Source organism: Rhyacophila brunnea, unplaced genomic scaffold, assembly GCF_057557595.1.
Source record: "Rhyacophila brunnea isolate RB1 unplaced genomic scaffold, BYU_Rbru_1.0 scaffold_13, whole genome shotgun sequence".
In the NCBI taxonomy this organism is placed as follows: Eukaryota; Metazoa; Arthropoda; class Insecta; order Trichoptera; family Rhyacophilidae; genus Rhyacophila; species Rhyacophila brunnea.
Window position 1 is genome coordinate 11178592 of NW_028232785.1, and position 72089 is coordinate 11250680.

The 72089-nt window shown below is 35.3% G+C and overlaps 3 protein-coding genes across 3 annotated transcripts; all 3 read right to left on the minus strand.

The window, feature by feature from the left end:
- Positions 1-5427: 5427 nt before the first annotated feature.
- On the minus strand, positions 5428-31752 carry LOC147076466 (cytoplasmic aconitate hydratase-like). The gene is made up of 21 exons (XM_085940293.1): positions 31533-31752; positions 29921-30013; positions 28356-28522; positions 26214-26359; positions 25429-25498; positions 24146-24338; positions 23571-23701; positions 22838-23009; positions 22520-22620; positions 21043-21159; positions 20801-20963; positions 17756-17856; positions 17536-17655; positions 17252-17408; positions 16844-16950; positions 16385-16513; positions 15820-15956; positions 15211-15390; positions 12045-12141; positions 8908-9093; positions 5428-7537 (listed from the first exon to the last, which is right to left on the minus strand). Exons 1-21 carry the CDS (start codon positions 31537-31539, stop codon positions 7421-7423), a joined length of 2691 nt encoding a protein of 896 aa, XP_085796419.1. The 5' UTR covers positions 31540-31752; the 3' UTR covers positions 5428-7420.
- Positions 31753-42060: 10308 nt separating this feature from the next.
- nes (lysophosphatidylcholine acyltransferase 3 protein nessy) lies at positions 42061-46345 on the minus strand. Its single transcript, XM_085940294.1, has 2 exons — positions 45387-46345; positions 42061-44788 (listed from the first exon to the last, which is right to left on the minus strand). Exons 1-2 carry the CDS (start codon positions 46189-46191, stop codon positions 44190-44192), a joined length of 1404 nt encoding a protein of 467 aa, XP_085796420.1. The 5' UTR covers positions 46192-46345; the 3' UTR covers positions 42061-44189.
- A 2111-nt stretch (positions 46346-48456) lies between these two features.
- On the minus strand, positions 48457-56430 carry LOC147076468 (uncharacterized). Its single transcript, XM_085941276.1, has 6 exons — positions 56256-56430; positions 53712-53845; positions 51790-52003; positions 51504-51654; positions 50385-50536; positions 48457-49782 (listed from the first exon to the last, which is right to left on the minus strand). The coding sequence occupies exons 2-6, from the start codon at positions 53826-53828 to the stop codon at positions 49694-49696; spliced, it is 723 nt and encodes a 240-aa protein (XP_085797402.1). The 5' UTR covers positions 53829-53845; positions 56256-56430; the 3' UTR covers positions 48457-49693.
- Between the last annotated feature and the right edge of the window lie 15659 nt (positions 56431-72089).

Consider the following 72089-nt stretch of genomic DNA (forward strand, 5'->3'; position numbering starts at 1 on the left):
GAAGACAATGACATTTTTTTTAAACAATCTACCTGCAGGGTTCTATGCGAGCCTGATACATTCTTTTCAAAATATGCTATATGAATATTATTTTAAGCGTAGTAAGAAATAGGTGAAAATTCTAGAGGGCAATGCCATTTTTTCATAAACAATCTACCTGCAGGGTCTTATGAAAGCTTAATACATTTTTTTTTAATATATTGTATGCAATATCAATATTATTTTAAGCTTAGTATTAAAAACGTGAAAATTTTAGAAGGCATTGCCATTACCATGACAATTTTTAAATAATAATAAAAAAACTATTTTCATTAATTGATTATATTATAATATACCTAGCTGCGATGGTTTTATGAGTGCCTTACACATTTTCCATTATATATTATATTATTATTATAAGAATGACGTGAATATTCGAAAAGTGGATTGACTGCATCATGATACTTTTGTATTTCACAAACCATCTACCTTACGTCCTTTTATAATCTATACCCATAATACCAGATACCCTAAATAAATTAATGATGTATTTTGTGATTTTGTCTGCACGCAAAAAAACATTGTTATAATAATATACTATTATCTCATATTGTCTTATTAAGAAAACGGAAGAGAGCAATAAATCTAAGGTACTTTCTTCAATAAAAACTTTTATTTCTTATTATTAGACGCATGGGTTGTCAGAAATGCATTGTTGGGAAAAAATATACCTACCTAGTTCGATGCATTTCTAAGAACAAAATTTTAACTTGGCTAATTTTATTGTGGCACCCATTTTTTGTATCGACATATTATGTAGGAACAATAATCAGGAATTTTCAACCAGTAAAATCATTGTTTAATAGAAAGATAATTATTTTATTATTCTTTCAAAACATTTTGAACCGGAACACCATATGAAATATTCTGATGAGGCTCGAGAATTTTACGAGACATCTTGCTATCTTCTAGGATTCCACGAGAAGTGACGGTATATTCACGGATTCCACGAGACGGAACAGTATTCTCGAGGAATTCACGAACCGGAACGGCGCTCCAGGGCGTTCTGCTCTATTCCGAGCGCTGGTATCGGAAACAGATGGTAGGTGCTCGTATGTATCAAAAATCTATTAACGACAACGTTGTAACTTGTAACCAGATATTTCATGTCAATAATTGTCAAGTGTATGTTGATTGTTAAATCTGATAAAATTGGACCATTACAATCGTGGCATTTCCAACATACATTCAACTTATTTCATGGTGAAATGCTCCACGACGCGTCATTTTTTAAATCTCAATGCTATATGGCCATTTTTTCCCTATGCAACAGTTCACGGTGATCTGCATACGTATAATGCACGTGCCACCATAAGTCAGTGGCGAAGGGTCGAGGTAGGCTGTTAAGATCTACCATAAATAGTGCACACTAAACTTTGTCAGTCATACGTATTTGTTTTCATTGAAATAATACTACAATTAATTACAGATGGTGTTGGTTAGTTTTTAAAATTTAATTAAACCCAATAAAATCTATCTATAAAATATCTAAAATTATGCAATTAAATCATACATAACTTTGGATATTTTATTGATAGAATAATATTTTTTATCTATTAAAGTTTGGTTAGGCAGGACTTGAATGAATTTAAAAATATGAACCATAATCTAATCCAACGAAAACAAATAGGTATGAATGAAAAAGTGTGCATAATTTTTTCGGATCGCCCAAAGTATACCAAAACTATTATGGTTTGGTTTAGGCAGTTTATTTGATTTTTAAAAACTAAACAACACCATCTATAAATTGTAGTCTTAGTTCAATAAAATCAAATACGTATGACTAACAAGGTTTAATGTGCACTATTTACGGCGGATCATAACAGCCTACCTCCCCCTTCGCTACTGCCATCAGCGGCCTCGACAGTGTTGCTGTTACGCAGACTTGGAACACTGCCCTCTTTCGTTTTATGTTTGTTTTGTAGGTAGAATTGTGTGAGATTCATCCGGCGGTCAGGTGACTCATTTAGGTGTTGGTATCATTACTTCCAAAACACCGTTCCAAAGTGATTTCGTCATGGCCGCAATACCAGAAGAAATAATGTCATTCCTCTACCTAGCAATTTATTTTAGGCTATAATATTAAACATACTAATGCAACAAAAAAACAAATAATATATCTCTCTCTAAATTTTTGAGGCCCCCTTGTCAAATTGTGCCAAACTGTCAATGAAAAGTTATTATAATGCCACACGCTTGTCTGTCAGTGCGTTTTTTAATTTGTTCCATGCGCATTCGATGACCACCTGTGGATGCTACAGCTCGCAATAGCGGACAGGTATTTATCGCTAGTCAAGCTTTGGAATGTCTGGGTATGGGGAATATGCCCGGAAGTGGCAGATGGGGTAAATGTGGAAGTCTCTGGTACCTCCTGCCACCTTTAAAAAAATATTAAGGATATTTCTTCAAAACCATGTTTCCGTATTTCATATATTTAGACTCCATCTCTATAGCAGAACGTTTTGCTGTAGAAGACATCGAAGGTCCACACACACTCCTCTAGGTAAAAAACTGGTCTGGTTTTTTTAACAACATAGGTACATTTTTGTGTCTCCTATAATCGTAAAGAGGATGTTTACTTTTACAGCAGGTAAGGAATAAATAAAACAGGATCATGGCAAAAAATTATATATTTTATATAAAAATAATCAACGATTTCATAAATCCTTCAAAATATTTCAGTACGTATTTTTTTATAACAATATAATGTACACAAAACAGGTTTGACCTATTAAAAAACAAATGAACAGGCGTTATGCATTTACAGATCAAGAAACATTTAGATAGGTATACCTACATAATTTGAAAACACCTCAAAAACATACATACTAGAAAGTGCCTGAAAAGATTTGAAAATGCATCCATCGGATTCCGGCCGATGTCCTTTATAAATTTAGCTACCTGCACTAAACCTAATTACGACGAAATTAACTAAAATAGTTACGCAACATAAGTTAAGCGCTTTTGTGGTTTGACGCAAGGTATTCAATAATAGATACTTATATTGATACATAGCCGACTTTAGGATTTCTCAAAATTGTAATCGTAACGTACTTGCACTTACGAATAATTGAATATATTTATTTATTTATTCATCGAATCATTCAAGATTTAAAATAATTTAAACAAAATTTTAATATAATTTGTAAACACAAAATATTTTATAAAAATTAGTGGTCCTTTTTTGACCATTTTCATATGTTTAGGGTTCCATCTCTATATAGGAAGGTTTCCTTCTGTGTCCGGTAGTACATATGCAGTTCGCCGTATCACACTTCACTGTAAAATGTTGTATCGGAAAGATATGGTCGAATATTAAAGACCGCCCAACCTCTTTGGGTCGTATAGTACTGAGATAAAATTCATGTCTAAATAAAACACGGTTCTTGTCGGTTTACAGGAAGCCAGTGGCAAACAAATTTTTTAAATATCCAATATACTGGATTATTTGTTAGGTTAGGTTAGGTTAGGTTCTCATTCTTGAATTCATGAATTTTGCCAAAATCAGAGATGACCATATTGTATACGGTCATTTCTTTCCGATAAGAAAGCTCACGGCGAGCTGTGCTACGGTGAAATGTCATACGTACAATTTACAATATGTAACCGTTTTCTTCAACATCATTGTTGGATCATCCATATGTGACTGATGTGGTCTGATACGATGCAATGAAGGGTAATAGGGGGTAGGGGGATGTTGAAAATGTGACATCGCAAAAACAACAAAAAGTAAACTCATTTCATTCTTAAAAAAATAGGCAGCGGGTTAAAAATATTTAAAAAACCATGCGACGTCCTTCGGTGTTTTGTAAAAAGGGCGATTCAACCATTTTGGCGAAATCGAGATTTTAATGAAAATACAATATGTACCCCACTAGCTTTGTTGTGTAAAAACGGCGAATTTGTATCTCCACAGGAAAGTACTTAAAAACGATAATCGTAAGGGCGAATATCCATTTAGTATTACGAATAAAAAGCGAATGTGACATATTAGACCTTTTAAAATATTATATAATAATGCCTATTATAATGAAAGTATTCTTTCTAAGCTTTATTATAAACTTGTTAGATATGTATAATCATCCACAGGTAATAAACAAATAAATAAATCCTCCTCCTGTAAAATGGCATTTTGGTTAATTCGCCCTTTTTACAAAACACCAACGATATATGAATGACCCCTTACAGTTGTTATTCGTGACAATTTTTTTTACGTGTGTTACTTGATCTAAAAATGCATAATCTAATAATTATTACATTAACCAACTTGGAACAATTCACTGTAACAATAAAAATATTGTATCGTCTTACGATTGATTGCATAAGTAAATAGTGTATTTTTTTATAGAAAATCACGTAAAAAAGATACTAACTCCAAAATACATCAAAATAAAAAATCATACCCGGACAATTATCATACACCACCTATAATTATTATTGCAGGTAGATTCACAAGCTTATTGAAAAAAAAGAATAAAATGTATTATTTAACAAATATTAAAAATTCGCACCAATTATTATTTTTCACTAAAGAGTATTTCAAAATACACAAAAAAATATACAATAGAAATATATAAAGAAGTGATTTTCAACCTTTATTTGTGGGAACCTTTGCGAGCATTTTGTAAAATCTCAAAGAACCCTAATCATTTAGATCCAGAGGGGTAAATTATATAAAAAAGACATGTAAATCAATATACAATGACATAAATTATCTAAGGCGGATATTAAACCCAAAAATCTTTTACAAATATCTTTTATAAAATATTTTACAGCGTAATATTCCATAAATCAATAATTCGTCACCTCAATAGGTACTACAACTAGATAACTTGATTTTCACTGTTTTTGAGTTAGCTATTGAATATGTTTCTACATTTCCTTGTCTACAAAATGATAAAACTAGGTAAGTCAGAAGTTAATGGGAACTGTATAAATTTTGTGTTTGAAACCATTATGCGTCAATTACATTGAGCTACTTTACGAGCTGTTTGTTGGCGAATTTAAAAGCGGGCGATTCAGCTAATGCGATTGTGATGATGACACACAAAACTTTCCATTCGCTGAGAAGCCACAAGCCAGCGACTATTTTGACAGAACGTAGTTCGTTTTTTTACCGGGAGGTTGCTACTGCGCTCTACTGCGTAGACGCAGTAGGCCCACACACCGGCGTGTAGCGTGTAAAGTTAACCAGCTTTCAACTTTTCTCGGTAGATTGTTTACAATCTGCTTGTTAGCTTGTTCAATGATGACACTGGGCGACTTTACAGGCAGATTGTAAATTCGCCAATAAGCAGCTCGTAAAGTAGCTCAATGTAATTGACGCATTAGATAACTTTAAAACCATAAACGCATTAAATAAATAAAATAATTTCTTTTTCTTCTTTCGACCATGTCCGATCCTAATAGGATCATATGGGCCTCCACAGGGTGGAGGTTTGTATTAACAGATTTTGTTTTTACGAGAAATGGATGTCAGTCACTTGATCAACCTATTAGGTCCATACTCTGACTCATACGCAAATTGAAAAACAATAATATGTGTACTTGCCAGACCCAGGATTCGAACGTGAGACCCACGACGCTATAGGCCGACACTTAAGCTGCACGGTCATCGTGGGAGTACAATACATGAATATTTTTTTATACAATTGAACATTATTTAATTGTTCCCAATTAGAAGAGCACAATTTTTTATTTTTATTTTAAATAATAATTATAGACTATATTTATGTTAATCAAGTAAAGTTTAAATTTGATTTTCCCAATAATGACCGAATCAGAGTTATCTAGTTGTAGTATTGAGGTGACGAATTAAACTATTGGCGTATGCTGACGATATTGATATCATTAGCCGGTCCCCAGAAGCCCTCGAACAGGCATTTACTTCCGTAAAGTCAGCTGCTGTAGACGTGGGACTCAGGATGAACAAAAGTAAAACAAAATTCTCAGACAGTTCTCCACGGTGCAATAAATGATAATAACAAACTTATCATTGGCGGTGATGCATTTGAAACTGTGGATTCACTTATCTTTATCTAGGGTCCCTTGTCACAAAAACTAATAACACGAGCGACGAAATAAATCGCCGGATCCCCCTCATTAACAGGTGCTATTTTAGTCTCCAAAGGCTTCTGAAGAACGAGGCACTCTCAAGGAAAACCAAAACAATCTTATATAACACTCTTCTGCGCCCAGTATTAATCTATGGATCAGAATGCTGGGTACTCGGCAAACAGCATGAGAGGAATATGGATATCTTTGAGTAGTGTTTTGAGAAGAGTCTTTGGGACTGTTCAAGAAAGTGGCATTTGGAGGTTAAGGAATACTGAGGTGTACACACTTTATGGGGGCGAAAAGATCACATGGTATACGAAAATGCAGAGATTGCGCTGGATCATAGAATGCCGGAGTATATACCAGTAAGTCGGGCTATGTACGCAACCCCCGAGGGCAAGAGAAGAATTGGACAGCCGAAATTGAGATGGCTGGACTGCGCCACCGGTCAAAACAACTGGAGAGTGTCAGCGCTGGATCGTCCAGGATGGAGAGAGTTTTTGAAGGAGGTCAAGACTCGCTAAGGGTTGTAGAGGCATACATGATGATAATAATAGTCTATATCTATATTTTGCATTGTTTATTCACGTACGGTTTTCGAGATTTTGTGTAACTGTTCATATAAATAATAACGTTTTACCATTCATTCATAACAATGCAATATCTGTACGAGTATATTATAGACAGGCGGCTTTAGACAGAAAATACAATAAAAGCGTGAAGTTTTTTTACAAATGAATCTGCAATGCGAAATGACTTACCGCTAATCTAACCAACATCAATAACCCAGTATTCAGCTTCATATATTTAGGCTCTGTCTATATGGAGTCTTAAACATCTTTGTTTGTAATTTTTTTCTTGTGGATATAGTTTAAATCATATTGGGGTTTTACCTGGAAATATTTCCCATAAATCGGAGGCTATGGCCTTTATTTAGTATTCCCGTATTTTTTAATGGGCTTCAACTTATATTTGAAACATTTTTCAATATTTTAAACTGTTTATGAGATATAGCTGAAAAACTAAAAATCGTCCGCCATTTTCATAAATGGCGTAATAATAATGAGTGTTGATTTTTGGTATGTCATCACTCTGCATGCAGTCTCCTCTTTGGAGGAATTATTTCCAGGTAAGCGGTTATTTTAACTCTGGACTAATTAATATCTCAATATTTGATCTATACATTATAAATGCATGATGTGATCCCAATTTGTCTATTAGTCCAGCAATAGGTACTATAATAATATGATAATGTGTCGACAGACTTATGGTTACTTAAACCCAGAAATGCTTAATGAAATATTGTTGTATTTAAACGGTCGTTTTACGAGGCAGCCATCTTGCGCACCATGTAATTGAGAATGCCGCCATTTTTGTAGTACGTAAGATCGACTTCCGTATCGAATCTGACAATCACATCGAATTCAGTTCCATTGTCCACCTGTTGGCAAAAAAAAACAAGATAACTCAATGAATTAAACAGTTATTTTCAGATGAATAGGTTGTGCATTTTGTCAGCGATTTCAGAGTATAAACTCTATAAAGACCGGTTCGGATTAGTTGAGTAATTTAGTCGAGTGGCGAATGATTTAGTTACCACTAAATGATTTAGTAACTGAAAAGTGTTTGAACACAGTACATTACGAGTGCTTAAAGTCAGACAACGTTATCTACAAAAAAGTGATTTTTTTTTGTTTTGAGATAACGTTATTTTACATTTATGGCTACATGATAGTCAAACAACGTTATGTTAATCTTTTCTAATTTCTTATTAAATCGTCAGTAAAGTTTAACGCTAACTACATAAGTTACCCTTGTTTTCATATTTTTTTAAAACTATCCCTATAAATTTTAACATCATCATAAGCAAGATAAATGTACATACAATACATAATAAATTATAAAATATTAACATAAGGTTTTAAATAAACATTTCCCTTGTTGAGTTACAAGAATCTAAAATAACGATTTTTGGCTCTCCTGTAAAGTTGCACTTTTGTAGATAGTGTTGTTTGACACTAAGCCCTCGATTAGTGAGTGACGTATCAAAATGAATAGAGCACTGTCCGGACTTGTCTCATGGCTTGCTTGGTATTTAGTGAGAGGTAGTGGGGTGCTATTCGACCGAAAAATTAGAATAAAATGGATTGACTCGACTAAATGATTTTACTAAATTACTCGCCACTCGACTAATCCGAACCGGCCATAACAGCTATCTGGACAGCTTGGCAAGTGCCGATTTATGAAGTGGCAGACGAGGCAGCAAGCAGAAATGATGCCAGGAAACTCTTTTGAATCACCCGTACAGTCTGTAGTAAGCACCCACCGACTCCAAGAGCCGTTTGCGGCCTCGGATTGTGTCAAGAAAATTTGAAAGAATCATATCTGGCGAGAGCTGAATTGCCCACCCCCTTTGACATAACTGCGGTAGTATTACTTTTGGGTATCTCCTAACTCCTCTCCTGACTCATGTCCGACTGCTCGTCGAGATTTATCATGAGAACATGAAAAAGGTGTCCTTCTGGTTTAGCCAGATGCTACGAATGTCTCAAGACAATTATACTTGCCTGTTCTTCAAGCCATTCGGATTACAGCATTATGGAAAGTTGTTAAATACCACCCTCAGATGGTATATGGCAGCGGCAAAGTGTGGAGGTAGGCTGTTTAGATTGGAAGCTCAAGGTTAATTCGGATATTTTTGTACGTTCCCGGTAATAGAAATTGTTCCAATTCGATCACGACTCCAGAAAATGACTCAAAAGTGACTTCTTGCAACTGGAAAATACAATCGATCATTGAGCAAGACTTTACCTGTACGGACACAGTCTGCAGTGGTCTCACGTCCTGGGGCAGATTGATGGTGAAACGTTCCTCTCCGGTTAATCCGAGGCTAGTGGCGCTCTGTCCCTCGGCAAACTGCAATGGGATCACCCCCATCCCGACCAAATTTGAGCGGTGAATGCGTTCGTAAGACTCAGCGATTACTGCTTTGATTCCCTGTAAAAATAAAGTGATATTGGATTTACATTGTCAAAAGACAATGGCGGTTTTATACACATTCCGTATTAGGAATTTTGAAAGCAGTTCGATTTTCGAATCAAACAATTATATGTGTGGTTGTATTGGTAACAAGTTAATTATTTTATTCTTCTATTGGCGGCCCCAACAATAAAATAGCGGCATAACTTATATATTTATTTCTCGGTGTTTTATGTCATTATACTTTTTAAAAATTATGGTTAATGTATTTTGCCTACATAAAATCGATGAATGAATATCTTTCTACCGGTATTTATAGCTTAATTATATCTTCAAGTCAAATCAAATTTACACTAATTCAATTCAATTCAATTCAATTCAATTCAATTCAATTCATTTATTTTTACATATTGTGGACATTACAAATTACAAGTTTAAGACGTTCACAACATGACATAAAAAAGAGATAGATAATATGTTATTAAACAGTAGAAATATGTACATACAAAAATATTAATTATATAGGTACATGGAAATACACCGGATGAGTTAAGCAGACCCTATTTTAAAAATTTATAAAATAACGTCCACCTATACTCATCCTCACGTAGGTGGAATATATCAACACCCGAAGCAATTTCGTTGAACATAGTTATCGCCCTCCCAATTGGCATTACCAGTGGCAGGTTGGTTCTGCACCTTGGGAGAATAAACAACTGATGTTCTCTATTTCTAAGATAGTTATCAGGGACACACAGGTCAACACTGCCCAGAATGGCAGAGTTCTCATTTATACCTCGTATAAGTCGAAAAAAATACATAGCTAAATAAAGATTTCTTCTAAATTGCAAACTGCAGTATGTAAGCATGCCTAAGAGAAAGTCAGTTGGATAAAGCCACGGATAGTATCCGTACAACCTCAAATAAAGGAGTCTCAAGAATTTCTTCTGAACCCTCTCCACCATAAGGCCATACTTCAACTGATGCGGTGCCCAAACAATAGACCCACTCTCAAGTCTGCTTCGAACTAAAGAATTAAATAAAAGTTTTAATACCGTAACATCCGAAAAGACCCGGGAAGTACGCATGACGAAGCCCAACATTTTAAGCGCCTTGTTACAAATGGTAACTATATGGCTAATAAATGTCAGTTTACTCTCAAACGTAATGCCAAGATCCCTTACAGATGATATTCGTGACAGAACTCTGCCATGCATCGAGTATTGGAAAAACAACACTTTTGAGGCTCTGGTAAACGACAAAAGATTGCATTTATCAATATTGAATTCTAGTTTGTTACGCCTGCCCCAATCTAATATATTATCTATATCAAGTTGGAGCTAACGACAATCGTCCAAGGTGACAACTTCCAAAAAGAGTTTCAAGTCATCAGCGAACAACAAAAACATAGCATTTTTTATTACCAATGCTATGTCATTTATAAAAATCGTGAACAGCAACGGCCCTAAGTTTGAGCCCTGAGGGACACCAGAAAATGTGTTAAAGGTCTGTGACTGATAAAGGCCAGTACTAATACACCAAGACTAATACACTATCCAACAGTGGCGAAGGGTGACTTTTGGAAAGAGGTAGGCTGTGGAGATCTGATAAAAAGAGCACACTTGTCAGGTATACTTACGAGAATAGTACGATATTTACTACTAATGAATAGGTACACACTAATAAATGACAACGACACACTAATTCAATGAAACTTCAAAAACTCATTGACGACATAAAAATGAGCGATGTGTTTAAATTACGTATTTTTCAAAACATGTATACCCATCAAAAATCATTAGATAAAATTTATTTGGTACTGTTCGGTTAAAGCGGATACAGCGGAAAACGCATTTTGAAAATAGCCGATAAACTGGATTATTTGTCAGTTTGGGTTAGTTTAGGTTAGGTTGGGTTAGGTTTGGTTAGGTTAACCTAACAAATAATCCAGTATATCGGCTATTTTCAAAATGCGTTTTCCGATGTATCCGCTTTAACCGAACAGTACCATTTATTTTTATTTTAAAAAACAATCAATACTTACTTATTTATTAATATTCGATTAAACGCCGTTGAAATTATTTTTTTAATTATCAATTATTAATGATTTTGGACAAAGTACGCAGTCGTGACAACAATATTATGCGCGAATGTTTTAGGCTCTGCGATAGGAGCTTACCTTATTTCGTACAAATCAGCAGACTTGCTGAGGTTACGAGACGTAAAGTCCATAAGAAAAAAATTCTAAATTATTTCACACATAATCGGAAATTTATTTACGTCGAGGCATTTATTATTTAATTTACGGCGCGCTGTGGTATATTTTTTGATACTTTTGCAGATTGTTTTGTAAACTGTGTAATACTTTAATACATTCCTACATATACGACATCTCTCATTGGCAAAATAAATTATTTTTATATAACATAAAATAAGGAAGTGATTAAGTATATAAATATGTCAATATGCAATTAAAAAATATTTTTCTTAAGAAGGTAGGCTTTAAATAATCGCCTAGTATGGAGTCTTCGTCACTGCTATCCAATCCTATGAATCCAGGTATTCGAGGCTTATTTACGCAATATATTTGAACAGAGAATCATGTTTGTAATTAACTATTTAGGTGAATCTGAAATTACAGTGGAATATCATAGTAGAGGTGTGAAGTTATCTTAGAATGAACCTACGATACGAAATCACTCATAGCTAACTTAATCAGTGGACCAGTTGTCCTTTTTTATTTCATAAATAGGTTACATATCTATAGAAGAAGGATTTTTTCAACATCTTTGTCTTAAGTGATTTACACTGACTGAAAAACTTTTAAAATTCAAGCCAGTTGTTCAACTGTAACTATTGACTTTCTGCATTGTTCTGCACACAAAATATTCCTTCGCTACATAGAATCAATAGTCACAAAAATCTTCGCAAAGAACACAGAATAACATAACGATGGAATAACTTCTTACAAGTAGATATGGTCCCTTGGCCGCCCAATCCCGACTGGATCCTGAGCCGTAGTCCTTTCCGACCAACAGAATCAGAGGAACACCTTCTTCCGCATATCTGAAATTTAATAGAATTTATTATTTATTTTGTATTTGACTGCCAGAGAGGATATGTCATTTTTTCAACCTACTAGGTCCAAACACAACATTGAAAAACAACATGCGAATTTGTCAGACCCAGGATTCGACGAAAGTGGATACGTTACCACCAATGACATTAATATGGACGAAGCATCTGGAAAAAAAACTGACACTCACTTTTTTGTCGGGTCTGCCGAATAGCATAATCTGTTCTAACGCCATTACAATAGAGGTGATATTGCTATAAATTCCCGAAGCTTTTTGTCGGGTCTGCCGAAAGTTCCCGAGTTGCCGAGAGTTCGCTCAAATGAACATTGACACTAGAAACACTTTTCTAACGCCATTACAATAAAGGTGATATTGCTATAAATTCCCGATCCGTGATATCGCATAATGGATATTGCGTGACGTCTACCATACATGTGCGAATGTCGTTATGCCCGAAGTTACTTGCTAGCTACTGTATTCAGTGAGTTGTCCATTAATAATGTCATTGGTTACCACTCAGCAGTGGCGAGGGGTAGAGGTAGGCTGTTAAGATCCGACATAAATGATGATAATATATCTCATTAGTAAACTCCAGTGGCGAAGGGTGGAGGTAAGCTGTTAAGATCCACCATAAATAGTGCACATTAACCTTTTTCAGTCAAATGTATATGTTTTTATTGAAATAAGACTACAATTTACAGATAGTATTGGTTGGGTTTTAAAAATCAATTAAACCCTGTCGCAACCAAGCCATAATAGAATTGGTATATTTTAGGCAATATGACAAAATTGTGCACATTTTTTCATTCTAACTTATTTGTCCACAGAGTAGAGGTTTGTATTAACAGATTTTGTTTTTTTACGAGAAATGGATGTCAGCCACTTGCTCAACCTATTAGGTCCATACCCTGACTCACACACAAACTGAAAAACAATATGTGTACTTGCCAGACCCAGGATTCGAACCTGAGACCCACAGCGTGATAGTCCAACGCTTATGCCGCGCGGCCACCGTGGGTGTTACACACATAGTTGGTTAATTTTTTTAATTCATCAAGATATGCCTAAACCAAACTATAATAGATGAAAATTATTATTCCATCTATAAAATATCAAAATTTATGTATGATTTAACTGCATAATTTTAGATATTTTATAGATATACGAGTATTTTTTGACTATTATCTATTATGGCTTAGTTTTCGCAGGGTTTAATTGAATTTTAAAAACTAACCAACACCATCTGTAAAATGTAGTTTTATTTCAATGAAAACAAGTATGTATGACTGACAAAGTTTAGTGTGCAATATTTATGGCGGATCTTAACAGCCTACCTCCACCCTTCGCTACTGGTAAACTCCATTAATTCCCAATACGTTACCATTGTTCCCAGAATGGACGATTTTCCATTGAGTGTAGTATTTTTATTGTTTATAATTACTAATGATCTATTATTAGGTTATAATGATTTATTATATGCTTATCATATTGTGTTATTTTTGATAAGGTAGGGGGTTTTTTTACAAACACTTCAACTATTCATAATTTGTTTGTTATATATTATTTTTATTATGATCCTTGACTTAATAGGTACGTAGGTGATAAAGTTTTTACCTACTTTATTGTAGGTATTGATTTGTTATATAAGTTAGAGTTAATTGTATTCATTGTCAGTGTATATTTGCCTTTTGGTGAGTGTAATAGTGCCTGAAGATGCTGAAAGGCGAAACCCGGGTCGCAAAAAATGATCCAAATCATAGACTAAAGATACATCTAGACGCCACCCGTTGCATTGCTAAATGAAGCTGCGTGCCGTGCGTTTGGTTTGTGGGCGAGCGAACGCATTCGTCTACAAATGTTCGAGACCATAGACCATTTCGCTAGTTCTCGCCCAAAGTGCTCGCACTAGACGCTCAGAATTAAAATATAATTTTCTATTTTTTTACGTTATATAGTATTTTTACGAGGTCAAAATGCAACCATTAGGTAAAGATATCCATAATTTAAATTATTTTAAAGAAACACTAGGTCACTGATATTAAAATATATAATAATATACAAATAAATTATCACGAACATGTATCAACTTACCTATGAAACGTAATACCATCTTCTTGCTTATCAGTACGGCTACCATATTTTAATACAACACACAGAACCATCTTTCCTACTTAATTAACTAAAAATATTTACCACTGACTTTATGTTTAACACAAAAAATAGCAAATTTAGCAACACGAGCTCGCAGGTTATCGACGCTACGTGAAGCGATTCACCTCGATTTGCCGGCGATACTTTTGGAAACTAACTCACACATATGTAGACCTTTTATCTTACTCTAGCGCGTGTCGCAGAGATTATAAGGGTGCCGAATACTTTCTCACTCGCACTCATGCATCGTTTTTGTTCAGGCCTTGATTCAAATGGAATAGTACAAAACTTAAATCTATTAGAATTTAAATTCCATCAAGTACCTTCGGTCGATAGTATTAATATTATAAATATGTTAAATATGTAATAAAAGCCCACTGTGGCCGCGCGGATTAAGCGTTGGACTATAACGCCGTGGGTCCCAGGTTCGAATCCTGGGTCTGGCAAGTACAATTTGTGTGTGTCAGGGTATGGACCTAATAGGTTGAGCAAGTGGCTGACATCCATTTCTCGTAAAAAACAAAATCTGTCAATACAAACCTCTGCTCTGTAGAGGACCATATGATCCTATTAGGATCGGACATGGTCGAAAAAAAGAAATATGTTAACGTCAAACTGTTTGAAGTATAACTTACGAACTTTTTATTAAAACACTTGAGGCGATTCCACAACGTTGTCCTATGGATGGACGGTATCATTCCCATTTTGTTTTATTTGTAATATTGAAGTTGCCTTAGAGGGAACATTTAACATTGACCGTTTGCATAATGTGACATTATTGACTCGTATTGAAATGAAATCGTTCACATTATAACACAAATCTAGCCTGTAAAAGGACATAACAAGTCAATTGAACTGTAACCAACAATTTAAAAAAAAACGAGTGCATTAAAAGATGACCAACTACCTTTCAGCGCAGTCAAAGACGTCCATAGTATCACCAGACGGCACGTGCTTCGTCCTGGGCCCTGCGATGGCTCCCCCAAGCAGCTTGTTGACGATTCTGGTATTGGCAAATGTGCCGCGAGCCATGACAGCGTCGTTTCCTCGCCTGGATCCGTAAGAGTTGAATTCTCTTGGCGTCAAGCTAGAAAATGATATAAATACGTGAGGTTAGATCAAGAATGTTATAGTAATAAAACCTAAGCAAAAGGACCTCTGGTCTATTGATTAAGTTAGCCGCAAGTTACTTTTGTATTGTAGGTTTACGTGACATTTCACTATAATTTACGATTTAACCAAATAAGCCTTGAATAATCAAAACTGATTTCAATTTGAATTTATTATTAGAAGATACTCTTTAGTCAATTTTAGGTAAACTGTCAAAAGCAATGCATTAAGATAAATAATCACGTAAAACACTGACAAAAACGTATGTAGATAATGTAAACAAAGTCTAGTCATCATTTTGTATACAGAGCCGTCAATAGAAAGAAGAAAAATAATGAACTTATTACCAATACAATCACTCGTACAATCGTTCTTCCAAATTAGAGTTCAAATTATTTGTCATTACCCTTTCTCTGCGAGAAATCTGGCGGCCGGACTGTTCCTGGCTATGCTCCCAGCCGGGGATATGTGATCAGTGGTCACCGAGTCGCCGAGATACAACAGACATCTCGCTTTATCGATGCCTTTCGTCACCGGCAGATCCTGGAATTGGTAAACAAACGATATAAACATCGCAAAACTTGCATCAGAGTATTTCTCTTTAAGATCTACTTGCTAATGAATTTCTGAGAGCTATAGGAAAATACATAACAGGCATGTCCAACTTGAAATATTCTGTGATCTACCACATTCTTCAACTTGAACAAATGTATTATCAAAATCACAAATCATATAATCTATTTTACAATTATTGATTGTACACGCTTTTTGCAGTTTTATGACTAAAATTTCTATGGTGCAATCGACGCGTTGGATATGCCTGGTATATAATGACACATTTATCACTGTTTAAATTGAAATTGAATTAAATTGTTATTCTTTTCGCTTGCTATCGTCCACCACAATGTACCAGGTGAAAAGGGGAACAATGAACAAGACGGGTGGATATTAACCGCTTGTGGTAAAATTACCTTGGTCATTCCCTTGAAGAATGGAGGGTGCTTGATGTATGTGGAGGTCAGATCCCAGGGGTACAGTCTTCCTGTGGGCGCTATCAGCGATTGCCACGAGGCAGAACCACTCTCGATCTTGGCATATACCTGAAATGGTTAGGTTACTTTAGGTTAAGTACTGAAAATTTCGTGGTAGAATGAGAATGATTATTGATATGACAATAGATAATGATTCGACAGACTAAAAGTGAAATAATGACTTTAAAATTGATTTCTTTCGTCCAATTTAATGGGTTTGAATATATCTTAATTTTTCTCCAAATCATAGTGAATATTTTTCTATATTTACAAGACTCAAAATTATTATATTATGAAACATAATATTGATCATAATTGTTTGAAGAACTGCTGTGGCTGCATGTTGTGGCCCCATTACACCACTGCTGTAGAGCAACTACAGAAAATAACATGACAAACCTCTTTAAACATGGCCGGAATGACGTGCTTCTGTTCCACGGCATGTATTTCATTACGGGAAGGCCAGATGTCTGCCAAATACACCGCGCTGCCGTCTGGACGTTTTCCTGTGAACACATAGTAATGTTAACGTGATTCTTTGGGAATAATTTGATGGTTACTCCATCAGTGGTTTAATTGAATAAACGTGGACTCAAACCGGCTGTCGATGTCATTATTAATTCATTTACAAATATTTTATCCGTGCACAACTGACATTTTTTAAAAGTAAACAGAATGCGTTTGCGTAGTTAACATTGTATTTTTGGTGAGTGTGCCAATTGACGCGCGTGTAATCTCTTTTAGCCTTTGCTTATTCCCCAAACTTATTAACAAAACATGTCACAAATTTAGAATTGCGCTACATACCTAATGGTTCCTTTTCAAAGTCGATGTCGACGGTTCCAGCGATCGCATACGCAATAACGAGGAGTGGCGATGCGAGGTAATTGGCTCTTGTGTTGGGGTGGATACGGCCTTCAAAGTTACGGTTTCCGGAGAGCACGCCACAACAGACCAGCTCGTTCTGGAAACAAAACAGTGTCATTGAATTTAATTGTAACCACACTGAGGTGAAATCATCATATTAAAATCATATTTTTAGTCTAATTCTTGTTTCTATATGTCTTAAGTGAGATCTTATCGGTATGTACCTTTTCTATGGTGTTGGCGATGTTTTCTTCTATGGGTCCTGAGTTTCCGATGCAGGTCATGCAGCCGTAGCCGACCACGTCGAAGCCAAGTTTCTCCAAGTAAGGAATCACCCCCGACTCCTGCAAAGGTCACATTCAGGCGTTAATATCGTTTTTAATAGTCTTTGAGATATGTCTACAAGCAAAATTTTCAGTCATTTTAATAGAATTGGTTACACACCTTCAAATAGTATGTGACGACACCCGATCCAGGGGACAGAGATGTTTTTATGTAGGGCAACACTTTTAATCCCGCCTCCACTGCTTTTTTTGCTAATAAGCCTGTAAGAAAGGAAAACAATTTGTAAATCGACAGACATAAATAAGTGTGAAGCTTACTATAAATGAATATGCAATGCGAAATGAGTTGCAGCTAATTTAATCATTAGCCTTAGAGTGTGATGCTCAATCGTCTGTCATAATTACAACAAAATTACAAAAAAACACTATCCAGAAAGCCTTTCATAGTTATGATCGAGTTGTCTATTGTCCACCAAATCTGCAATAGCTTCGTTCTGTTTTTCTATTGAAAATATTACCATATATAAAAATTCTCTTTTTCATAATTTAGGTAAATTATTTTGTAATTGTTAAACGATGACCAAAATATGAAAAATATACAAAATAAATTCAATAACTATAAATACACAATTAATATTTAATTAAAATGATTAAATGTCTCCGCAATTAGTAAATAATATAAGTTATTTTTTGACCCATGTTTTTTCCGATACGGTAACACTTGCCGTTGAAATGTCAGATTTTGTCATTTACAATTATTACAAATATGCAATGATGTGAATAATTATATAGAATGATTAAAACTAATATTACCATGTTGGTGTGTAGGTAACTATTGTCCGGCAACTTCATCTTGGCTACGTGGCAAATCTGTGAACTACGTACAGCTAATCAAATTTCCGGTTTCAAATTAGGAACGCCCCCAAATTTTTCATTACATTTTTGACACTTCGTATTGGACGCATCTATCAATTTACGTAATTTGAAGCTTTTTATATTCAAAAGATGTCTAAAACAATACGAAATGATATTCGAATTATTATCAGTAAACTTTTGATTTATTGCGAAGAAGAAAAAGAGTCGTATTTAAAAGGCGAGCTTATACAATACTTTCAACAAGCCCATTTTACGGGTTCCTGTCATGTCAGGTATGTCAAAATTCAGTGTTGTAATACTAGAAATATTTCCCCAAATACTGGAATCTATGTTTGTATATTATAAAGTTATGTGTATCGTAATCTATTTTATTAATATTTTTAGACGTATAATAATTAAGTATAAATGATCATTAGTTAGTTAATGAATTATCCTATTTTTTCCTAATTATTTTCCTAATTTTTAAACCGATAAGTAGGTACATATTGTTTTAAAATTTATGTAAGGTGGATATAATTTAATTTATAGAAAATTATTTTCACAGTATGTGTTTCTACAACAATTTTACTAAAAATACGATATAAAGACATCATTTGTAAATTATAAAACATGTGATTGGGTCATCAATATAATATTGAATATGTTATATCTTTCACTTCTACTTTTTTACTCATAATTTGTGTTCTAGTTATTTAATGAATAAATACCTGCAGCAATATTATCAGTTAATGTGGGTTCAATGATACATTTCCTTCCAAATTCAATAATTACGCTGTATTAATTAACCTAATATAATAGTAATAATTAAGAGGTGAAATTATTTGAAAAAAAAATTCTATTGATATTTATTGAACAATAATTAGACTTATAAATTAATGTACTTATAAACTTACTGAGAATAGAATTGATATAAACTTAAAACCTAATTTCGCGGGATATGTTTTCTCAAAAAATGACAACACTGTGAAATATTCTATACGCGATAAGAGCGACTTCCTGTTGTTGCCTAAATAATGTTGTCGTACAGTAAGTACTTATATATTTCAACTACCTATCTATTGGTTTAATATTACATAAATATCTAAATCTGAATAAGAAATGTTAATTCATAATTCATTGACACTGACATTTCAATTCGATAATCGGTTTTACTAAATTAAGACATGTACAGAATCAAGAAAGTAAAGGAAAATATGTCGTATTAAATGTCACGGATATTTAATAGTTGTTCAACACCCATATTGAGATCAATTGTTAAATGAATTTGAGTGTATTGGCCGTTTTAAAGACACGTAAATTTATTTTGACAGCAGCTGTCAGTGGTAAATGGAAATACAGAAGGGGGGCAAGGGGGCGAGTTCATAACAAAAGTAGTCTATGGTTAAGGATTCCTTATCTCTATAATCTATAGTTAACAGATGGATTTCGGCTATTTACCAATTTTACTGTAAGTTTGTGGTAAGTACGAATTGAGCATTACGCCCTTAGTGATTTCATTTTCAGGTTCATCTTCATGCTGACAAGCGAAAATGATAATTTACCAAAGAATTTGGACTGCAAATAGAAAGAGCCTCATGTTAATAAAATTCTGTTATGACATTTAAAATTACGCACGCACAAAGCATGGTTAAGTTGGTAAATCAGTTGCCATTCCGATTGTCTTACTCATACAAAATGCTTGGTATTTTTATATTCAAAGTGATTAATTACTCGAGTGCTATTTATAAATGGTTTTAAATAATAATGCCGAAGTGTAGTATATAACTGCCTGCTTATCTACTCATGGTGAGGGATTGTCTTTTTATGTCCTGCAAATTGGCAAATAAATATCATAGCAGTAGTGTGAAGTTCTCTGCAAATGAACCTGTGCATCTATTCTATACACAACACTGCTATCAGCAGCTATCGAGGATAGTTTTGTATCGAGGTATTAGCACTTATTGTAACAATTACAATAAGTTAGTTGTAATTGTTACAATAATTGCTATGTTTTAACAGCACCTCTCTTGGGTGTGCTAAATTTTAGAGCGAGATAGACAGTTTTGACGGCTAACTTATTGTAACAATTATAATACATATGAAAAACTATCCTCGATAACTGCCGATAGCAGTCTTGTGGATGGAATAGATGCGCTGAGCCATCTAATTTTTTTTCATCATTTCAAAGTCAGCAGTGGACCAGGGGTTCTTTTTTTGCTTCAATTTCATACATTTTGGCTCCATCTATAGGGTAGACAGTTTTGGTTCAATATCTTTGTGAAGTACCTATTTTTTGGAGAGAAGGTGTGTCGCGAAGGACATAATTCTATGTCAGTAAGTGACCATTTACCTGCGCCCAGCATGACACTTGGGTTACTCGTATTGGTGCAAGAAGTGATGGCTGCGATGACCACAGAACCGTGGGTGATGGAATACTGCTGACGATCGTGGTACGTGAAGGAGCCTGATGCCGACAGCTTCTCTGATGTCAGACCGAAGCCTTTGAAACCGACCTGATGACAGAATGAAACAATGACAAACGTGTCGATCGCACTCATGGTTGTTCACATAGCAGAGAGGACAGATTCCTACCTTATTGGTGAGACACTCTGAGAAGTCTTTCTTCATATCGGACACGGAGACCCTGTCATGGGGACGCTTGGGTCCGCTGACGGATGTAACCACTGTCGCCAGGTCCAATTCTACCACCTGAAACGTAATGAAACATTAGGGTCTGACCACAGAAAAATCACACATACAAAGAATTTGGATTATAGATAAAACGAGTCTCATGAGGCCGCAATCTAAATTGGGAATTCAGGAAGGCAATTCGATACTGGAATCAAACGATTATATTTGTGGTTGCATTGGTAACAAGTTTGTTGGTTTGTTTACATAACCTACGTATGCATTTATCGGTGTTTTACATGATTATTAATCTTAAAAATAATGGACAGTGTATAACTGCATATATAAAATTGACAAGGAATTATATTTCTGCACGTATTTATCAGAGCGTTGGAGCGGACCTCGGAGCACGAGCACAGAGCAGTGGAGTAATGGGGTTTTACCCGGAGCACCAAAAATTTGTAGTGCTCCACTGCTCCGGATGTTTTTTAATTAAAATATAATTTTCATCATAAAATCCAATGAAAATATTATATTTGACAGTTTGCAACAATTATTTGAAATACGGCAACCCTGCCGAGTGATAAATAACCTCACTTTTATGACACTTTGGAGATACCATGTTAATAAGTTTGCAGATATTTTGTTTAATAGAATTAATAATGAAAATGACAAATAATAAACCATATTTTAAAACTACTTATTTTTTAACATTTGTACGTATACATATAATAACTATTAAAACTTTTTACTCGGAACGGAGCAGAGCCTGAAGCGGAGCTGGAGCAAGTATTAAGTACCAAAGCGGAGTTGGAGCGTAGCAACTCAAAAAAGGGTCTGCTTCAACCCCTGGTATTTATAACAAAATTTTACATTCAAACGTTTGCACTTGTGATTATATTGGTAACAAATTCATTATTTTTTCTTTTTTCTATTGGCAGTCCTGAAAACAAAATGGCGGCTCGTGTTCTGGTTTGAAGTTTGTTGTTTTGTTTAAACAATCTATATACGCATTTCTGTGTTTTACATAATTAATCAACTTTAAAATAACGGTCAAAGTATTACTCCTTTCTGGATGCCTACATAAAATTGACGAGGTTGTATCTCATCCACAAGTATGTATTTATAATCAAACGTCTGCGTTAATATGAGATACATGAAATGTTAAATTGAAATCAAATTTTAAATACACTATCCAATCCCATGAATTGAAGTATTGAAGGCATGTCTGTGATTAACTAATCAGGTGAATCTAAAATTACTAGAATATCATAGCAGAAGTGTGAAGTTATCTTCAAATGAAGCTGCAATGCAAAATAATCTGTAGCCAACTTAACTGGTAGATCAGAGGTCCATTTTTTAGCTTCAATTTCATATATTTAGGGCCCCATCTCTGTTGTATTAGGAGGCATGATAGAAAAAAAGAAAAAAAATTACTTACTTGAGAGAAGATGGGATCTTGTTTAGTGTCAGCATAATCTCTCAACTGTCCCGTAAGCCTCATGTACTCCTCGATGATTGCCACCTTCTCGTCAGAGCGATCTGTAACAGGATATAACCGATATTATTCTCACAATCATCAAAGCGGATAATTACTAAACACACTTCGAAAATTAAACTAATCTCAGGTGTATATTAGCAGACTTGCATGCAGCCAATTAGCTATTCTGGTCACACACATGACTGATACTTTTTATCAATACTAAAATCTAATTAGTCGCGATGTGGGAATAAACCCTATGGAAGAAAGACTACTCACTGGTCTGTCTGAGATAGTCCAGTGACCGTGCATCGACGGGGAAGTGTGCTGCGGTGGCCCCGTACTCAGGGCACATGTTGGAGATGGTGGCGCGGTCCGCGATGCTCAGCATGCCCACACCCTCACCGAAAAACTCCACAAACTTGCCCACCACTCCCAGTTGACGGAGGTGCTGGAATATAATGATTACTATGAATAAATCTGGCAAATTCATATGTTGTTTTTTGAACCCAGAATATTAATTTAGATTGAGAAAATGGCCAACATCTGCTCTCATAAAAAAATCTCTCATGAATAGATTGTTTATTGACATGTTCAACAACTCTGTTTAAGCAATGGAGTCTAGTTTTTTTATAAAATGTATATATAAGGTAAACAAAAGTCACGGCATCCTTGAGGATAAGGTAATGGTCGACTTACGGCTGTGTCAGACAGAGGGGAGAATGCGAGACGTTTTCCGTAGGCAACCAAGATTTACGACAGGTCATAGTGCAAATGCTTTCAATAATTACCAATGGAATTGATGACGCTTTAACTGTATACGTTTGTATAATGTCATTAATACTTTCAACTAAGGGTACGTGCTTGATGGAATTTGAATTTAGTACATTTACCATTGGTAAGTGGTAGTAAGTAGTAAGTAGTGCCTGAAGATGCCGAAAGACAAAACCTGGGTGGCAAAAAATGACTCAAATGGAATAGTACAAAATTTAAATCGATAGAATTTGTATACCTTTGTAATGGTAAGGACTAAGTCGGTGGAGGTGGCCAACTGGTTGAGTTCTCCTATGAGCTTGTATCCCACCACCGTTGGCAGCAGCATAGAGATGGCCTGACCCAGCATCACCGCTTCCGCTTCGATACCTGACAAACACGCAAAAATAGACAGTTAACAGAAATCGGTAAATCAAAATTGCTCCTCCGAAACAGAGTGTAGGATGGATGCAAAAAATGCAGGACTTTTTATAAAACAGTGAACAAATCCAAAGAATGATCATTTCAAAAGGCATTATATATTTTTTTTCTCTGTTGTAACACAAACTACTGGACCCGATTTTGACCGACTTGCACAGCTTATAGACTATTCACAGTTGCTTTCTTGATGACGTTATTACATCTAGAATGCGCATACCCTCGCAATCTCTTCCTTTGATGCTGCCAATGATCACCCTCTTATCGAGGCTAATCGAGCCTATTCTAACTATGTGACGGAAGAATTAGAAAACGCGTATCTTACATGTGGCCGCGAGACGTTCTTTCGATGACAAACATAAAATTATGAGATTAAAAGTTACTGAAAACACCAACCTCCCACTCCCCACCCGAGTACACCGAGTCCGTTAACCATGGTGGTGTGTGAATCGGTGCCCACTACTGAGTCAGGGTACAGCATATCAGAATCGCTGAAAACGACCCTCGCCAGATGCTCCAGGTTCACCTGGTGGACGATTCCAGAGCCCGGTGGGACTATCAGCATTCTGTCGAAGGCACCAGCGCCCCACTGGAATAATAAACAAGCATAATTGAAAAGCTCAGGATTAAATGAATCCAAGTAAGTACATGGGTTGAGTAAATCGACGACAAAATATGTGGTTACACTCCATGATGAGTTGTGTATAAAATGTTACATGTATAACAACATAAAATTATATAATACCCCGCTGACAGTACGTATTATCGCGTCCATAACAAGGAAATAACGTGTAAAAATGTAATATCATACAAGTTGCAAGACTGCATGTATGAATCAAAAAAGTTCGGAAGCTTCTGAATTTTCAAGCGACAGTTGGATCGATATCTGCGCCTGCGCAGTAGAACGATAGTGGCGAACCTGCCGTTAAAAAAACCAACTACACCGTGCAGACTCATTTTGAGGTTAACCGAGTTTCACAACCTGTCAAATAGTACTATAAAATGAGACAACATCGCGTCTCGCTTGCTCTTGAAGAATGAGATTGACGAGACACTCAGTAATTTAACGTGTGAACAGTTATTATCGCAATAGTTTAAAATACACACTATTTGTGCAAGTAAATCCATGCTCGTGTACAGACGTTACAATTAGACAAGTCTAGAATAAAAGTTGGACCGAGTGAGATTCAAATTCACGCCTTTCACTTTCCGGGTGAGTGCTTTCGCCTCTAAGCTATCGGTCGGTATATGATTCATGTGTATTATTTCGTATGTGTCGTTATTTTATATACATTTAATCTGAGGTAGGTAACAAGGCAATCTACTTTATGATCAATTAAGGTAACTTACAATGGTTGAGCGGCTAACACGTTCGCTAGATTCGAATCCTGGGTCTGGCAAATACACATATTGTTATTCAATGTGGTCGGAGTCAGAGTATGGACCCAATATGTTGACCAAGTGGCTACCATACATTTCTCATAAATACAAAAATCTGTTAATATAAACATCCACTCTGTGGAGATCCATATGATTTTTTTAGGATCGGACATGGTCAAAAAAGAAAGAATGTTAAATGACATTACTAACATAATCATAACAGACGTCTGACGCTAGTAAAATTCGATTATTGACCATTCAATATCTACAATTAATACCTATCAATACGCAATACACACCTTGAGGAAAGTGAATCGCTCCTTGTTTCTTTGGAACTCCAATTCTTGGTTCTTATCGAGAGCATCAGGGCTGAAACGATAAATGAGGCCTTCACTGAGAATAATCCGCTAATGTTAAGAATTTCCTTCGCACATGGAAACTCCTCAATTCTGGCAACCGATAAATTAATGAAGAGATTTGTTTAAACCCGGGTTGCTGTACTCCTAACGACAGTGGCGAAGGGTGGAGGTAGGCTTTTAATATCCAACATAAATAGTGCACACTAAACTTTGTCAGTCAAACGTATTTGTTTTCTACAATGTGTAGATAGCCTTTGTTAGTTTTTAAAATTCAATTAAACCCAGCCCAATCCAAACCATAGTTGATAATATTTAATATTTTTTATCAATAATTATGGTTTGGTTTAGGCAGGGCTTAATGAATTTTAAAAAACTAACCGACACCATATTCTGTAATATGTATTCTTAATTCAATGAAAACAAGTCAATATGACTGAAAAAATGAGGACCATTTTTGTCGGATCGCCCATAGCATAATATTTAGATAGGGTTTAATTGAATTTTAAAAACTTAGTTCAATGAAAACAAGTAAATATGACTGACAAAGTTTAGTGTGCACTAATTATATTGAATCTTAACGACCTACCTCCACCCCTCGCCAATGCCTGACGATGATGGAATTATTAAAACTTGCAATTACCCTTGCAGTGTACTTGGGGAAACTGAGAATTAAATGTCTATCTTAACGCAGAAATGATGAATCCAGAATAATAAACAATTTATACCTTCTGGCGAAATCGACTTGCACGGAATGATCGATGACAAGATCCGACGGGCAGATTGGGTTGATCTTGTCAGGGTTCCCTCCGAGGTCTTTCACGGCATCTCGCATCGCAGCGAAATCCACGACAGCTGGCACTCCGGTGAAATCCTGTCAACATATTAATATAGGCTCAGTCAATGACATTATTAATGGATGACGCACTCAATACAGTAGCTAGCAAGTAAATTCGGGCATTCGCATGTATAGGTAGACGTCACGCAATTTCCGGTATGCGATATCACGCATCGAGAATTTATAGCAATATGACCTTTATTGTAATGGCGTTAGAGCAGTGTTTCTAATGCTCATCTGAGCGAACCCGTTTGAACCGAACCATTCGGCAGACCCAACAAAAAGCATTAGGAATTTATAGCAATATCACCTTTATTGTAATGGCGTTAGAACAGATTATGCCATTCGGCAGACCCGACAATAAAGTGAGTCTCATTTTTTTCCCAGATGATTCGTCCATATTAATGTCATTGGGCTCAGTAGATATATACATATTTATAGATAAAGGAAAGGCTCTCGACAATATGTATGAGATGCATTCTGGAGTTTTTTTTGGAAATATTGTTCAGCGTGGACCGGATAACCAGGAGAGATTTTAAAAACTAACCAAAACCACATGTAAATTGTAGTTTTAATTCAATAAAAAGAAATACGTAAGACTGAGAAAGCACTATTTGTAGCGGATTTTAACAACCTACCCCCACGCCACTGCTATAGAAAAAGGTTTTTTTTAAATATTTTGGTTAGTTTAGAAACTCGCGGTTAACTTTTAGATGCTCTAATGGTGTCAATAAACTTAAGTAACGTACATGAACTAAGAAGAAAATTGTACTTCTTCTTCACCCTATTAAAAATGTCTTCTTACATAAATGCGACGAAAGATCTCAAGTTATTTGGTCATTTTAAACGTGGGTCGCAAAAATTAGAAAAGGTTGAGAGCCCATGATTTAGGCAGTCCTCACACGGAGAATCAACACTTCACCTTATTCTCAACTCGGAAAAGTCAACAGAATTGCTTGCCCTGTACACCAACGCACTTTATTGTACAGAGCCGGAATGTCAATATTGACTTACTATCAAAACATTGGCCAATCGTCAGACTAAAAAGGGGTTATGAAAAGAAACAGGTTTGTTCAACATGCAAATTCATTTTTCTTAGGTACCTACCCATACAAATTTATTTATTTACCATCGATAGACTGAGACTTGGTCTGCGTGAAATATGGAAAGAAATAGTAAACAGATAAACAGAATGAAGAAATAGACCCGATCCGATTGGATTGTTTTTAAATCAATAAAAATGGTTGAATCTAGGCAGTTGCCCACTTACCCACAATTCACCTCACCTCTCCACCGCTACTATCTGACCACTTAACCTAAGCGTGATAAATAAAATTGTGCAAGTGTGTTATTCGACGTTTGGATGTAGACCCCTCTACTTAATCGCTTTACCTAGTGATATTTGTGAAAAGTTTTATCTTGTAACTACGGAGTCTTTTGAGATAAAACTAGAGTGACACACCTCACCTCACCACTCCACCACTACTATCTGGCCACTTTACCTATTCATGAAGAATTGTTGCAAGTGCATTAATCGACAACGTTTGGGTGTAAATCACTCTACCACTCTTACTTTACCTTTACTATCTGACCACTTTACATGGTGCGTTATTTTCAAAAAGTTTTGTCATGTAATTTTAGAACCTTTTGAGATATCAAGATTAGACTGGTTCGAATCGATTTTTTTAAATCAATGACACAGACAATGGTTTGATCTAGGCGTGCGCCCCTCTTGAGGTTACGAACTCCACCCCGACTGCAATAAGGTTGAATCTTTCAGATTTGTACAATCCTCCTACAATCTGGAAACGCGCATCCTACACTACGCCACTGCGATTTGAGTCTCCTAACATTCCTTCGCCCTGACAGCTTCGCATTAAAAAAATTCCAGACTTGTTCATTCGTTGAACACGGATCAGCACATTTTAATCAGGAAATTTTGGTGGTTTGAAGACGAATTAATCTCAAAGAAAATCATCTCCTCATTCTTGCTTTCATAGCAATGTCGATATGTCAAACATACTATTATTACCTGAAGTATAACTCTGGCAGGTTTGAAGGCGATCTCGACTCCGCCTGGCACATCCTGGTTGACCTCCCATGCCAGCACATTGTCCACGTCCTTCTCCAGCACCTGGAAGCCGTCGCAGTTCCTCACGCACGACTCTAGCAGAACCCTTATGCTGAACGGGAGTCTCTCTAGAAGACGGTACAAAATGGACTTAATAATAATTATTAAATTTATCATTATTATTTTTACGATCAATCCACTGTTGGATGATGAAGGCCTCCCCATACCTCATTACATGTACATCGGCCGAGCTTGATAAATTTGTCAATCTAACACATTTCAGGTTAGCCCTGCGATGGTTTAGTATCCCCTGAGTACATTATATGACTGCATTTGTCCAACGGTTGTCCACTCACAAAATGACATGTTCGGCCCCATCGCTTTATAATTGATAATTAAATTACCAGTTCTAACGTGGAGCGGGTTAGGAATAATGAGGAGATAAGAGAGCGGACCAAGCAGATTCTCATCGTGCTGTGAGTGAAAAGGCGACGTTGGACCTGGATCGGCCACGTGCGGTCGACGGCTGAAGAGAATCTCAACCTGGCTTGACAGTTCTTCAAGCCAAACAGATTCCTGCGTCGACACAGAGTCGAGATACAGTGTATACAACGGAGCTATGGGATGCTGGCATGACATAGTATCCTTGTAGATGCCATGTGGTATCCATATGTTCCAACTAAGGGGCAGACATGGTTAACGAGGAAGAATGTAGTAGCATTGAACAAATTAGAGATCACAGGCCCAAGAGATGAATTACTTTGGTATATAATATAAATACCGCATATGGGGGGAAAAAAAAATGGTATTTAATTTTTAGAAATACAGAGGGACGTCCTAGCATGATTTTAACATCCACGCCACTGTCAGGCGCCGGACACATACAATCGGGCGGGACGCATACAATCGGGCTTGCGAGGCGCTCGCGCATATTTAATGTGAATCATCAAAAATACAACGTGATCAAATATGGCAGAGCACACTGGTTTTGACGAAGCGCTGTGCCCGCCTGCCCCATGATTCATGTATTGTTTGGCTTCTCAGCGGGACGAATTAACGAAAATACTATATTGTTAAATATGTCAAACCCCATTGAACACGGCAAGCAAAAGGGGCGCGAGCTATTTTATTTTATCCGCTTCTGGATGCGTTGTCGATAGACGGGCGCCTCCATTATTTTAATAACAAAGAAGTTATTGTTTAGTTGCTGGGTATGCGATATAGTGCTAGTAGAATTATGTCATCGTGAATATGAATTACAAGCCGCCGAGAAATAAAATAATTTTATTGCTTTGTTACGAGAGGCGCTGAAAATAATAATTATTTTGTGCTTCTCGTGCCTCTTATTACATAGGTGAAGGGTAATACGCGGGTGGGAGGAGTGTCATTTCGGTTTGTAGTTACGCTTCACGGGCCTACTTCGCAGTGATCGCCCCGATCCGACGCTTTTGGTGGGCTTTATGTCTAAGGTTGAGATTTTCTTGATGCATCCAATAAATGCAATGAAATTACTCGAAGGCACTTACCATACTTGGGTCCAAGTGCTTTCAGGTCATAGTATTTGAATTCCTTTCCTCCGATATTGGTTGACTTCAGGAGTTTCTTGAACGGGTTTGTATCTAGGATGAAAAATAAATATTTAATATTTGATTATAGCCGACGTTTTCAATTAATTTATTTATCTACATTGTAAGTACAAGGAAACACATCTAATGAGCTAATTAAATCCTATATAAAGAATTTATAAAACAACCTCCACAAAACTCTTCTCACGGAGATGGAATATATCAATATCTGAAGTGATTTGAATGAACACAGTCATCGTTCGTCCATTTTGCATTACCAATAGCAGGTTTTTCGCAATTTCTCGATTTTTAACATCAGATCAGGGACTCGCATATCAACACTAGCAAGAATGGCAGAGTTTTTATTTACACCACATATAAATCGGAAACGGTAATAGGTAAAATAAAGATCTTTTCTAATGTTTAAACTATGACTACAAAAAATCCAGCTGGATAAAGTCACGGATGGTATCCATACAGCCTTGAATAGGAGTCAAAAATTTTTGCTAAACCCTCTCCACCATAAGGCCGTACTTCAACTGATATGAAGCCTTAACAATCGACCCACTTTTCAAGCTAATAAACTTATAATTTCACTTAAAAAAAGGTTTCAATAAATATTCACGTTGGCCATTGAAAAATGCCGACTGGCTTCTCCATCCACCACACTCGTTATGCAGACGTATACCGTGGCGTTAGGTGCCATTCAAAGTTATGTTGCGTTGTACCAAGAGCAACTTCCCAAGACCTTGGTTGGCGTGCACTAAAGTTTACGTGATTCCTATTTTGATATATATTACGGCTAATTCTAGATGAGAATTTTTGAAAGCTGAGAAATTTTCCTTTGTAGATACCAAGTCTTGCGACTGGAAAACTGCCACTGCTTTCAAAAGTTGTAATATTTGTATTTGTTCCTTCATTCGCCACACTTATGCAACGCATGACCTGCCCACCCCCACGGGACGTCACTGGGGGGAGGTACATTTGCATTATAAAGTAAATGTTTTCGTTTCAGTACAAGTCGAACATGTTTTGTATTAAAAATAGCAACATTTAATACCTAATATACTGAATCGGCTTGATTAACTGAATCTAAAATTGCGTTGAATTGTTCGCACTTTTCGACAGATGCGGGCCATAATGGTCTGAAGTTTGTTATAAGTGAATCAGGGATGTGACATTACTTGCAGCTAATTTAATCATTATTCTTAGTAACCTACTTTCAGATTTACTCGTATTTTATTAAGGCTTTGTCTATAATAAAGAGAATGTTTTCTTTAGTGTCTTTGGTTGAAGGTCATTTTAAAATGTTGTCTGGCAGTAATATAGATATTTCATATCATTATGTAGCAATTAAAAAATTTAAAATTTGAATAAAGTACCTAAGCAAGATTTAAAAAAATAGGACATTAATAATATTTTCGCGTTTATTTAATACAAAAATGACAGTAGAATACGGAAAAACGCAGTTAAAAATAATGCACAATTGTTTAGTAAGACATTTTCGTGATATTATCGTAGATATAGTGATAATTTCATTTAATTTCTAATGTAATTAGAGAAAATGACATACCCGCCATGGTTATAGTATACACTGGTCACGTACGCACGACCGCTGGGCGCAATATTCGCTTACAATGGAGACTGAATTAAATTTAAATACTTTATAATGCCCGATATCAAAGTTCAAATAGAATATTAAAAAAAATAATAATACGCTAGCGATATGAAAATGTGACAGCAATGTACGGACGAACTTGAATATTACTTGATAAAAAAATGTCAAATTGCCCTTTTTTTTTTAAATTTATGGCTGTTGAGGCATATTTTTTTTAAAATTCTTTGACGAAACTTTTATTCACTGCGGTCGACTGAAAATTTTGTATGGAGAATATATTTTTTATTAAAAAAAATCAAAAAACATTTGCGTGTATATTTTCATTTATTTAAAATGTTATAAAAGATTTTTTTTATTACAGAAATTAGGTATTTAATGGAATACTAGATTTATATATAATTATTATTATGATTAATATTAAAACTTTAATTTTTCTATAAAGAATATTCTTTTGGCAAAATTTTAACAAAACTTTTAACATGACATGCCTGAAAATTGTTTGCAAGTACTTGTGTGCTACCACTGCTCACATCAGTGGCGCACCCAGGATTTAATATTGGGCGAATGAGGAGGAGAATGTAAATTAGTCCCATAGACTCTTTTTCTTCTTCACAGCTTAATTTCTTGTTTATCGGTCTTTTGTCTGTCTATTGCACTCGGTGTACTTATACCATGGTCCCCACATCCTGAAACGGGCCCTCAGGCTAGGATATTTGGCGGGCCCCCTACCTACCACTAAGATTAAATGCAGTGTGAAACACTACATTAACGTTTTTCAAATAGTGTTTTAGTTCAAATAAAGGGTACTTATACAGTGAATTATTGGCGATTTTTAATACATCTACTTTAATAATAGAGCTATCGAGTATCGACACATAATAATCAAAAAATATATTGCACAATTATATAAGTAATTGAAAATATTCATGGCCATGAAGTGTAATAGCGACTTTTTTATTATTAAAGCTAATTTATGATTGTGTGTTTATCTCACTTATCTGGTCAACCCGACACGCCGGGCCCCCCACAGCCCGGGCCCCCTGGCTAGAGCCCTGTCAGCCCTCCCCAGCCATGACCTACACCACTCCGGAATTCGGGTGGACACCGAGAATTTTTTGACAGTTCCCTTAGGTATTGGGTTTCTAATTTACATTGGACATTAGTGTTTCGAAATTTTTGTGCTAGATTTTAAAATCTAAGAAATTTTTCTAAAAAGGGTGCTGGAGAATTATTATAAATCATTTTTTGCCGTGTTTTATTGGTTTTCGATGTCAATGTTTAAAATCAGTCTGATAATTTTCATGTTTGGGGGGTGCCAGGGCCCCTTGCCCCCCACTGGGTTCGCCACTGGTGTAAACCACTTCGGAATTCGGGTGGACACCGAGAATTTTTTGACATTTCCATTAGAGATTGAGTTTCTAAAAAAACCCGACATTAGTGTTTCGAAATTAAAATCTAAGAAATTTTTCTAAAGAGGGTGCTGGAGAATTTCAAATCATTTTTTTGCCGTGTTTTTATTTGTCTAATCTATTGGCTTTCAATTTCAATGTTTTTGGGGGGGGGCAAGGCCCCTTGGCCCCCCCCCCCTGGGTGCGCCACTGGCTCACATGTTCTTCCAATGCAAGAAAGTCTCCAAAATCAATCTGGCATGGAAAGGTGCGTGTTGGGCATAACTCAAAAAGATCATTTCACGAACTGTTAAGTACCTACCTACCTAATGAAGCAGACACGGTCGAGTCTGTCAAACTGATGAAATTGTAAGGCTGAACATGTCACTTAATAAATCAACACACTCCGGAGAAATGCAGTCGTACAATGGTATTCAATGGCAAATAAATCCATTGGAACTAATTAAGCTTGAACGGAATACCAGCTACTTCTTAAAAGTTATAATGTATTACCTAATTATATTTAACTAGTTTATTTTGATATGCGGGATGTCATTCGCTGAGGGTTTTTGAAAGTGCACACTAACCGGTGTTACAGATTTTAGCTCTCATCCCATCTACTACTTACCGTGCCTCGTTGCGCCTACTATGGACCTCCCTCCCCTCCACACATCCAGACATTCCGCACTTCGATTCATGAGAGAAAACTATGGAAAGGCCTTCATCCATCAGTCAATCGATTACGTCAAATTTAACATAATATATTCTTTTTTTTTTGTATTAGATTCCTAAAAACCGTCTAACTCCACTGTCCATTGTACTTTTTGACCTGTGACTCCAAAATAATCACGGATAAAATTTTGATTGGAATAAATTTGTTTTCAATTAACACTGCCAACGAACGAATCAATCACCGATAGTATTTCTATTATTATCTATATCTTACATGTTCCACCGGTTCAGCTAGATTATTTTTTGAGACTATTGCTTTAGCTTAGCCCTGGATTCAAATTCCAGCCGGATGAACAACGGACAGCATTATGCAATCATAAGATTTATAATTTGAAATTCTACGCAGAATATTTTTAATAATTTAGAAGTTTTCATTTCATTTGAAGGCTTTGGGCATAACATACAACACAACATGGTACGAGGGTGGGTCAATAAGTCCTTAGAAAAGCCGACAGGTGGCGCGACTAGTACTGTAAGCGGTTTGTTGTCATGCAGCGGCACTACCGATTCAGTATGCTGCGAAGTTTCAATCAGATTGGTCGGGTTGTTGTGTGTTTCTCGTACATTTAAAAAAAAAAATTGCTTGTGGAAAATGGAAAAATGGAAAATGGAGAAAATTGAGTTTAGAGCTGTTATTAAACATTTTACTATAAAAGGGTTAACAGCAAAGGAAATAAAAAATGAGTTGGATTTAGTTCACGGCATATCTGCTCCTTCACTTGCAACTATTTATAACTGGTTAAATGAATTTAAACGTGGTTGTACATCAACAAAGGATGAACCACGCTCAGGACGTCCTGTAGAGGTGACTACACCAGAAATGATCAATAAAATCCACGAAATGGTGTTAAGTGACCGAAGATTAAAGTTGAGTGAGATAATTGAGGTTACAGGGATCTCAAAAGGTAGCGTCATTTCTATTTTACATGACAAATTGGGCATGAAAAATATTTCTGCAAGATGGGTGCCGCGTTTGCTCACAGTCGACAATAAACGCAATAGGGTGGTGGCCTCTAAAGCCCTGTTGTCGCTCATGCAACGCAATCCGGATGAATTTTTTCGTCGCTTTGTGACTGTAGATGAAACATGGATACACCACTATGCTCCCGAGACGAAAGAACAGTCAAAGCAGTGGATTGCGAAGACAAACCATGTCCAAAGAAGGCGAAAACCGTAAAATCAGCTGGTAAGGTTATGGCTACTGTATTTTGGGATGCACGTGAAATTATTTTCGTTGACTATTTGGAAAAAGGAAAAACAATAACAGGGGATTATTATGCATCTTTACTGGACCAGCTAAAAAACAAAATTGAAGAAAAACGGCCTCATTTAAACGGGAAAAAAATCCTCTTTCATCAGGACAATGCCTGTGTTCACACATGTTTACGATCAATGGCTAAAATTGAAGAATTGAAGTTCGAATTGTTCGACCACCCACCGTATTCGCCAGATTTAGCTCCCAGTGACTTTTTCCTATTCCCAAACTTAAAAAAATGGCTAAGTGGACGTTTTTTTTCAAATGAAGAAGTCATCGATCGGACAAATGCTTATTTTGAGGACCTTCCGAAAATTTATTTTTCTGACGGTTTAAAAAAAATTGAGAAACGTCTAACCAAGTGTATTGAGCTCCAAGGAGATTATGTTGAGAAATAAAAAAAAAATACAAAAATAAAAACTGTTTTAATGCTTTTTTCTAAGGAATTATTGACCCACCCTCGTATGTATAGGTCCATGCTGGGCATAACGCGAAAGGATTAAAAAGAGTAATGAGTAGATAAGGAAGCAGACAAGGGTTTGCGATGTGATAGAGTTCATTAAAAGCCTCAAATGGAGATGGGCTGGAAACATAGGTTGAAGAACAGACAATCGTTGGACAAATTTGGTCATCCAGTGATATCCAAGAGGTACAAAACGTCCGCAAGGTAGACCTAGAGGCCGCTGGATCGATGAAATGATAGTTCTGCGGAAGTACGTGGCAACGCAACGCACAGGACCGAGAGAATTAGAATCAGCTTGGAGAGGCCTTCATCCAGCAGTGGATAGATTCAGGCTGATGATGACATAAATAATAAAGAAAGATATTTGTGTCATTATGTGATACAGTTTAAGGCCTCTTACGCACCGTCAACTGGTCTCCGAAAACTATGGTTGCCAATAACCAGAACTTATAGTTGATTGCCACAATTACGTGCAGAAATTCTGAATTCCTTTCTTATGTCTCGTGATAGACGTATAGTATAAAACATCAGTGGCGAAGGGTGGAGGTAGGCTGATAAAATCTGACATAAAAAGTGGTGCTTGTTAGTTGTGAAAAATCAATTAAACCCTGCCTAAGCCAAGCCATGATAGTCGTCTATCTATAAAATATCTAAAATTATGCTCTTAAACTTCACTGGTATAGTGGCTACAGCAGTTGCATAAATTTGTACGTATGTACCTAATTGATTGTATCACAGTTCATCGAGAGCTAATATATCAGAAAGAGACGGCCGTATAGTATTGAGATCAAATTTGTCCAAATAAAACACTAAAAACCACCGGAATACAACAAAGACAGAAGAATATAGGTAGGTAAGTAAATTAGAAATCAATCATAAATTGTATATATTTATATAAAATTCTAAATGATTCAAAAGTAGGTTACTAAGTTGGTGCTCATAAGTATTAAGTCATACCTATCAATTATATCACATTAATCTTCTTTTTGAATCTGATAAAATTGGAACATTACTGTCTGCAATCAATGCATCATTTTCAATCTCAATGCTATACAGCCATCTCTTTCCGGTCAACTATGATACGGTTAAATCTAATACGTACGATTTACATGTAAACTATTTAGAGATGTCAATTAAGTATGAACCTTGACAAAATACTTTCTTTCGATACATCCTTAAGTCCAACGTTGTTTCTTATGCCTCAAATACATTATCATCATGTTATGTGCTGTCACAGTAAGCTGCCGCAACAGAAAAAAAGTATGTAATGTCGTTTTTCTTGGTATTTAAAATGTTATCAGACTGGTGCTCCCATCCCGTAGAACATTTTGAACCGTTAGCAAAAGCTGCCAAAATCGCCAGAACAACTATGAGGTCACCTCACGCATATCACATATCAGTGAATGTTTTTTTCTATTTTCTGCAGGCCTACAGATTTTTGACTCACGTCAAATGTTCTTTGTTTTTAGTGGTTTTCTATTAAATTATTATCTATGGATGCAATATCGCAAGTAATTTTAATGTACGCACATGTAGAACTGTTAAAATAAATTGAAATTAGCATAAATAGTAATTTTAAATTCTAATACATTAGCGTTGGGCGCTCTCCATCATTGAATTTATAGAAATAGTGATCATTCAAAATATTCTACGGAATGACGAAACCATAGACTAAATTTGTCCCCGTGCCAGCATGTGACATGATAATAATGTAATCGCAAGCATAGTCACAGATAACGTGTTGATGCACTAAACCACAGACAAGAGGCGGTCTCTCGTCAATCTGATTTATTTTGGGTGAAAAAATGAAAAAAAAAAACAAAATAAAACAATCAATAATTACAATCCCATTCCTTATGATTCCATTTTTATTTAAACAATTCGTGTAACAATAATAATAACTAGCCGGAACAACTGGCAATTGCCGGCTATTCTGCTAGGCTTCATAATAAAAATACGTAACTAAAAAAGTTGTTAATTACTACTCACACAAAAAAAATGATTATCTAAATTAAATATAATATATTATAATATCAATATAATTACAGTATCTTATATAATTTTATCCATATACGGCGTTAATATCTTATATTATAATATTACTGCGTCTTCCGTTTAAGTTATGAGTGGCCATGAAAAATATAGCTCAATCGAATATAATAGCGCCTATACACGTGCATGGATTTAATGGCGCCAAGTGTGTAAATTAAACTATCGCAATAATAACTGTTAACACGCAAAAGTGCTGACTGTCTCGCTAATCTCATTCTTCAAGCGTAAGCGAGACGCATTGTTGTCATTGTATGGTGCTATTTGACAGGTTGTCAAACATCATTCTACCGAGCATGCACGTTGCAATTATCACAATATAAAAATTTGCCGCTAAACTTTTTTGATCCGTGCATGCAGTCTCGCAACATACACAATATTACCTGTTTACATTTGCATTTTATCGTAATGGTCGTGAAAATACGTACTGACACAAGTTAATCCATGCACGTGTAGACGGGCCATAAAGCTAAATAAAACAATTGAGACAAAAAAGTTCTAAAAATATTATATAGGTATAAATAAATGCTTTAGAATTTTTTGTTCACGGGTAATCTTTGTAAAGAGAGTCTGTTGGTACAATCTGAGGCACATACATTCAGTTATGTGCTGGCGAACATGGTTTAAAAACATATTAAATTTTAACACTTTCAAACGCCTATGTATCTGATTTTTTATTAGAGTTGAATGATTTTCAATATAATATATTACATTCTGACCGTACATGGATATCACAACAACAGCTATGATCTAAATTAAGTCGCTCAGGATGAAAAAAAAATCATTAAAAATGTGTATTGATATTCAATTTGCAGCAGAGTGATTTTATAGCAGATGAGCAGCTAACTACCTCGTCTCATGTTACAGTTGTTAGTCTTTATCTAATTAACCGCGTCCGGAAACTTGTACGTATGTATCACACTTCATCGTGAAATGTTGTATCGGATATATATGGCCGTATAAATAGTACCGACATAAAATTCATGTCGAAATAAAACACGGTTCGTGTCGGTTTACACTTTAAAGGAAGCCAGCAGCAAACAAAATTTGAAAATAGCCGATAAACCAATTTATTTGTTAGGTTAGGTTTTCATTCTTGAATTCATGCATTTTGCCAATATCAGCTATGAAAATTGAATTAATGTTCATATTGAATCTAATAAAATTGGAGACCGTATAGTATACGGCAGTGGCAAAGGGTGGAGGTAGGCTGTTAAGATCCGCCATAAACAGTGCACATTAAACTTTTTCAGACATAGATATTTGTTTTCGTTGAAATAAGACTACAATTTACAGATAATGTTGGTTAGTTTTTAAAATTCAATTAAACCCTGAGAAACCAAGCCATAATAGATAATAGTCAAAAAATACATGTATATCTATAAAATATCTAAAATTATGCAATTAAATCATACATAACTTTGAATATTTTATAAATAGAATAATATTTTATATATATTATAGTTTGGTGTAGGCAGGGCTTAATGAATTTTAAAAAAATAACCAAGAATATGTGCAATATGTATTTTTAATCCAACAAAAACAAATAACTATGAATGAAAAAGTGTGCACAATTTTGTCGTATTGCCCAAATTAGACTAAAACTATTATGGTTTCGTTTAGGCAGGGTTTAGTTGATTTTTAAAAACTAACTAACACCATCTGTAAATTGTAGTCTTAGTTCAATAAAAACGAATACATATGACTAAAAAAGTTTAGTGAGCACTATTTATAGCGAATCTTAACAGCCTACCTCCACCCTTCGCCACTGGTATACGGTCATCTCATTCCGACAAGAAAGCTCACAGTGAAATGTTTTACGTACAATTTACATGTAACCCTAATTAACGCGATTGGCTGGCGCCCAATTTTTGAAACAAGCAGTATCTAAGCTATTCAAGTACGTCTTTACGAGTTGTATGAGAAATTTTATTTCTTCTTCGATTTATACAACTCTAAGAGTGGCGGAGGGTTATGAGCTTCACACACTTCCCCAGTGGTGTCGCTAGTTTGTCATCGGCAAAATCAGGTTGAACGTCGTAAGGTTCTACTATTTTTGGTTTTTTTGTTTTTAAATATTATCATTGGAAGCATTATTTTGTAATATAGGTACATAATATATTTATTTTATTAATGTTGGGTTTGTAAAATACATCGGGAGTTTTGTTTACATTATCATATTTACCATTGTAATATAAATATAAGGTGATTTTCTTGTTTATATGTTGAACTTGAACTCTCATTGGCAGTTATGGAGTCCATAGACTAAAATATAATGCAAACTTTTACATGATCATAAATAATGTCCGCCCAATATTTCCGTTGCATTTTCGGACACCATTCGAAGTATCATGCTTACTTTTCAAGCTATTTCGAGTTTTCAAACAAATTTTCATATTTTTCGATAGGTAGGTACTGCTTGTTTCAAATTTTTTGACTTTTTATACCATGGGATATTAACTCTTCAAATGCATCATAGCATTTTTGTTTTATCAATATTTTGAATGATTTCGGGGAAAAGCGTTGGACTAGAGCTGATGATAGAGTTAGATGACCCTAGGTTAAAACCCCTTCTTGTTGTTCAATGGGTCACAGATTTGAGATGCATATTATTTGCACAATCATAACAATTGTTAGTCTGAAGACCTAACGGGTAGAGGCCCGGTACATGTTACCAGCTTGCATGTACACAGAAATACACCTGTTATATTGAATAATACAATTTCCACATTTTATATCATGACATAGATTTTTTCAAACTGGCGACATAACAAAGACAAATGCAGTTTCTTTTTTTGCCACTATTGGCAAGACAGTGTTCTCTCTCCTAAGATAGAGTACAGCTTAATAATTAAACTGATAAATCAATAATTAACTTGATTAATTATTAATTAAATTCATCAATTAATAATTAAATTGATTAATTCACAATTAAATGATATAATTGTTAATTAATAATAGTTTTTAAATCTCTTCATTGATGAATTAGTGACATTTTTGTGAAAATCAGATAATTATTATTACCCGATTGAACGGGCACAGTGCTACTAGAGACATCTATTGACGGCTATAATACAATTTAACTATTAAATACAAATTCGTGTCATAAAAATTCCAGGTTAGCGTGAGGTTAGATAGTTTTGACAGAAAACATGTGAGGGATAGAGGTAGGCTGTTAAGATCCGACATAAATAGTGCACACAAAACTTTGCGTGCACTATTATGTATGCTTACTTTATTCAAAATTCTATTAAAATGCATGTTTCGAAATTCTCTCACTAGATGTCCCTAGGAGCACTACAGTAGCATTTCACTTTGACTTAAGTTATAACAAGCAATGATTCATAATAGTATATTAATTTCACCCATATAACTAATTTAATTTACAATAAAATACATATTATATATTATTATTATCTATAGATGTACATTTACATATTATTATCGTCAACTTATTACAGTATTTCGAATGTCTATTGTTACAATACTATCTCTCCCTCTGATTACTTTGAAATCAAACGAAGCAGAGATGCGTCGAAAAATTGAGATGTTCACCATTAAACAAAAGGTCAAAAATATCTACGTATATATTGGGAGCACGTGGTGGAGAGTTATGCCGATGATTTTCTTGGTTACGCGACCTCTGTACGTGGCTCAATATCTAAGGTGAGCGCAAGAGATGTACTGGAATTTGTAACATCTTGAACATGACGAGATTCGACTTCTCAACGTATTAATACATGTTTTTGAATGCATGATAGTTTTTGTATCAATGATTGAATCTTCGTGCTCACCGTCTGTTGCGATGACCCAATAACAATAGCGCGAGACAGCGATGTCTTCGTAACATAGTGATAATTGTAATGATATATACCAAGCAGTGGCGAGGGGCGGAAGTAGGCTGTTAAGATCTGACATAAATAGTGCACACTAAACTTTGTCAAGCATACTGATTTGTTTTCATTGAAGTAATAATACATAATACGTGGGGGTTGTTGCCAAAAGTTGGTAAGTCGATAAATTATAGATATATAAAACATGCACATAAAGAACAAAGAAATCAGCATTAGGTATGCCTGATTTTAGAAGGCATGTCTAACTTCAAAATGCAATTACTTCATAACATAATTTTGAGACAGATGGTGTTGGTTAATTTTTTAAATTCATTAAGCCCTGCCCAAAATGTTCTTTATCTATAAAATATCTAAAAATAATTTTAGATATTTTATAAATAGGCGGATATTTTATGACTATTATCTATTATGACTTGGTTAACGCAGGTTTAAATTGAATTTTAAAAACTAACAAGCACTGTAATACACAATAATATTGTAGTCTTAGTTCAATGAAAAAAAATACGTTAGACTGACAAAGTTTAGTGTGCACTATTTATCTTGGATCTTAACAGCCTACCTCCGCCCTTCGCCACTGATACTGAGACATTCGACGAATTTCTTAAAAAAGATATTACATAATTGACATGCCTTAAAATTAATAATAATAATAGAATAAATATGCTTGGGTAACCCTACATTCGTTAGTTATTGACATTAGAGAATAGAAAAAAATAGCGATTATTGATTATTTAGATTTTTTGCTTATTATAATTAAAAGTTGAAACCAATGAGACAAATATTGTGTAATAAATATTTGTACTTTTCAGTATTATGGACAAAATTTTACAAAAAAAAATTCTACAACTTTTACAAAAAGTTCTAAAAGTGTTCTAAAATGCAACTATGATCTACAAACTATACACGATAGTTCTATTACGTCAAATACGTTTGTAGAACACGTGTATCAATAAAAATTTCTAAAAGTGTAAATTTACTATTACTTAAAATGGCAAAAAAAATTTGACAACCATAAAAAAATTCAGCGTTTTTTGACTAGTTGAAGTTTTCCGTGTTCAGATCTAGTATTAAATAAAGGCTCAAAAAAAAAAATTCTACTAACAAACTAAATATTAAAAAGTTCTACAAAAAACAAAAATTAAATAAAAATCTATAATTACAAATTGAGCAAAGATTGCATAGTGTTTTAGTTTGGTAAACGCGATGTGAATATAATAATATTGTAAAAGATATTCAGTTTCTACTTATTTTGTAAGAGGTTAGGTTAGCTTGTTTTTAATTATTATTAAAAATTATTTTACTGGAGACCGGAAATTCGAGGTTTGTTGGTGGTGCTAAAATCACCGCGTCTCAAGCTAATTTTTTTTCATTCTAGTGCGCAGTTTATATTATATCAGTGGCCGTTGGTATGAACGAAAATGCAAATGCCTACCATTGGTTAATGGAGTCATATGTAACTTTCTATTCTGTCATTTCTCTTCACTAAGGGCTTATTGTAGATGCCATTGTCAAGAGATAATGTGGTAAAGTGATTAATTATATTATGCTGTATTTACTAAAAGTCGACAATCGGCGTGGATCGTTGAATCTGGTTGGGTCTTCGAGTCTGCTGGAACTGGTTTAGACCTTAAGTAATTTAGCAACTCTTTTGCCCAGATCATCGTTAATTCTCTACCAAAACGCAGCTTTTGCATTAATATACCTAACAATCCATTTTACCATATTATCGCTTGACGATGGCATCTGCTGCGAGACTGAAACTTTGCCGGAATGAGGAAACACATGGTAACCGCCTAAAAACAGAATATGATAAAAACCATATTGTCACTGTTCTGACAGAAGACACTAATTCGAAAAAATGACATATTGAATTAGTTATACCAAAATGTTCCTTATTTCAAACTTTACCGTCTGGAAACCTTCTTAATAAATAAACAGTCTTTATTTTAAAGTCATCCTTTTTACGATTAATTAATAAACTCACATGATAGACCATTTCAAACATTTTAACAACTTCAAAGTCAAATTGCTCAAAACTAGTATTCTCGAGTTAGTGTGTTCTGCCAGAACAGAGACGATATGTGAGAGTCAAAAAATTCTACTTAGTGATAACATGATTATGCATTCGTAGAATATATTGATAAAATATGATTTTGAACCTCAGAAACATACATATTAGGAAAAATTCTAGATTGGAGCTTATATCTATCACTTTTCGGGTAAGTACTTTCGCCTGTAAGCTATCGATCCTTATATGATTAATACAAATTATTTCTTACACATCAGTTATAATATACCTAGTAGAAAATTTTTTTGAAAAAATATGACGTATATATGGTGGGACTCGAACCCGCATCCATTGGTAATGTGCTTTACCAATTGAGCCACCTACTTATATTTTCAAATCTTGTGAATTATTCGTTGAATAAAAAATGTTGTTTATTAAACTACCCATGTCTTAACAGAAGTACTTTGAATTCCACCAATCAGGAGGTGCTTGACTTAGTGAGTTCAATTCCCACTCGGTTTGACTTTTTTTAATAATTATATTTCTGAGGTTTTTCAAAATTATATTTTATTATGATAAAGAATCTAATGTTCGCAAACCGTTATTAATGGGGTTGTCCGTATATTATATATTGAATAGTGACCTTTTACCTGCACGGTCAAAAACAAATTAGTATTGTCTATATTCACTACCAATTGACCAACTGTGAAATAATTGAAAGCTAACCAATTAAAAATAACGCGCATTACAGGTTAACGTGGTGCGTCCACTTCGGTAACATTGTAAGTATTGGTGGTGGTGGTGAAAAGATAAAGAGCATCTATAGGGTGGCATACATCCGTCACCGGATCGAGGATATGCATTTAATGTTTTGCACTCTCTGGTTTAAGAGGACGCGTCGGTTTGATCAACATACGCACAATTGGTTTGTACACGAAAGCCCACGGGAAGAACAAGATGAAACCGGAGAAGTACATCGATCGGTAAACCGGCCACCATTTCTCTACGCTAAGCAGTGAGAATGGCACCAGAACGTAGCCCATAAAGACCAACACGTACAACTTCAGAAATACAAATTCTGCAAGTGCCAATATTCCTGTACGTTCTTTCGAAAACGCTTCATTCTTTTTAAGAATACTCTCCAGTTCTTTCTCCATGAAGATGATGGCAAACTCCATGAAGAATGTGATGTAGTATCCGGAATGTAGTCCGTGCCACAGCGCAAGAAATCCGAGAGTTATCAATTGACTGGCTTGACGGCTACCGAGGAATGCCATTCGTTTGTAGACGTACTGGGCTACCCACGCGTTCGTGTTGATGTTGAAGCTCGGAACGAAGCCTCCGAATAATGTGGTCTTCTCGTAGAGGTTTAGGTCGATGTTACGGCAGCCGTCAAATTTCGTCTCTCCTTTGTGAGCCTTGTCTTCACCATTGTCGGCAAGACCGAAGGTGATACATGCGCCTGGAATTAAAACAAGAAATCATGTGAATAAAACAATTGATAAACATTGCCAACGATTATAATTAATAGGATCGTTAATATCTGTTTGACACCAAGATAGTTGCATCAATTTATGATTTAATTCATGGGTCTTCCGATGGCCACAGACCTTGCATGTCGTGAAATGCCAAGAGAAGTGGAGCCAACCCGTTCAAGAGGCAGTTCGACAGTCAAATCATCCAGGTCACTATCCTGAATCCTGATGGAGAATAAGAAGTAATATTTCATTTGGTTCTATACGTTTATCCTGGATACAGCGGCAAACACATTTTGATAATAGCCGATATATTTACTGGATAATTTGTTAGTTTGGGTTAGTTAAGGCTAGGTTAAGTTAGGTTAGGTTAGGTTATCCTAACAAATAATCTAGTATAACGGCTATTTTCAAAAAGTATTTGTCGCTGTATCCAGGATAACCGACTTGTACCTTTCATTTACTTAAATGATTTGTATTTTTTCTGTTTCAAGAGGAGTGTTTTGACTTGAAAACCGCCTGTATAATTAAACTAAACCGACAAAAATTCTACACACAAAATTTTGTCATAAAAACATTACAAACCTTCAGTTAATAGCCAGCAAGACACGTACTTGGTCAATGTCAATTTTCCCCAAATCGCAATTATAAAATGTTGCCGTAGAAGCGACGATGTCTGGTATTCTTCTGTCATCAGATAGTCGTCAGGGAAGTAGAGTATACCAACTTGATAGATGAAAAGGTACGCCAGACCGATCAGGGCTCGTTTTGACCCTGCCGCTAAACAAGAAGGAGTCGTATTCGTTGGAAATTTACCAGAAACAAACTCTTTAAGACGTGCCATTGAAAATTGAGGACCGACCAAGAAACTAGCAGGGAAATACACATGTGCTGATATCTCCAACAAGCTGGGCAATTCTTTCAAAGCTGTTATTTGGTTGCTAGCCGATAGAGAAGACATCGGCTTTGTACCGTCCCATAAATCAAAAGACAACCCTATTAAACGTAAAACTAACACGCAATGCGGCATCGTCCATGTTATATCGTAGGTCTCAGTACCGGTGTTGTAATAACCATACAATAGATACAGCATATGAAACGCGAAGTTTAAAATCGTAGTGAATTTCGATGCGCCGAGAACTTTTAAGGTTATGTACGTGAATAGTACAGCTAAAATGCTGTGGTAGATATCTCCCCCGAAGTTAAAAAGCCCCATTAATAATCCGCTCGCTGTGAAGAAAATGTATTTGTTCGTATCGGTCTGTTTTTGAAGATGGCATCTGTATATCCAGGCGACTGGGAAGACGAGAATTATCGAGAATAGCAGGCGAAAAGCGGGCTCCGAAGCGCCGATGAAGCCCGCAAGGAGTTTTATTAAATTAAAATCCATATTTAATTATGTCTTGGTCACTTTTTAAACTGCTAACTCACTGCTTCCGTTTTATGTCGCGTTGTTATCAGTTTTTGTTGCTTCACTAACCCACGTATCAATTTTTGATCGGTACAAAGTACTTAACAAGTGACAGTAGTTTTTTTATTATTCAGAGAAAGCAAACGGGTTGTCATATACAACTTTCTAAAGCATACCAGTGTAAAAAAATACAAAATGTAAAATATTCTTAAATTATAAAGTCACATCTAATGCTTAGGTATGGATCTAAATTAACACTAATACCACTACCATTAATTATAAATAACGTGCTAATTATATCGAATGGCCCCCTAATCAGGACACAACAGCTGTGGCGTTCGCGCTGTAAGGAAATGAAGGTGTTTTTTACTGGTTCTCCGTCATCGTAATCTGTCAGTCGCCATTTTGAATTTTAGCTATCTTTTTGTCATCGAATTATAGTACGCGGTCCAAGCCATTATAGTATTTCGGCAAAAATTATAGAACGTTTAGAAAATGAAAGTTTTTTGTTTGTCACATAAACATAACGGAGAATTCGAGAAATTCCGATGCCCTGCTTAATTATAACACCTCTTACGACCGAAAAATGCTAACACCGGCCGCCGTCATTAACTGTCACGTTAGTTTTAGAGAGTAGGTACCTATACAACTCAAAACCACGTCCATAGACTAAAATATCGCACACTGAGATCTTATATTATTTATATTATACACCGTCCCTCGCTTCACACCCCTAACCAAACCGGCGAATTCAATTAATAAAATTTTTCAAAATTGTGGTATTTTTGACGTACTATACTTTTTTAATAGTACGCGGACGAAAACGTAACTTTTCGAATAGTACGCGAACCAAATGTACTATAATTATAGTTCGGTTGGCAACACTGCGCTCTCTGACAGATGACAGTGGCCGGTGGCGGAGAACCAGTAAAAAGACCCAATATGAATATTATTATTTAATGAAGTTATACAATTAAAATGTATTGTGTTAAAACTTTTAAGAAATCGTTAGAATACATTTTTATTTAATTGAAATGTATTACGTCATAATTTACATTTACATATTAATATATTAGGTACCTACATTGAGAATTTGTAGTAAAATAATTAATTATATTATAGAGAAACAATTATTGTAATATATAATATGTAATAATTATAAAAATAATAAAACAAAATAAGTGACAAATGTGTAAAATAAAGTACCATTATCTATTAAAATAATAATAATTATAAAACTATTGATATAGGTACTTGCTAGGTTTCCCCAAATATAATTACTTATCAATTACTTCCTTCGCCTCCTTCAATCCCCGGATAGGTACCTCAAGGGTAACTAATATGTATAGCGATTGCATTACTTACCTACCTCTTTGGATGTCTATGCTTATTTGCTGTCCCAGATACTCAGTTGAACGGCACTCACCTGTTTTTATCACTGAAGCGACGAACGATCTCAGCAACATAGCTTTAATAATAGTATAAGGTGGAGTATCGTTGAGGCATAGCTATTCTTTAATAATCAATAAGATAGATAATATTTATCCAAATATTACTGATTTAGTAATTTATCAGAATTGGTGCAGGTTTATCAAAATTTTTATTTGATTTATTTTAAACGATGCCAGATTTTATCACATGTAGTGTAAAATATTAGCCAAACCTAATGAGATTTTTTATCATCTGATTAAATAAATAGAAAGTTTTCATCATAACCCCCCTACATTGTATGTGCTAAAAATATAAAGTAGGTAGGTAAGGACCAACTATTTTGTTTTTTTTTATTATTGTCTTTTGACTAGGTAGGTACCGACTTTTAAACTGTTTTAATTAAAGTAAAACACAATATTATGAAGCACTTATTCCACTTAGTTAAATAATCACCACCGTGGATCGGTTTCATCCACTTCAGAGGAACATTGCCAACCACAAAACCGTCAACAAGTTTTAGAATGTCGGGGCCATGAATATAAAATATTGTCTGGTGTTCGAATTTAGGACTAAGCTAATCTCAGTATAAAAAGTATTGAATGATACGTCAAATGTTAGCATGCGGCTCCCTCACTCAGCAGACAACTTATATTGGTGGATCTACAAAAGAAAATGTAATTGCCACTTCCTTTTTGATTATAAATGTAGATACACTCATAGCGAAGAATTTGTTGGGAACTGATACAAGGGAAAAGGTTAGATATCAGAATTAATAATAATGTATTGTTTCATTTGTATTCATTTAATGAGATCACATTAAATAATTTCAATTACACAGATATTTTATAAATTTAATAATTATTTCAATTGCCATGCAACCTTTTAGAATCTAGAATAATACTATTAACAATAATTAGTTTATTAATCAGAATACAAAAACTAAACTGTCGCCTTTCTGCATACAATCTATAATATTGGATAATCATACGCCCTATTTTAGAATAAAAAACAAAACAGAAGTAACCAAAAATAATCATATAGGTAGGTAGGTAAAAAGAAATAGGTCATTTTTGTTTTGTTAATACTGTCTTCATGAATACATATCTCTAAAACCGTATACCCAGTGACGTCCCGTGGGGGTAGGCAGATTGAGCGTCTCTTGGGGGCGGCAGTTACTCGAAGGGCGGCAAATCGAGGAGAATCATTTGGAATATATAGAAATAGCTACATAAACTTAGTAATAACGAAATTATCTTTCCATTAAAAAAATCAGCTCAATGGTTTTATCGGGTTTGCGATATATAGTTTACTTCCATTGCCCTTCGACGTCCTTGGTGACCAGAAACGACACGTGCAGATTTTCGAATAATTAGTCTGATATTTTGTTAGTAATGTATCCATACTACACATTTATTAGATATTGGACTCATGAAAGGATGATAAAATACTGCATAAAAAAATGAGGCGGCATTTAGGCGCTGCCTATGGGCGGCATTTTGTCTAGGGACGTCTCACTGTCTCTAAAACCGTATAAGTGCAGTTTCGAAACAGCTGCATATTATTATTATTATTCAGTGACGTCCCGCAGGGGTAAGCAGGTAATGTGTTGTTTGGGGTCGGCAAATGAACAAACGAATGCGATAAATAGGTACAACTTTTGTAACCGTTGGCCGACATCTTAAGTTTTAAAAAATCACAAGGGAGCATCAACACTAAGACTTGCCAGCGCCTTGGATCTCCACATACCTAAAACAACCGCTGTTTGAAAGTACCTACATCCTTCTCAGTAGATGGTGTATAATAATGCAGGTTTTTTAAGATTCAATATCGAAAAATGAATTTCTTCAAGATTTTATGACCTGTGTAAATTTAAAATTTGTCAATAATTAATAAACAAAACACTATAATTATCCTAAAATAAAAATGATAATAACATAAATTTAATATATTTAAGGGTTTGTTTATTGGGGGTCTGGTGTACCCCTTCATAAGTCGTGCAGTTCCGTCTTTGGTAAGTCAAAACGTCCCTAATTTGGAGTCTTTTGGACCCCTAAGGTTTTGTACTTGAAGTTTTCTTCATGGCTACGCAGTCGGCTTTGGGTTTCTTGGTCTCGGCACTTCTGGCATATCTTGGGGCAGCTGCATCAAAAGAAAATAAAGATTCAGTTGGTAGAAAGAAGGTCTTGTCACAAGGAAGTTGCTCAGATGTATATTATATCAAAATAGCATTGGAATTACACACACAACGTCTTGGAAAGTTGATCATGGGATATTTTCAGCACAACTAACGCCTACCATGGACTAACGTTCGTTACGCCACGGTATACGCCTGCATGACGAGCGTGGAGACTTGGCGGGTGGTGGAGGAAAAATCAAGTTGCTCAGAGTAATAATTGGGTTTAATATTTTTATAGTTTTATACCATGTCCGATTCTAATAAAATCATATTATAGGCCTCCACAGGGTGGACGTTTATATTTACGAGAAATGGATGATAACTACTTGTTCAACCTATTAGGTCCATACTCTGACTCAAACACAAATTGAAAAACAATATGCGTATTTGCCAGACCCAGGATTCGAACCTGGGACCCACCACATTATAGGCCAACGCTTAAGCCGCTCGGCCATCGTGGGCGTTAGGTGAATTTCAATGGATCTTCTCTACATTGCATGAAAGAAACCATTTGTTCCGGGCCAGCATTGCGGTCTCAAAGTCAAAGATGAATATTAATGCTCACCAAACACTGAAGCATCGGAGAGAGGTATGATCTGATAGTTCAGATGTCTCCCGAGCCTGGGCGCAAACGGAGGAATCCTGGATTCGGTGATGGCTGGTGCTCTATCGTCACCGGTCGCTCGACCGTACAAGGAGTTGTCTGAAGAATATTCGCTGAAAGAATATCAGATTACAGTTAGCTGAAAATATAACAGGTATTGGTGCAGAACTAACCTCGCATTGGCCAATTGGGAGGGCAATGACTCTGTTCAACCAAATCGCTTCGGATGATATATTCCACCTACGTGGGATGAGTAGATATAGGTTTATAAATTCTTAAAATAGGGTCAACTCAGCTCATTCGGCGTACATACATTTTAAATGTCACGTTGTGAATGTTTAATATGCATAATTTGTAAAGTTCACTACTTATATTAAATAAATAAATTTGAATCTCGACTATAGGTATACAATTTTGTAAATAATTGCGAATGCTATTTTTTTAATTAATAGAAAATATCACGCCTGTAATGGACGAGTGGTAAAGACGTGTTCTCTTATAAAGTCGTAGATATCGGGTTCGAATTCCGTATCTGACAAATTGACACGTTGTTGTCCAACTTGCCATTCAAGGAAAGATCAATGGTAAGCAATCACTGAGTAACTTTTAATTAACACATTTAAATAACATGCTAAATGCATATAATGGCCGTTTAACGGGGACACGGCAGCCGTGTCGTCCGCCTCCAACGAGTTAAGAACCTCCGTGATTGGTACGAGTGTAGCTCCACTGAACTGTTCCGAATAGCAGACGACAAAATATAAGACCGTCTTGATGATGGCCGACCTCCGCTAGGGGATGGCACAATAAGAAGAAGATTTCTCAACTTTTGTGGAGAGAAGTGTTAGCATACCGGGCTGTAACCATCCTTCATAGTGAAACTGCTTGTCCTTGAATATGCGCAGATGACATTTCTTCTTTGCGCAGGGAGTAGGCGGAGCTAGTGTAATTATTTTATAATATAACTGCTATTACTGTTGTCTCACTAGGCGCCCAAGCCTTACGGCAATATGGTCCGGTTAAAATCCTGAAGTATTGGAAGAATTTTTAAAGCCATTAGCGTGATGATAAAATATTTACTTGTCTATTGCCAGCATGCCCAACGCTCTCAACAATCCAGGACTGAGATCTCTGCCAAGTCGTGGAATGAAGTCGACATTCCTCGAAGAGCCAGTGACCTCCTGTTCGTTGGAGTCGCGGCCAAGACGGGGAGTGAATCTGCGCTTGGAGCCTGAAATATAATGCAACTCTATTATAATATAGGACAGCCAGAGAAGCAAATGCTTTACGCATTGGATTACAAAACCAAAGTAATCAACATTATTTTTACTGCTAGTAGATTTTAAATATTATTATGAACGTTTACCAAAGATAGGCTCTCTGGAGTCGGGCATGTCGTCGACTGTTTCCAAGCCATTCAGCATTGCAGCTTCTAGTAGCAACCTCTGCATCGGTAGGCTGACTGCGCCAGGGCTCAAGCTGGGACCGTGGGACCGTTTTCCAAGTCTGGGACCAAACCACATACCTCCAGGGTTGCCGGCGCGTTTACCGAGAGAGATTTGATCCGATGGCTTTTGGTCCTGGAATGATTAAAATACACACCCAAAGATATCACACGAATGCAGTTTGCTGTATCACACTTCACCATGAAATGTTGTACTGAAAATATATTATCCTATATTAAAGACCGTCCAACCTCTTTGGGTCGTATAGTACTGACATAGAATTCATGTTTAAATAAAATAGGTTCTTTACAGGAAACCAGTAGCAAACAAATTTTGAAAATAGCCGATATACTGGATTGTTTGTTAGGTTGGGTTAGGTTTTCATTATTGAATTCATAAATTTTACCTAAATCAGTGGGTCTATTCTATACTTATCGAACACTAAATTGATAAATAGTATCAAACTTAGGGTAGGTTTGTATCAAAATATTAGCACTTATTGTAACAATTACACGAAGCCGGTTTTTATTGTTGCAATAAGTGCGATATTTTAACAGCAGCAAGATAGGTGCTGTTAAAATATAGCACTTATTGCAACAATAAAAACCGGCTTCGTGTAATTGTTACAATAAGTGCTAATATTTTGATACAAACCTACCCTAAGTGTGATAATATTTTTCACTTTATCACTTTAGCGGTCGATAAGCATAGAATAGACCCACAGCTATGAAAATTTAATTAATGTTGTGAATAATGTGAATCTAATAAAATTGGAGACTGTATAGTATACGCCGTCACTAAGGGTGGAGGTAGGCTGTTAACATCCACCATAAATAGATCACACTAAACTTTGTCAGTAATACGTATTTGTTTTTTACGTATTTACAGATGGTGTTGGTTAGTTTTTTGAATTCAATTAAACCCTGCGAAACCAAGCCATAATAGATAATAGTCAAAAATACTGGTCTGTCTATAAAATATCTAAAAGTAGGTATGCAATTTTATTAATTCATAGGTACATAAAATAATGCAAATAGCCGACATACCTACTGGATTATTTGTTACGTTGGATTAGGTTAGGTTTTCATTCTTAAATCCATGAATGTTGCCAAATATTGAATTTGGATTAAGATAGTTGTGGCGAACCTATGGCACGCGAGATGATTTTGAATGGCACGCGTTTGAAGAGAAAAAAACTATAATAATAATAATAAATGGTAATATCGCATTGTATAAAAATAGCAAATACTCTTCAAGAATAAGAATTACGTTTGATGTAAATATACCTATAATTGCATAGGTCGGTCCTTAGACATTTTGCGTCACATATAATATTATCGCATTAATATCATCAGGCGGCGGGGAATGCCACGTCGCGAACCTCTAATTTTGATCGATTTACAGTGCTTGAGACCACTGTAGCGAGAGAATGCCTCATCTGATCGGAGAAATTCTGGTATCAATTTGTGCGTAAATAATCAAACTAATTTTATTAATACTGTATCAAACAATTTCATTTCTATCCAAAAAAACGACTGCAGCAAATTAGAAACAAAAGCTTGGTGAAGCTACTAGTAGTAATTCTGGCAAAACAGTTTCAAAATTGGTGGACCGAAATGTATGGCGTAATTGAAAAAAGTGATAAAATATAATATTTGTGCTATGTTCTGTGAGTGGTATTTAGAACAACATCATTTTTTTAATATAATTTTTAAAAACTATTTTTTCCCGATGAAAAACTGCTCGACACGTCAGACAGTTGAAAAATAATATTTGGGAAATTTTAGCACGCGTAAGTAAAAAGGTTTGCAAACCCTGGATTACGATTGTAATATCTACTTACCTCTATCGTGAGCTGCTGGGCATATGCCTGGTCGTTTGAGTATATAATGTAGCATACTGTCAAAGTGAAGATAATGGCACGTTCAAAACCAAAGATTCTTCTGCTTGTGGACGCCATATTGGTTTATGAAGGATCTAAATGAGAAAACAAAATAAAGATTATATACCTAGATGGAGCCTGTGAACACAGAATTAATGGGAACTGAAATACCTAATGGGTGTGGAGTAACAGGCAACTGATCTCAAGTGTGGAAGAATATGGGATAAACTTAAACATGTGTCAAAAATACGTCATTCCTTCATTCTGACAACTGCTTTCGGTTTACGCATGGACGCTCATTTAATATTAGTTTATTTGAAGGTTGCAACACACACTATTGCACGTCTATAATGTATGGTTCATTTTCGTAGGACACACACATTTAAAACCCTGCTTCAATATGTAGTGTATTGAGGTATAGCCTATCTGAATTCTATTTATTAACCAGCTGTTCTGTGGTTTGTTCCTTCAAATTTTGATTTTTACCCACAATAATTATCTAAGGTAAAATTTGGATATTTTGGAATAAATCTTTAATTTGGTAAAGCTTAAGGCTATACTTCAACTGAGGCATGGTCTAAAAAGATCATGATTAGGCGATGCGCGGATTGTGCAAATGACGCGAGCCAAACGAAATATAATTTGACATAAAAATTCAACATGCGTCCTTTTAATGTTATGTTTATTATTATATTCGTAATAATAATAGTATTGACATGTTTTCTTTTTCAAGTACATGCGGAACGTTTTTTAGTCATCTTTACACGATTTAAGAATATATTCCTCCGACGCCATCACAAAACAAATTGACGTGCTCACACCTCGACTGTCAGTCTCCGATTGGCGACGACTGCGAAATTTCGTTCCACATATTGTTGAAAATTATTTTCCGTTTCACTTATGTACGCTCTTAACAAAACATTAGTAGATGTTCAACAACAGACGGAGGGTGGAGGTGGGCTGTTAAGATCCGACATTAATAGTGCATACTAAACTGTCAGTCATATTAATAGTTAATTATCTGTTCTGTAGATAGAACTCAAGAAGTATATGAAAGTGAAACAAAAAATAGGACCTATGGTCTACTGATTAGGTTAGCTACAATTAGTGATTTCGCATAGCAGGTGCATCAGGACTAATGACAGTTATGTAATATAATTACATAAATATTCGGAGTTTGAGAGAATCACATAGGTACATATTATGACTTCACCAGGAATCACTAGATAAGAAAACACTGAAAACAGTACTTTATTTGAAACAGATGATCGTCAATGGAATGCTCAATATCTTTAGCTATACGCATAGCAGAGCGGTGCACTTAGGGGCGTGGAGGCCTGATGAACTGACTGATTTTGAGCTTACCAGGATACAAAATAAATCACATCCTTATACTAGTTCATCTGCGAGTTATCGTGACCTGTCTGATCCACAAGTGGTTGTCTAATGCGTAGTCTAACGATAATATTTTTTAGACATGCTGCATCAGAATAATATTTAAGCAAGCATCGGATGCTCCATATGGTTGCACCAAAGTATGAATGCCACTTCTGGCCTTCTAATGACACAGTCATTGCGTGGCGTAGAATATGCAGAGGAGACATTCGGGAAGCCGAAAAGCAAACGAAGATCTGGCCAACCTTGTACAAGGTGGAGGGATAACGTCAAGTTTGATTTAAAGACGTTAAATGTCCTAAACTGGAAGGAATGAGGCCAACACCCACATAGGGTTGTAACACTTGTAACGCATAAGAATACGTAGATATTCTATATATTTACAAAAATAGGTACTATTCATAGTTTGGCAAACATTTTAAGCTAATTCTTCGAATCGGCAGTATTAAACACATTATGCTAGGTCTAATTTTCAGTTCTTCAAAAGAGACGAATCGTCCTATGACAGTGATGAAGGGTGGAGGTAGCCTGTTAAGATCCGACATAAAATTATGCAAACTAAACTTTGTCAGTCATACGTATTTGTTTTCATTGAAATAAGACTATTATAATAATTATTAATTTCAGATAGTATTGGTTAGTTTTAATGATTCAATAAAACCCTGCGTAAACAAAGCCATAAGATAATAGTAAAAAAAATATTCATTTATCTATAAAATACTTTAAATTAATATACCATTAAATCATATATAATTTTAGATATTTTATGGATGCCTATAATGATATTTTGTAACTTTTATAGTTTGGATTTGGCAGGGTTTAATGAATTAAAAAACTAACTATCTTAATACTAGGATCTGTAATATGTATTTTTAACTCAACGTAGTTTGGTTTATGCAAGGTTTAATTAACTCAATTTTGCAATTTGTCGTCTTAGTTCAATGAAAATAAATACATATAACGGACAAAGTTTAGTGTGTACTTTTATTTATGTCTGATCTTAACAGCCTACCTCCACCCCTCGTCACTGGCCAATGGCATAGTAAAAGCGACACATTCATAGTAAAAACACTCACATAAAAATAGAAAAAAAAATGTTGAAATACTTACCTACAGAAAACACAATATTATACTGCAGCACTGGTTTATAAATTTAATAAAAGCAAACTTAAATAATTTATTTGTTATTTCAAAATCCTTTGTATTTGTCTAATTGTTATTATTAATTTTAAAATGTAGTTTTTATGAGATAATATTGTAGATTTTTGAAGTGTTGTTTGTTTGAATATCTGAAGCTTTATATTGAAGTCTTATCGAGAAAGCCTCTTTATATACTGTGTTTGAAAACGCGTTGGATTTATCCGAGATTAATACAAAACAACTGGATTTACTTTAAATTGTGATTGATTGTTGAGTTGGATTTATTTGCATGCCAGCGGCGTGGGTTACTGTGAATGGTTTTGTATTTTTTTTAATGGAATACAAAAAATATATACTTAACAGTACAAGTACAGCATGGCCCCCACATGCTGAAGCGGGTCCCTAGATCACGACGTTTGGAGCCCCCCTCCAATCTATCGCTAAGGTTAAGACGGTACATCAGTGAAACGGCAAATAATTTTCAACTATAGGCGCGACGAAATTTTGGACTCGCTGGCATTCGGAGAGAGAACGTCAAGCTGGGAACACGTCAATTTGTTTCGTGATGGCGACGGGGGTATTAATTCTTAAATCGTGTAAAGATGACTAAAAACGTTGCCCATTTACTTGAAAAAGAAAACATGTCAATGAATTTATTATTATTGTTACTAATATAACAATAAACAGACCATTACATGGACGAATATTGGATTTACATGTCAAATTATATTTCGTTTGGCATGCGTCATTTGCACCCGCGACCCGCAATCCGCGCATCGCCTAGCCACGATCTTTTTAGACCATGCCGCAACTGAGGTATAGCCTTAAGGGTTGTGTAATGTTTTACAGTAGTTTTCCCCAAATTGTATTCCAGAGTTTCATGTAAAATAAAGGTTACACGTAAATTGTACGTAAAACATTTCACCGTGTCACACTTTCTTATCGGAAAGAGATGACCGTATACTATACGGTCTCCAATTTTATTAGATTCAATATGAACATTAACTCAATTTTAATAGCTGATTTTGGCAAAATTCATTAAAAATTTGGTTGCTGCTGGCTTCCTGTAAAGTGTAATATGTCAGTACTATACGACCCAAAGAGGTTGGACGGTATTTAATATACGGCCATATATTTCCGATACACCATTTCATGGCGAAGTGTGATACGGCGAACTGCATACGTACAAGTTTCCGGACACGAAAATAAAGGGGATTCTGTGTATTTTTAGCGATTTCTGGTATTTTTAAATAAATCCACTTGAATTGTCGGCTCTCGGCATCATGTGATTATGAAGTTGATCACGGCACACATTTGTAATAGCCAAATAACATGCGACCCTTCGCCATATTGGATAAAATAGGCATTTTTATTAGTCAGGAAACACACCAAAAATTTTACTCGTGAAATAGCCCCGCAGACTTACTATTATAGCAGATTTGTGGTGTGTTTTTATCTCATTTAACTGGTCGACCCACCACGCCGGGCCCTCCTAAGCCCGGACCCACAGGCTAGAGCCCTGTCAGCTCCTCCCTTGTGGGTGCCGTGAAGTATAGCATGTCGATACAGTATCAAAAAATATTTTCAACGCTATTTTACATGTACCTACTTAATTGTTTTTAAAATTATTTTAATTAACACATACCTACATAGGTACACCACAAACAATGACCCCTCCAAACTAATTCGTCACGTGACCTTACGTTTGGTGAGCAGCATCAGCAGTTTATTTTACGCCTGGTAACGTTTCAGGAGCAGCTACATAACACTGAGGTCACCACGCTCTCAAGTGAGCTTTGACTGAGTTTACTGATTGACATAATTTAATAAAAAAAGCCATGGAAGAGAAAAGCACTGAGAATCAACAGTGAATTTACCTAATCTAATGGTATATTATTATATTAAGTATAATACAAAAACAAAGTTAAAACAATATCGACATACAAAAACTTTGTGAAGAGATCTTTACGTCCACAATAAGGCGCCGCAATTGTGTAAATGCTTTACAACACGGGTCTTTGTGGTCACCAGGTCGCACGGCCCAATGGGCCCGACAGCTGGTTGGATCGACTTGTGCATTTATATTCCCCCTCGGAGTACATTCTCAGACACATGGATACAGTTTGTTACGAGCGCACACACAGAAAAAAATCCATAATCATTTTTAATTGATTTTTACCAGTAGCCACTAACTTCCATATCTACCCCTCAGATTTCCAGATACATTCCCCATATACTGATACTCCGCAACTTAAGTCTAGCGTTACACCTGGCCTGCAGATGTAAGTGGTCGCATCTACAAGTGGTTGTACAATACACGTGGCCAACGGTCTTAATTATTATCAGAATCGTCAGAGTCCGTTTGTGTCATCCGCGCTGTTTTATTTTTTAGACATGCTGTACCAGAATATTGAAGCAAACATCGGATGCCCCAGATAGTTGTACCAATTTATGAGTGGCAAAGGTCTTGTGTATCGTAGAATGCCGAGAGACGTTGAGCCAACCCGTTGAGAAGGCTGTCCGATAGCCAACTTATCTGTCGTGAGGTTCTGATGAAAAGGAAGAAGGTCGGATCTCTCTTCTATCCAATAGAATTGATATTTGTATTGTCCGACAACATTAAATTGGCGATAACAGGAAGTCGATGTGATCACGTGTAGAAGACTTCTAGTTGCGTACCTATCTTGGCAGCAACGCGTGCTAAGGCGTGTTTAAATTATACATCGGGTCTCCTTTTAGATGCTACTTTTGCTTCTTCGCAATAAGGCAAAAGTTAACTAATAATAATTCTAATATCACTCCTGTGGGTCTATTCTATACTTATCGACCGCTAAAGTCATTCAATGATAAATATGTATTATCAAACTTAGGGTAGGTTTGTATGAGAGTATTAGCACTTATTGTAACAATTACAATAAGTCGGTTGTAATTGTTGCAATAAGTGCTATATTTTAACAGCACCTCTCTTGGCTGTGATAAAATTTAGAGCGAGATAGACAGTTTTGACTGTTTAGACGGCTAACTTATTGTAACAATGTATAATACCTCAATACAAATATGTAATAAATACTATCACTTTAGCGGTCGATAGTCGCCTTGTGTATAGAATAGACCCGCTGTCGTTTTAGACATATTTTTATTATAAAAAGCTTCAAATTACGTAAATTGACAGATCCGTACACCACAGAAGCGTAAATTGAAATGATAAATTTGAGGGCGTTCCTCATTTGAAAACGGAAGTGTGATTAGCTGCACTGAAGGGGATTGTTAGTCCACAACTTTAACACGTGCACAAGAAGTTCTTGTTCGATAGTAGATAATTTGGTACAAGTCGGTTATGGGGAAGCCAGCGGCAAATACGTCGTACGCAAATAGCCGATATACTGGATTATTTGTTGGGTTGGGTTAGTTTAGGTTAGGTTAAGTTAGGTTAGGTTAGATTGGGTTAGGTTAGGTTTTCTTTCTCGAATTTATGAACTTTGCCAAAATCGGCTATGACAATTAGCGCGGTTCCCGCCTGGCTTACCCATAACCGACTTGTACCGATAATTTTTAGTTAACCTTGGGAAATAAAACAAATCGAACCCCCGCCACTGGTTGTCTGAAGCACCCCACTGTGACTTGATTGACACGTCGTCGCTCCACCCATGGGGATTATCTGACGTCTATATATGGAAAGGAAAGAAAACACGCTTCAGATTTAGCATCATCATCAGGACCTTGATAGTCCAGGAATGGTTTTAGATTCATCCAACAACCGTATTTACCCGTCCAAATCCAATGTCATCAGTTTAGTATTCGGTACCTATTGTTGTTTTATTGAAGTCCGCACTAAGTGATAATGTTGGATGTGCACAACACTCCGGTGGCATGGTTTCAGGGGCGGCACCACGACATGTGATTTTTTAACAATAATATTAATAACACAGTCGAAAATTATCTATAGGTACTTACCAATGACATTATTGACAACGCACTCAATACAGTAGCTAGCAAGTAAATTCGCGCATAGCGACATTCGCACATGTATAGGTAGACGTCACGCAATTTCCATTATGCGATATCACGCATCGGGATTTAAATTTTTTTTTTAAATTTTATTTGTTTCTTTATTAAACACCACAACAGCACGGCCTGTGATACCCAATGATAGTGGTAAAACACCCAGGCTTGAGGAATTTACATATTAGATTATGTAAATATATTTTGACCTCACTGGGAATCGAACCCAGAACTCCGTGACGGAAGGCCAGCGCCTTGCGCACTACACCACGAGAGGCGCCTTTTTATAGCAATATCATCTTTATTGTAATGGCGTTTGAACAGTGTTTCTAGTGTCAATGTTCATTTGAGCGAACCCGTTCGAACCGAACCATTCGGCAGACCCGACAAAAAGCATCGGGAATTTATAACAATATCACCTTTATTGTAATGGCGTTAGAACAGATTATGCCATTCGGCAGACCCGACAAAAAAGTGAGTGTCATTTTTTTCCAGATGCTTCGTCCATATTAATGTCATTGATACTTACATACATAACAATTTATTATTGACTTTTTTAAAGCAGCGTGAGGGGGCGGGTTAACAAAATCTAGCAGGTGTCCGGTATATACCAATATACCCCTTATCCAGACACAAATTTGAAATTTGAATTTGACAAAATTGTGCACAATTCATAATTATCTGTTTTCGTTTGATTAAGATTCATACCTATTACAGATGGTCTTGGTTAGTTTTTTTTAAAAATTATTAAGCCTTTCCTATAACAAACCATAATCGAAAATATCTAAAATTATGTATGGTTTAAATGGCATTATTTTAGATATTTTGGCACTATACGTTTTTTTTCCTATATATATAATTATTAATAACCATGTCCTTGCTTTTTCGTACAAGGTGGTTGTTAGTAATTTTGAACAATCACAAACACATAAATGTTTTTGTCATGACCGGGAATCGAACCCAGAACTCTCAGGCGGAAGGCCAGCGCCTTACCCACTGCACCACGAGAGCCGCCGGTACTATACGGTTATCCTGGATACAGCGGCAAACATATTTTGAAAATAGCCGATATACTGGATTATTTGTTAGAATAACCTAACCTTACCCAAACTAACTTAACCTAACCTAAACTAACCCAAACTAACAAAATAATAATCCAGTATATCGGCTATTTTCAAAATATTTTTGCCGCTGTATCCAGAATAAACGTATAGTACCGATATTTTATATATTCTTCTTCTTGTGCCATCCCCTAGCGGAGGTTAGCCACCATCAAGGCGATCTTAGCTTTGTCATCTGATACCCGGAACAGCTCAGTGGAGCTGCACTCGTACCAATCACGTAGGTTCTTAACCACGAAATGCGGCGCCGTCCTCTGCTACGCTTACCATTGTTCTTTCCTTGAATGACAAGTTGAGGAATACTATATATATACTTAGACGATTATTTTTTGACTCTTATCTATTATGGCATGGTTTTCGCAATGTTTAATTGAATTTTCAAAAACTAACCAACATCATCTGTAAATTGTAGACGTAGTTCAATTAAAACAAATACGTATGACTGACAAAGTTTATTGATTTATATCGGATCTTAACAGCCTACCTCCACCCTTCACCACTGCAATGTAACATGTAACCATCATATATTAAAAATATATATCCAAAACAGTGACATCCCTGGATTAAATGCCGCCCCCAGGCAGCGCCAAAATGCCGCCTCATTTTTTATAGATATAAGTAGTATTTTTATCATTCAGTCCAATATCTAAGAAATGTCTTGTATTTATACATTACTAACAAAATATCAGACTATAATTATTCGCAAATCTGCACGTGTCGTTTCTGGTCACCAAGGATGTCGAAGGGCAATGGAAGTATACTAGTTATCGCGAATCCGACAAAACTAGTGAGCTGAATTTTTTAATGGAAAGATATTTTCGTCATTACTAAGTTTAGGTAAGTAGCTATTTCTATATATTCCAAATAATTCTCTTCGATTTGCCGCCCCCCACGGAACGTCACTGATCCAAAAAGATGTATGTACATAAGGACGTTCAATTAAATTGTTCACATTATATAATATATGAAGCAATATTTTTTAAGAGGTTTCTCCCTAAATATAATGTAGGTATATACCTATACCTATCTATTTTTTTTTTCATTTTTAGGTAGGTATTGTACCTATTATTTAAACTAAACCTAAAGACAGTGGCGCCGACTATAAATCAACCCAGTCTCAAAGATAGATTGGAGTTTTTTTTGAACAAGTGTAATATCACCCAAGTATGAGAATATTCAGTTAGAGAATAGCGAACTTCACTGGTACAATGGCTACAGCAGTTGCGTAAATTTGTACGTATGTAGTTGGTAGTATTACAGTTAATCGAGAACTGATGTATCGGAAATAGACGGCCGTATATTATTAAGATCAAATTCATGTTTAAATAAAACACTTAAAAAAACATAATTTGAAAACACTACCTATAGGTATACATAATATACGAAATATATAACCAATACAAAAAACCAGAAACAAAGGACACCCAGAAGTCTCTCGGGATTTGCGCCCACGTGCAATGACCACTATGCTATAGGAATCGTATCTAATTTTACCTAATAGTTCGTAAAATAGCCTCTGAAACGATTTCTAAATTGAGTTTCTATATTGGCAATCGGCTTTCGTATTTTACATTTTTATTAGCTCGTATCTATTCTTATTTGTCCGGTACAGATCTTGCAATCGATTTTTAACTAACTTCCCGACTAGCTAGACATTTGAAACTTTTAGAATATATCAGAACACGGTGCCAATGCATTCTTTTAATACTTGTAGCCATCTTTACGTAGAATTGAATTCATTTTCAGTTAATTCTTTTTTGTATGAAAAGTTATTTCGGAAGAAATCCGTAATCCAATCCACTATTATTGGTTGCTAAGTGGGTGGTCCTAGCAACTAAATTATTGATATGTGCGTGCGTTACTATGGAAATCAAAATGACATTTCAGTATTCTATATTTTGTTTGTTTTTTTATTTACCAAGTACAAGTATCAAGTATAAGTTTGAGCATATTGAGCATAATAATTCAAAAGAAAATTGAAAAACGTTGTATGTAAAAAGTTCTTTTTATCTTGTAATTATTAAATTAAAGTAGGTAAGTATTAAATCACCTCAATTACTAAACGAAGTCACGGATCACTCACAAGCCTTTTTGTTGCAAGTTACTTGAACATGCTAATTATTTAATTAACTATTTTTTTCAAAAATATTTTTTGTGTCATCATGTATGTTCAATAAAAAGAATGCTACATTCTTAAATATTGTGAATTATTCGTTAAATTAAATTAAAAAGGTTGAATTACGTACAGTTTACATGCAGACACCCTAGTTCAACTAGTAGGTACCTAATTAGTTTCATTAGTTTTTTTATATTGAATATTTAAAATATCCATATTTAAAATAGTTTTATTAAATACATAATATGTTTTTAATTGACAGAAAAAAACGTGTAACGGACTAGTTATAGACGCTGTCCCACAGTAGATATATATTCAAAAGCTTTTTTCCACACCTACCGTTCTAACAAAATAATATTCAGATCCTTGGAGCATAGTGAATTGATACCACATTTTTTTCACAGAGCGTTTGAGCTCCCTTCATTTGGTTAGCCTAATTTTTTGACACAAGTGTTTCAACATGTTTTATCATAATATACTATCTTGTTAAGTAAAGTAGATATCCATTCTATCCTCATAATACATAATACCTACTGTATCTTTCTATCACGTACATTGAATAAGTAACCATATACATTACACAGAGAATATTATGTATTTAAAATTTAATGCACGTCATTTTTTTAGAAATGTAGGTACCACAAGTTAGTGTTGATTAAAAACCTTCATCTATACCAGTGGCGAGGAGTGAAGGTAGGCAATTAATATCCGAGAATCGAGATAAATAATAATATAGTGCACACTAAACTTTGTTAGTAATCCTTAAGTAGATATTTGTTTTCATTAAACTAGAATACAAATTACACGAATACCTATAGGTGGTGCTGGTTAGTTTTTTTTAAATTTAAATTAAACCCTGCCTAAGCAAAACCATAATAAACCATTATTTCTTTTATTCAATGAATAATTCAAAGATTTTGAGAATGTAGCATTGCATAAATTGAATAATAACGCGGCTCTCGTGGTGCAGTGGGTAAGGCGCTGGCCTTCCACCCGAGAGTTCTGGGTTCGATTCCCGGTCATGACAAAAACATTTATGTGTTTTTCTCAAAGCCTGGGTGTTTGTGATTGTTCAAAATTACTAACAACCACCTTGTACGAAAAAGCAAGGACATGGTTACTAATAATTCAAAAAAAAAAAAAATTGAACATACCTACATAACTTGAAAATACGTCAGATATATATCCAATAGAAAAAATCATACTTTTTTGAAAAAAATACGAAACTCTACGGGTTTTGAACCCGTATAACCATTGGTGTCGCAATGGTGTTTTTAAGTTATGTATCAAGCCCTCCGCAATAGCCGATTTTAGTGAGTCATGTTTTAGCAAGTGCATAGCCAACACGCCACAAAAATGGCAGTCAGTCGATAAACTGACATTGTGCCGGCAACATCTACAAGAAAATCGGAAAATATGCCGTCTTGTTCTATAAAACGATGTCAAAACACATCTAGGAACCAAAAACAGGAAGATGGGATTACTTTCCACTTATGAGTACTTCATAAACAGTGATTATTCCATATTATTCTGTAATCTGAAATCATTTCCTTGATTAGCTTACATTTCGTTGCGTACACGCCAGAATTCTGCAAGTGTGGGTAAAAATGTTGCCAGATTTGTGATTTTTGATTTCATCTGTTTTAAAATAATATTACACATTTTGCGATATTATACACATATTTTAATATTTCGTATTCAAGCTTATCTGTAAGTTGTATGAATAAATCAGCTACGGCTGCTGGTGTATAAAATATAGCGGTAGTTTTTAAATATCATTTATCACTTATTTATCGGATTCGTAAGTACCACACTATATTTCGAAACGTCAGAGTTTGTTGAAAAACTTGTATACAAAACGACAATTTTAATAAAAAACTAATCCAAAACCAAGGGCTATAATTTCTTATTCCTTGAATGTCTATATGAATTTTCGTTTTATATTAAAATTCATGTTTAATTTTCAGAATTATATTCCTAGCAAATTCCAATACATATTTTATTCGCATTTAAACTAAATATGTCTCATTTTTAGTGTTAGCTGCTCATAACGTGTTCTCCAGCATTTATCGAACGCGACACTTGCCTCTTTAAAACGTGCCATCTCCGATGTACCTACTATATGATTGTAAATTTACGTAATTTTGTTTTATCTGTCTGATTTTTTTAGATTTACTAGATTTGTGTAAACGTCTTTGTTCTTTCCGAATAGTATGTGGCGCATGGAGATAACCAAAAGACTCCAGACCATTGGACTTCCTAGTTCTTAACCGGTCACGGTGGCTTCGTCAACGAGCTCTGTCAGCTTGGTTTTATAAAATTCGATACATGCTTATGTAGAATGCTTTAAATAGCAGGGTGCCAATCACATCCTCTGGTAGTGTTCCCATTCATCGGTTGAAAGGGAATGCTACCAGCACAATTTTGAAGGACGCTTCTCGTTCGTTACGCCACGGTATATGCCTGAAAGGGTGTTGAGACGTGGCGGGTGGTGGATGGAAAAGCATGTATCCATAGATTTGTAATTCTTTTTTTTTTCAATATAATCATTACCCAATGTTTCGATATTTAAAATTCAGAATAAACCAATTTTTATCATAATGGGTCTATTTTTAAAATCTTTATAGATTGTGGTATTTTTGTGTTTACTTATGCGTCAATTACATGGAGCTACTTTACGAGCTGCTTGTTGCCGAATTTACAATCTGCCTGTAAAGTCGCTTAGTGTCATCATCGAACAAGCAGATTGTAAACAATCTACCGAGAAAAGTTGAAAGCCGGTCAACTTTACACGCTACACGCCGGCGTGTGGGCCTACTGCGTCTGCGCAGTAGCAACCTCCCGGTGAAAAAACGAACTACGTTCTGTCAAAATAGTCGCTGGCTTGTGGCTTCTCAGCGAATGGAAAGTTTTGTGTGTCATCATCACAATCGCAGTAGCTGAATCGCCCGCTTTTAAATTTGCCAACAAACAGCTCGTAAAGTAGCTCAATGTAATTGACGCTTTATATTTTTCTTTACTTATACTTCTAAGTCGGTAGGTACCAGCTACATAATTTATTTAGCAAATATGTTTGAATCGATAATTGAATGTATTATTTGATTAATAATAAATAAAATTTTATGAAAACATGTTTTTTTTATTTCTCCGAACACTATAAATAGGAATGTAATAAATATTATTCGTATTTTTGAGATTGTGTGTTACCTAAATATATTTCGTATTACCAAAATTCACTCTGCTAATATTTATTAATATAATATAAAATTAAATCGCTTGTAAAATAATTCGAAATCTGGCAACACTACGCCAAGCAAATGTTCACGCACACTGTCACGTATTTCCGAAAAACCCTTGAAAGGGGCGTGAAGGACGCGTGGTGGGGCTGACCCAAGCGCGAGAAAAAATTCGTCATCTGTTCGGGAACAAACACTCACTATCGCTCTATCTATATTTTTCTATAATCTAAGTTATGTATGTTCAAAATCATAATAGTTTATGTATGCAATAGGAGATCCGACAAAAATATTGCACACTTTTTCAGTAATACTTATTTGTTTTCGTTGAATACAAAATATTACAGTTACAGATGATGTTGGTTAGTTTTTTTTTAAAATTAACCTTAAACCTTAAACCTTTAAATTAAATAAACCAAGCCATGATATATTAAAAATATTCTTCTATCCATAAAATATCTAAAATTATGTAGGCACGAATTAATGTCATAATTTTATATATTTTACCGATAAAAGAATATTTTTATATTATGGTTTGGTTTACGCAGGGTTTTATTAAATTTTATTAACTAATTAACATTATCTACAATAATTTGTAGTGTTAGTTCAATGAAAACAAATACGTATGACTGAAAAAAGGTTTAGTGTGCACTATTTGTGTCGGATATTAACAGCCTACCTCCTACCTATCCACTGGTTGGCTTTGCTGTCAGAGGAGTAAATTACAAAATGGATGCAATACTGAAACATGGTGAAATCTTGTCTACCTACATTCAATTTTGAATAAAAACTAATTAAACTTTCTAACGCTACCAATTAAACCACGTTAAAACATTCTGGAATTACTATTAAGTGCCATGATGTTGTAATACATACGTTTTATTAACTTTAAACTCTGATGGGACCAGTGGCGGGTTTAGATACGTGGATGCCCGAGACATTAATTGATTTTGAGACCCCTCGATGAGTGAAAAATCTGAGTTTAAGTCCGACTCTGTCAAACTTTTTATTCCTTATTTTCTAGAATATTTTCTAATATGTAGGTATATTTCTGAACACAGGACAGATAATAAATTGAATTCCGATATGCAGTATTCAATACACTACATTTTAATGCAGGGTTTTGAATGTGTGAGTGTCGTACAAAAATGAAACACACACTATTGCAAGTGTGTGTAATACAATGTCAATGCATAAACCGAGAGCAGTTGTCAGTATTCGACGTATGTCGTATTATTGACACGTATTTAAGTTTCTCCCGGTTCATTCCTTACTCGAGATCGGCAACCTGCTACTCCTTACCCGTTAGGTATTTCAGTTTTCATTATTTCTGAGTTCCCTAGGTATTTCTGAGGTTTTCATACATTAATTCTAACAATCCCGTAGACCGAATTTGACGACCGCTTATCCAGTCGACGAGATTATAGTTCTTCTCTGACCACGTGTCCGTCAGGATACAACACGTGTGGTTCGACTGTAAACACCAACCCCCTGACCCGAAATATAAAAAAATATGGGACAAATTTATTACAATTTCCTATTATGCAACAGAAATATTTAAAAAAAAATGTCTTTACACACTTAGGTATGATAATTAATATGTGTATTTATTTACGACTTAACAGGCGCCAAAATTCTAACGTCTCGTTAAAATTTATTACAAAAGGTCAAGAATTTGTGTGATTTTTTCAAAGAATTTCGACTATACCCTAAAATATTTAAATGTCTACAAGAATCGTGTGGGTTTTTTTGACTAGGTACCCGACAATATTTTATACCGATTCCTGAAAGAATTTAGTGACTATAGTGGACAGTGACGTCCCTAGGTAAAGTTTCGCCCTTAAGGTGACTTGGAATATTGTCCATTATCGTTTTTAGTTTGAAATTGTCTGCAAATCCGTTAGATACCAGCTACTTACCCAGTGACATCCCGTGGGGGTAAGCAGGTTGAGCATCGCTTGGGGTCGGCAGTTACTCGAAGGGCGGCAAATCGAAGAGAATCATTAAGTATATATAGATGTAGGTACCTATTCTTAGTAATAATGCAAATTTAAAATATTTTTATTAAAACATTCAGCTCACTGATTGGAAACAAAATGTATTATATACATAAAAGGTTTAACATGACTGTAATTTTTTGTCGGGTTCTCGATGTCTAGTTTACTTCCGCTTTCCTTGGACGACACGTCCTTGATGACCAGCAATGATACGTGGAGACATACCTATCTACATAATTAATAATTTATCCACTTGCGAGTTTTGAAAGTTGTCACGTGTATTTTGAAATGAATCTGAAACCTGTTTTAGTGGAATATATTTTGTTAGTAATGTATCCACACAACACATTTCTTAGATATTGGAGTCATGAAAGGATGATAAAAAATACTGTATAAAAAGGGCGGCATTTTGGCTCTGCCTAGGGGCAGCAGTTTGTCTAGGGACGTCACTGTACTTACCTACCTATTTAATCATTTATTTTCGTCTATCGGATAATATTAAATAAAAAATCTTTAAATTGACATAAGGACCTACCAACACATCATACACCTACTTTCATACAGTGGTGGTGGCGCTGTCAGGCTTGGAGGCACCCTTATGAAAATTATGCCTGTGCGATAAACGACTATTGCAACATACAATAATGCAGTAGCGAAGGGTGGAGGTAAGCTGTTAAGATCCGCCATAAATAGTGCACATTAAACATTGTTAGTCATACGTATTTGTTTTTGTTGAACTAAAACTACACTTTACAGATGGTGTTGGTTAGTTTTTAAAAATCTATAATTAAACCCTGCCTAAGCCAAACCATAATAGTTTTAGTATATTTTGGGCGATATGATAAAGTTGTGCACACTTTTTCATTCATACTTATTTGTTTTCGTTGGATTAACAATACATACCTATGTATTAAATAATTATATTGTTGATGCATTTCTTTAAATTCAACAAACCCTGCCTAAATTAAACTATAATAGATACAAATAGTATTCTATATATAAAATAACCAGGTATGTATGATTTAATTGCATAATTTTAGATATTTTATAGATAGACGAGAATTTTTTGACTATTTTATTATTATAAAACTAACCAATACATTCAGTAAATTGTAGTCTTATTTCAATGAAAACAGATGCGTATGACTAACAAAGTTTAATGTGCACTATTTTAATAGCCTACCTCCACCAATCGCCACTGCACTCTGCAGTAATGGCTATGTTGTCAGAATTTTTTAAACTAAGTTGTCGATAGGTACCTACTTTCAAATGAAGCGACAGCATCGTCTACTCCATGGAAAACAGCCACTGCTCTCAAAAGTTGTACTTATATGTATTTATTACTGGCGAAGGGTGGACGTAGGCAGTTAAGATCCGCACAACAGCGCATACTAAACTTTGTCAGTTAAACGTATTTATTTTCAATGAACTCAGATTTCAATGTGTAGGTAGATTAATCCAAGCCCATAGTAGATAATAGTCAAAAAATATTCGTTTATCAATAAAATAACAAAAATTATGCCAATGCCCGATCCTAATATGATCATATGGGCCTCCACAGAGTAGAGGTTTGTATTAACAGATTTTGTTTTTTTACGAGAAATGGATGTCAGCCACTTGCTCAACCTATTAGGTCCATGCCCTGACTCACACACAAATTGAAAAACAATATGTGTACTTGCTAGACCCAGGATTCGAACTTGAGACCCACGGCGTGATAGTCCAACGCCTAAGGCGCGCGGTCACCGTGGGTGTCAAATAGATATAAGCATATTTTATATCGATTACGGTATGGTTAGGCAGGGCTTAATTAATTTTTAAAAAAGCTAACCAACTCTGCAAATTGTATTATTAGTTCAATGAAAACAAATACGAATTGGTACGTATGACCGACAAAGTTTAGTGTGCACAGTTTATGTCAAATCTTAACAGCCTACCTCCACCCCTCTCCACCAGCACCCATCTACTTAGCTAGGTGAATCTGACAGGTTTGGAGGCACCCTTGTGAAAATTCGGCCCGTGCGATAAACCGCCATAACAACATGTATGTACTATTACAATACATTAATAGTTCTGTAGCAAGGATGTTTTATGGTTCGACTGGTAGGTATCTATCTATTTTTTTAAACTTGGCCTGAAGGTATAACTGACTGTCACAATTATTATCATCGTTGGTGTCCGTTTGTGTCGTCAGCGCTGTTTTGTCTTTGAGAGATGACGCATGTGGAATATTAAAGCAAAAATTGGATGCTCAGATAGTTGCACCAATTTGTGAGTTTCACTGAAACAGGGATTTCGTCGTAGAATGCCGAAAGAGGGGGCAAGACTGTTCGACATCCAAATACATCCAGGATCCTCAGTCATGACGTCCAGACGAATAAGAATAATTTTAATATGAATTGTTTCAATATTATCAAACCCACATAACAATAATTTTCACCACTAAAAACTTGTAAATATGTCGTAATATAGACCAATCAGGAAGCAGGGAAATCTGATTGGGCGTGGCTTAGATAATTTTCATATTTAATAGAACATTAATTTGATTTGACGCCATGATCGGACGTACGTCTGGAAATAATATCGCAGAAAACATGAGATGTTTTTACAATTAACTCTTAAAATAAACATAATTTAAAAAAACTCATCAGTAAAATTTAATTTAATTTATTACAATCCATTTTCATTTACATGTTACATTGTAAAAATGAGAGAAAATCTTGTTTTATTACAATTTTCCAAACGTCAAATGATAAAACGTACGTCATTTCAACAATAATCTTGTATCGCTTTTCATCTCTAAACATTTTCATATACAAAAAAAGGACGCACTGACTTTATACACAAAAGCTTTCGCGAGCTTTTACGGAAATACTTCCATCTCTTTTCTTATCTGTTATAAAATGCTGATGTATAAAAGAGACAGAGCTTAATTTTTCTTTATTGTATTGTTGTCTCGCTCTCTATTTGTATAGTTCACTCATTGGTAAGAAAGAGATCGGTATACAAATATGGGGGTGTAATAATTTCCCTCCATTTTCGTGCGAAATGTTTATCTTTGGATATGAATTTGAAATATACACGTCTGAAAGTGAAATTATATTGTATGGAATATTTTCAGCTATTATGCAAGGTTTCATGTATTTTTAAATAATATTCTTTATAATAAATAGTATATTATATTAAATATTATATACTATTGGTAGACAGGTAGGTATCTATATTTTGGTTTTATTTCATTAAATATTTACAATACACTAATTTACATTTTAGTGGATATCTAGGAAAGTATAGTGTATTTAGGCCTACCGCGCATGAACGATTTCCTATCG

Excerpts from the sequence above, each read along its gene's own strand:
- nes (XM_085940294.1), bottom strand. The coding sequence starts at position 46,191 with ATGGATTTTAATTTAATAAAACTCCTTGCGGGCTTCATCGGCGCTTCG. Across the intron at positions 44,789-45,386 it reads TTGCTGGCTATTAACTGAAG|GCGCATGTATCACCTTCGGT; the intron begins GTTTGTAATGTT and ends TTTTAATTCCAG.
- LOC147076468 (XM_085941276.1), bottom strand. The coding sequence starts at position 53,828 with ATGGCGTCCACAAGCAGAAGAATCTTTGGTTTTGAACGTGCCATTATC. Across the intron at positions 52,004-53,711 it reads CCCAGCAGCTCACGATAGAG|GACCAAAAGCCATCGGATCA; the intron begins GTAAGTAGATAT and ends TAATCATTCCAG. Across the intron at positions 51,655-51,789 it reads CTCCAGAGAGCCTATCTTTG|GCTCCAAGCGCAGATTCACT; the intron begins GTAAACGTTCAT and ends ATTATATTTCAG.
- LOC147076466 (XM_085940293.1), bottom strand. Across the intron at positions 17,656-17,755 it reads TCGTCACATACTATTTGAAG|GAGTCGGGGGTGATTCCTTA; the intron begins GTGTGTAACCAA and ends TGACCTTTGCAG. Across the intron at positions 12,142-15,210 it reads GTCTTTGACTGCGCTGAAAG|ATATGCGGAAGAAGGTGTTC; the intron begins GTAGTTGGTCAT and ends ATTAAATTTCAG.